This window comes from Chamaea fasciata, unplaced genomic scaffold (assembly GCF_029207755.1).
Source record: "Chamaea fasciata isolate MVZ Bird 193981 ecotype frontalis unplaced genomic scaffold, bChaFas1.0.hap1 SCAF_2, whole genome shotgun sequence".
Lineage (NCBI taxonomy): Eukaryota > Metazoa > Chordata > Aves > Passeriformes > Sylviidae > Chamaea > Chamaea fasciata.
In genome coordinates, this window is record NW_027094087.1 from 15830706 (window position 1) to 15902794 (window position 72089).

General features: G+C 43.2%; 1 protein-coding gene across 1 annotated transcript; it reads right to left on the bottom strand.

Moving 5' to 3' along the window:
• Positions 1–30362: 30362 nt before the first annotated feature.
• LOC136305595 (transforming growth factor beta activator LRRC32-like) lies at positions 30363–44640 on the bottom strand. The gene is made up of 3 exons (XM_066208893.1): positions 44503–44640; positions 40974–41064; positions 30363–36411 (listed from the first exon to the last, which is right to left on the bottom strand). Exons 1-3 carry the CDS (start codon positions 44523–44525, stop codon positions 34471–34473), a joined length of 2055 nt encoding a protein of 684 aa, XP_066064990.1. The 5' UTR covers positions 44526–44640; the 3' UTR covers positions 30363–34470.
• Positions 44641–72089: the final 27449 nt, after the last annotated feature.

The window sequence follows — 72089 nt, forward strand, 5'->3', positions numbered from 1 at the left end:
TAAAAGTGAACCAAGAGTTGGGTTTTAATTTAAGGGCATGTTTACACCTTTGGTTTAAGGTCAGTATTCTGCTCTTTGGTTATCAATTGTTACCACATTGCTCTTCAGAAATACACAACTGTCTAGTTAGTCTTCTGATGTAGCTGCAGCACTTCAGGTGAAATTAATTCCCCTTATTTTGATGTTTATGAAGTGGAGGCATCCCCAGGAGTTCTGAGTACCATCAGCTCAGTTGATAACTTATATATCTGCAATAGGTCAGCTGAATCTCACCTTTTCTGCATTAAGCATCACTCAATGCAAAATTCAAATGCAATTGAATTAATTCAGCAGTAAGTGATGTCCTCTCCTCTCTTTGAGGACCATATAGTGATTCCCCCCTTAGTTCTCTGACTTTTTCTGCTCTAGCTAAAGGACCTTCTCTGCTTTAAACAATTCCAATCACCAACAAACCTACCTGAAAGCAGAGATACAGCTTTTATGCCACTGCTATTATTGAATAGCTCTAAAATCTGCTTGAAACTTCAACGGATGTTTTTCCGGAAGACTTCAGTCTGTCCCAGCCTCTGAAACATGTCTGTAAGAAGGTTTTTCAGGTGTCATGCATGCTTCATATGGTTCAGGGTGGTACTGGATGAAGACAGTTTAAGCAGAGCTTTTCTTGCACCCCTTTCCCAAGCTGCAATTGTGGGTGTGCTCCAAGCTGTGGTAGGTCTCCACATGAGCATGTCATTAATTTCTGAGAACCATGTTCCTGGATAGCTAGGGATGTGTGAGAAAGGATTAAAGGGGTTTATATGTAAAACTTGGCACATAGATGACCAAGGAGGATTACAGGATAGAAGTCAGATGAAATGTGAAGGATGGGAATATAAAAGGAAGCGAAGGATTATTCACGGAACTTTGTGAGAGGAAACAGCGCAAATGGAATGATGGCCAAAACAAAATGCCAGCCTGCCTTTTGGAAAACTGAATGCGTTTTTAGGATGCACAGAGCAAGGATTAAATAAGCAGTGTGTTATCAATCTCACTTTGCTCCCTGGTAAAATCATGAAAAAGATTATTCTGGGAAGTACTGAAAAACACCCAGAGAAAAACACAATCATCAGTCACAGCCAGCTAGGCTTTGTGAGGGGAGAGTTCTGCTTGTCAAGCCTGATTTCCTTGTATGACAGGGTAACCCACCCAGCTGATCTAGGAAAGCCAGTAGATGTGATCCTCTTGGACCTCACCAAAACTTTTCACAAGCTCTCCCAGGATCCTTCTGAACAAAATGTCCAGCCCACAGCTGGATAAACACATCATGTGGTGGGAGAGCAACTGGGTCAGGAACAAATGATGACAAGTGACTGGGTGACATCTGGTTGGCATCCCTGGTGGGGATCTGCAGGTCTCCATTCTGAGCCCTGTGCTCCTCACCATCTTCACTAATGACCTGGACACAGGACTCAATGGAACACACTTTAAGTTTGCCATTGACACTAGACTGGGTGGAGTTGTCAACTGCCCTCAGGGCAGAGAGGCCCTGCAGTGAGACCTGGACAAACTGGAGACTTGGACAATCACCAACTGTGTGAAGTTGAACGAGGGCAAGTGCCGGAGTCTGCTCTGGGACAGGGCAACCCTGGCTGTGTGTATGGACTGGGGAATGAGAAGCTGGAGAGCAACTGTAGAAAGGGACCTGGGGTTCCTGGTCCATGGCCAGCTGAACACGAGTCAGCAGTGCCCTGGCACTGGAGGAACATCCATGTCCTGGGGTTCATCAGGCACAGCATCCCCAGCCAGGCAAGAGGGGGTATTGTCCCACTCTGCTCTGCACTGGGGCAGCCTCACCTTGAACATTGTGTCCAGTTTTGGGCACCATGGTTTAAAAAATGGCATTAAACCATTGAAGACCATCCAAAGAAGGGTCATGAGGATGTGGAAAGGTGTGAAGGGGAAGCCGTATGAGGAGCAGCTGAGGTCACTTGGTCTGTTCAGCTTGGAGAAGGGATGACTGAGAGGAGACCTCATTGCAGTTACAGCTTTCTCAAGAGGTGAAGAGGAAGGGCAGACACTGATCTCTGCTCTCTGGTGACCAGTGACAGTCCTGAGGAAATAATATGAAGTTATATCAGAGGAGGTTCAGGCTGGATATTAGAAAAAGTTCTTCACTGCAGAGGTGTTTGAGCACTGGAGCAAAGCCCCCAGGGCAATGGTCACGGCACCAAGTCTGACAGAGTTCAAGAAACATTTGGACAATGCTCTGAAGCACAAGATGGGATTGTTGGGGTGTCCTGTGTAGGGCCAGGAGCTGGACTCGATGATCTTGATGGGTCTCTCCCAACTCAACATATTCTATGATTCTGTTTTCTGGGTGCTATATTAATTTCAGCAGTAAGTAGTCTTCATCAGGGTCAGATTTCCAAGGAAGATTATTCAGTGTAGCAGTGATTCAGATGCCTAACCTCTCCTGGGCAGCTCCTGATGGACAAGGTTAATGTTGCTAAGCAGAGAGTTACCTACGATAAAAAAACAGAAAAGGTAATGGGAAGACTGGGGCTTTGTCTTCAGGCTCTAAAGAGGACCAACCCTACCAGTGCTGACCTTGTGGAAGGTGCTTCTCAGGATTCATAAGGTTTCTTCTTGTGCTACCCAAATCCTTTCTGATATAGTATGTTGAAAGAGTAAAGCTTCTCCCATTTAACTCAAGATGACCTTAAAGCATTCATGGAAGACATGACATGCTGGATCCAAGTTCTTCCTCTTTCTCAGGTGACTAGAAGACAAAACTCCAAAATCAGAGTGCCCTTGCAGTATTGCTAGAGAGCATGCCAGCACATTTCTCTGCTGCTGTTTTGGGGGGCAGGGCAACATCTGGATGTCCTTACCAGAGCAGATACTCAAGAGGAGACAGTAAAACATTTGGTTTATGAGCTCCACTGGATTTTAGGACTCAACTGGGTACTAAAAGGCTGATGCCAAAACTTGTGCAGTCCTTTTCTTATCACCAAGAGACTATCATAACCTGCTATGGAATGCCACTACTGGGAACATAGACAGCTTGATTTTAGCAATCTTTAGGGTTAACAAACAGTTAATTGAAGCAGTTCAGCATTGCTCTAGTGCCAGAAGTAACAAATAGATGCTTAGTCCTTTGGTGGAATTTAACATCTAAATATTGAAAGCTTTTTTTCTAATTTCTCAAAACCTAATGGTATAACCACTTTCCCCCATGTTAGAAGAAAATTCCCAGAGAACTGTTACTGTGCGTGCGCCATAACACGGTCTGAGACAGTGACCTGCGTCTCTAAGCCTGGAGCACATTGCTGTGACGACGCTGATGACAAAGTGAAGGGACAGTTTCTCCTTTGGATATCCGAAGACTGTTTATTCAGGAGCACAAACAGGTAACAGTGGAGGCATCCAGGGACAAGAGTAGCTTCAAATAGGTAGAGGGATGAGAAGAGGACTGGGCTAAGGGCACAGGGTTATATACGAGACAAAAGGGGGGGATCTGAGGGTCAAGGGTCAATAGGGATAAGGGGAAGTGCTGCAGGGGGGTGGCTAGGAGCCGGGGGGAACCAATAGGATAACAGGGGTGGAGTACTGTGGCAAAATCAGGCCAATGGGGGTCAAGGAAGGGAGGAACATTCTGGAAAGGGTACATAAATGGTAGACAGGGGCTGAACAGGGTGACATCAACTAACCAATAATGTGACAGAACTTAGAAGATATTATCATATGGCTGCAAAGGCCCATGGGAGGGAGGCTTTTCTTGCCATAATCTAGAGGGGTATTTCTCCTTGTTTGCATCAGTCCCTCCAGGGCTGAGGCATAACTACCCTGGTGGCAGGCACCTGGGCCTCAACAGGGAACTGAGAAATTTTAAGAACAATTTAAAACTGAAACAAGATAGTAGCAATAAATTCAAGAGTACTTTCTTTTTCTCTCACAACAATAGTCTTCTACTGGGAACTTTGCCTTAAAAATGCCTGCTGGGAGCATCCCTGGCAAAAACTGAGCACGTGAAGGGCTTCCAGGCTAATGAGCTCTGATAGATAAGTGCAGAGACTTGTCCAGTGAAGAGATGGCTCTTTTCTTTTTTCTTCCACAAGAGCTTTGAGAGTATCAATGTTGTATAACCACAATTCACATAAAATATTTGCTCTTTGTAAAATGAAGATGAGATACCAGAGAGCATGGAACATGAAAGAAAAATATCCTTGGCTCTGCAGTTCAAAGAACAGATAAAAGGTCTCTAAACCGTAGATATTCTTCTAAACCATATTTGTAGGCTTTATTGTAAACTCTTCACATGCTGTCTCCTTGCTCTAAATTTCTCACTCGCATTTGTTGTTCCTGGTTTTTTGCAGTCTTTAGGTGGCATACAGGACAGAGGGTCATGTTGCCTTTGATGTATGCGTGTAACCTGCTGGCAGAACTTTGGTGGCATTGGCCATAGCCTTGTACAGAGACGCACTGAAATGGGATCCTGCTACACAAGCAAACATGGAAAGATGTGAGCAGTGACAATCTTTCTCTCAAAAAGATTACAAATGAGTGAGATAAAAAAGCATATTTTGGAGTGAGAAGAGACTGCTTAGTCAGCAAATATAATACGGTATATCATTTGCTGAAATGTTCAAGGTTAAATGTGGCTCTTGGTGATCTGTAAGAGAGTGTAAGAGCTATCCCTTAGACCAAATACTGGAAACAAGAGTCCAAGTCCTGAGCTCAGGTCCTACTGGCAAGCCAGGGGTTGGGCACTAAATATTGTGAGGGTGGTTAGGCCCTGGGACAGGTTGCCCAGAGAAGCTGTGTCTCCTTCTTCCCTGGGAGTGTTCAAGGCCAGGCTGGACAGGGCTTAAGGCAACCTGGTTGAGTAGAAAGTGCCCCTTCCCATAGCAGGGGGTGGAATTGGATGAGCTTTAAGGTGCCTTCCAAACCAAACCATGCTGGCATTCTATGATTCTATAATTACACATTGCAAGAACTGAAGTGGGAAAACTAATATTATCAATAATTTTAAGCATCAGACAAAATTATTTTGCTGATCTTCAAACTAATCCTAACTTTTGGCAGAAATTGCCAGATAGTTTCAACAGGAAGCTTTAGAGCAGGAGATGAAGGTAATGATGAAGAGGCAGTTTCACAATGATTCCTGCCTGGAACCATTTGGTGGTTTAATCTTGTTTTAAAAATGGAGACTCAATCTCTGCTTTGACCAAAGACGTCACATGCCCTCAAGCTCTTCTGAGCTCCTTATTTTTCAATCACCAGCCCTGACTGCTCCCAAGGGGAGAAGTTCCCAAGGATTTTTGAACTTCATTGCAGCAGATTTATTCATTATTTTTACTCTTTCATGGTAGTTAGAATTATAGTTTATTTGCCTCCACATGACATACATGATATAAGGTACTAAGGAAAAGTTTGAAGCTAATAAAAACAGCACAAACTCCTCCCAGTTTCTCCATCCTGCTGACTTCAAAATATACTAGTTGAACTAAAAGTGACTGCTAAGACAGACAAATGTATGGGATCTGAAATATTTCTGGGAATAGTTGCTAAGATGCAAGCCAAGCATCTTCTGTTAGGATCATGTTCATAAAACATGAAAGAATTGTGAACTCATTCTGACCCTACCAGTCCTGGAGGAAAGTCACCAAAAACCCAAGGATAGTACAGACCAGTGTGTCCTCACTTCTGAAATTTTTGAATTTCTAGTGTTTCTTAAAGGATAAACAGTTTGTCCTAGATCATGAATTAGCACCATGGTTTTTTCCCCAGAAGTAAAAAACTGCAGATTATAATCTTAGACTTAAACATTCCTTACATTCCTTATTAAACCTTTTTTTAAATCAATGTAGAACTAATTAAATACACATTAGTCACAGCATGCAGGGAAAAGACCAGGAAAAAAAAGTATCTTCTGTAATATTTAATCAGGGCCATGTTTAAGTCAGAATTGAATGTTTTTCCTACAAATATTCTTCTGTGAAAATAGAAGCTTGGCCGGAGAAGCCTGTTCCTGGCATTATGTAGGCAATTGGGTTGAAAAATCAAATTTGTCTTATAATCTATGAATCAAACTCCATTTTACTAGTGTGACTGAGAACAAAGCCATACATGGATGGCAAGATCACCAGACCCAAAACGGGTGTCTGTCCTTTTCTGAATCCCACTAGTCCAGTCCCCTTGGATGGGTAGGCAGAGACATGGTCTTTCAAGCAAAGTAGAGGTCACCCAGTTGTTTTCAACTGTTGCTTAATATAACTAATAAAATATTAATGAAAAAAATAGGGCAAAGGTGAAATCCTGAAGAAACCTCAATTCCTGGCATTTCCAAGGAAATCCATGGTCTGATAGTGGGTATTTTCCAACCATAAGCTCCACAGAACTCACTGTCCTATAAGCATCAAAGGACAACAAGCTGTGATAGCAAAGACAAACAGTTCCAAGAAAGAACACAACACAATGGGCTTTCTCTTGCATTAGGCACAGCATCTGGGATTTCAAGGAACTGAAGGGGCAGATGAGTCAGTTATGCTCAACATTCCCATTCTTGACAAGCCTATGGAGGAGCTTCTGGAGGGTTCTTGGGGTTGAAGTGATATAAATGAAAGTAAATTTGACCTGCATATTTCTTCCTTCCTTGTAATGAGAAAAATCGCTAATTAAAGCCAAGAAGAATTAAATATCCTGCATCAAGCACTACAAAATCTGGTTTCCAAATACAAAAACACTGCTTCCACTTTGGCTCAGAGTGGCAATTCACACACTACACCCTTGGGGCGATGATTCAACCTCCCTGCATACATACTTTTTTCAGCTGGGAACAGCCTCGAATTTTTTATGATAACTCTGCTATCTGCCTGCATTATTTATATATTTATGCATATGTGTATCAGATCCTTAGTTAACTGATTTATAGCCACTGAAGGATGCCAAGAGCTGATTTTTAATTTTCAACAAAGTATGTCCTTTTCTGAAAGCTATGACATTGTTCTCAAATTCAGTAAATTAAGCACTGTTTTGCCTTTGGGTCTTTTTCTTCTTTCTTTCTTTCTTTCTTTCTTTCTTTCTTTCTTTCTTTCTTTCTTTCTTTCTTTCTTTCTTTCTTTCTTTCTTTCTTTCTTTTTCTTTCTTTCTTTCTTTCTTTCTTTCTTTCTTTCTTTCTTTCTTTCTTTCTTTCTTTCTTTCTTTCTTTCTTTCTTTCTTTCTTTCTTTCTTTCTTTCTTTCTTTCTTTCTTTTTTTAAATTTTGTTTCAGGGAGGTTGGTAATTTGAGGTCTGTTCTGCTTCCTTGCTGTATCAGACCCCACACTCAGAGTATGATGATGCCTTAAGTCTTTGTTCTGGATCATTCTCACATGAAGGGGCTGTGTTAGATGTCTCTTCAATGACTGAATCAGTGGGTTGGTTTTGAGGTCAGAGCTATATGTGTTCAAGAGGGCTTTGTGGTAAGCCAACTCACATAGAAATCTATAGTGGCTTGGGATCAAAGAAAATAGTGTTGTTTGTAATAACTTGGAGAAAAATCTGTGGACAACATTTGCTGGAAATGAGCTTGTAGGGAATATGAGACTCCTGTATTTCACATACTCTTTTTTTTCTGCTTGCTTCTAATAAATTTGTTAATGGCTTGCTTTGTGCCAGCTGAACTTGATAAACTCCTTGAAGGAGGCTGAAGGATGATAAAACCATGTGTTTGGAACAGCTGAGCTAGGTCCCACAGCAGAAGGAAAGGTCTCTGTTTTGCTTTGGGTGTAGTTGCCAGCTGCTGGAGTGGTTGATAGTTGAAAAAGGAGTGAGGTTGATCTGGGACCTCAGTAATAACCTAAATGCTGGAGAAGACCTGGATTCTACTGCAAAGTGGCCAAGAGCCTGGAGGAGAGAGTTACTTATCAAAAGGCTGCTCCTCCCACTGCTGATGGAGTGCTGGATTTCTGTGCTCACATGGGGCAGTGAAGACCAAGGTTATGATTGGGGCCAGGGGTCCATGGCCTGAGGAGTTTGCTCGTGAAGGCATTTCATGAAGCCTGTGCCCCTGGGAACACACATCCTTAGGGAACATGCTCTCATGGAAGACAAATTTCATTTACACAACCTCAGGCTCATGCCAAACATCAGATCAGCTCAGAAACATCTGTCCAGATGACGGGAGATCCAGCCTAAGCAGGGGATGAAGGAGGAGTGTTACATTGTCTGCAACAGCTCTGCATAGCCAGCAGAGGAGCCAAAGTGAGTGTCTTCCATGTGGGAAAGGGAAACTACACAACTAAGGACAAACCTTGTGCAAAGAGGGGACCATGAACAAACCTCTGGGATTTTTCCCAGAGAATGATACCTGTCATGTTTCTAGTGTTGATCTATCCAGGATTGAAATGAGGTACTCTTGATGCAACTTGATGTGAAAAGGCAATGACAGTGGACAACACTGATGTTCCATGTAACACAAAGTGATGCAGAGAACTTCCATCTGCATATGAAGAATAGCATCAGTTTCCAGAGATAATATTCATAAATTACTAAGCTTAATCAAATCAAGGGTTTCCATATTCTGCTATTTCAATTATCATTCCCTACTGTTTTTCATAGGGAATACCAGGTTGTGAGAGAGAGATCTTGACCATTTGCAGTTTGATCCTAACAGAGCCTTGATGTCACTGAAACCTATGATCAGTTATTCACAGATGACAAAAACACTGCAAAAATGGCAAAGGATAAAGGGGGAAAATAATACCATAAGAAAACATAAAATCATACAGTAACAAAACTGAAAGGCACACTTACATGATGAAGAGGATTACGGAAAACACCAAGGCTGGAAGAGACTTATGAGGTTTCTGCTTAGATGAACATACCCATCTCATGGTATCTCAGGATGCAGTAATAGGTGAACTAAACACAACAACCAAGTTTGGAAACATTCAGGCAAAAGAACCAAGGATAATTAAGGTTTTAAAAATTTGCCTTGTAGCAGAAGTCACAAAGTACTGATACTGTGTAGCTGTCATAGATAGGAGAGAAAAGTGTGTCTTGAACAAATTCTTAGAGTGCTATGGAAGAGATGACAGGAGAATTTTCAGTCTTAGGAGAAAATAGTAGAATGAGACCTAGAGGATGGAGGTTGCATCTAGACATGTAACAAGTCATTGGAGCAGCTTAGAACAGAGAATATGGATGAATTTTCATTGCTAATAGCTCTCCAAATCACCACACAATATTTTTCTCCATTTTGAGCCTGAATTAGCTGCCAAAATCCTAATGATCTCTTACACAAGAAGTCAGATGATGATCAGCCTTGGTCTCCTCTGATCTTAGAGCCTGTGACTAATGTATCGTGTGTTTGTTCTCTCATTCTCTCTAGGGAAGGAGAGAGAGTGGGCTGTTTTGTTTTGGAGGTATTATTGGGAAGTTTAGTGTTCTGTACTTATTTTAGATGGGGGAGGTCAAAACTGTGTTATAGTAGGACTGTTTGGGAGGGTTCTTTATGGGGTGCTTTTTCTATCCTGGCCACTGAAAGTGCTTTGTATTTCATACCTCTTCTATTACAAAGTTTTGTGGTGCCAGAGGATTGAGATATTCCGAGCTGGGGAGCTGTGGATCATCTTTTGCCACTGAACCCTTAAGGAGTGGGTTTATGGCTCGGAGTTGTAGGAAACTATTATGTACAGAAAAGGCATTGTCTGATTCCCTATCTGATGCCACTTGATGCGGTGCTTTGGGTCCCATGGAAAGATGACCCACTGCTGATTTTGGAGACCCATGTTGCTCCTCTGCTCATCCACAACTTTTCTTTTATAGAAAAAGAGCAATGTAAAGCCCACCAATGCTTGCTGAAGAGATAGTATTGGCCCTTTGAACTCTGTCAAATTTCAAAGATGACCAGCAGAGCTTCTTAGTCACTTTTCAAACAATAAGATAGCTCCTACTAACACTTGCAACCAGCCAAAGATAACTATGGCACTCAGATATATCAGTGGTGTGACTAATCAAAATTATTTTTAAGGGAAAAAAATTTTTGTCCAGGAAAACAGATTTTATCCTGATTTTAAAATGTCATTGCTTTGCAGTGCCTAATGAAGCATGCAAGATCACCCTTGCTGTTAATTTCTTCAGCAAAAAACTATGTATAGAGTGTGTATGTGTTATATATATACAGACACACTATGTACTGTGTCAGAAAACACGAAAAAAAGAAAAGGGCAAAGTTTTGTAAATATACAGCCAATCTTTACTATTGTATTGAACAAAACATCCCATCCCTGGAAGAGCTCAAGGCCAGATTGGATGGGGCTTGGAGCAACCTCGTCTACTGCAAGTGTGTGTGTGTGCTGGGTTGACTCTTGATGGATGTCAGGTACCCACTAAAGCTGCTCTATTACACCTCTCTACAACTGGACAGGGGAGAGAAAATGTTGGAAATGAGTTGAGATAAGGGAGAGATCACTCACAGAACATCATCATGAGCAAAACAGACTGAACTTGAAGATATTAACTGATTTTATTACCAACAGAATCAGAGCAAGATAATGAGGAGTAAAATAAATCTTAGAAACACCTTCCCTCTACCCTTCCCTCCTTCCTAGACTCTCCCTTCCAGTGGTGCAGGAAGACCGAGAATGGGGCTTACGATGAGATGAGCTTTAAGGTCCCTTCCAATCCAAACCATTCTATGATTCTATAATTTTATGATTGTCATCACTCCCTAGGACAGTACAACAGAGCACTGAATTAAGTAGGCAGTTGTTACTTCACATGTAAAGAGAGGTGGGATTCTGTACCATATGCACAAAAAGGAGTCAGGACTAGAAGTCATCTGAAACAATATGAACCTCTTAATGTCTGACCAGAATTAACTGGTCCAAAGTCACCAACAAAGGGATATAATCCCTGTTCATTCATCACAGCCTGTAAACAATAACTGCTGGACTATTTTGGTTAAAAAGACCTCAGCTTTCTGTTATGGAGGCTTTGTAATTTATCCAAACCAGAGCATAAGAGCTAAAAACCTGAATTTGAAGCATGTTTGGCTTCTAATTTTAGATTTGAGCTTCTTATTTTTGTGGCCAGCATTAAAAAGAGATAGGAATAGAGCATCATTGGCAGCATTTGTGCTTCAAGGAATAGGGTTTAGTCTGCCACTTTTTGCTGAACAATCCAACCCACAAAACAGGCAGAGTTATGCACCAGGAAAGAAATGGTTCACTATTTCCATAACAGATCATCATTTTCCTCCAGGCACTATTCATATATACAATAAAACTTTCCCTGAAAATCTGGCACCCTGTGTAAGTAAGAAATACAGAGGCTGAGAACATCGAATGAAATCCATTGTTCAATAAAATGAGTGGAAATCAGGATAAGAACCAAGATCTCTTGACCTTTATCATTGTGAGACTGCTCAAGGAAGGGGAAATCCTGTTCCCTTCAATTCATTAGAAAAGTGCCAACCTCCTTCCGGAGGGTACACAATTTGATGAACTTATACTTAAGATACTTTTATCCTCCTCTCCAGAACCTTTCAGGTCTCAGAAAAATTTTTTTCTAAGATCAGTGAGAAAATGCAGGTTTCCACTTACATCTGCAATTTTTAAAGAAGTTGTTTGGGCATGAACCCTAGGGGATATCTGGTACCTGCTGTAGCCAACTGCAGTTGGAGTGCTGACCTCTGTTTTCTGGGGTCTTGAAAGTGCTCAGCCATTCATGATTTTGCACCTTTGAGGAAGGAGGTCTGGTCACAGAAGTGATCCTGTCAAGTCTGAGTGGAAACCTAAACCAAAAGATCACATTGAAGCTGAGTGCATCACATCCTTTTGTTCATACAGTCACAGAATCAAAGATCACACTTGCTGTTAGTTTCTTCAGCAACAAGGCTGTGTGTATATATATACATTTACTAAATACTGTATCAGAAAACACTTTATCATCCCTATATGATTTAGGTTGGAAAGGACCTTTGAGATCATCTAGTTCCACCCTCCTGCCATGGGCAGGGACACCTTCCACTAAATCAAGTTAGTCCAAGGCCCATCCGACCTGGCCTATAACACTTCCAGAGATGGGACAGCCACAGTTTCTATGGACAACCTGTGACAGGGCCTTACAACCCTCAAGAAAATAATTTATTCCCAATACCCCATGTAACCCTGCCATCTGGCAATGGGAAGCCATTCCCCCTTGAACTGTCACTCCAGACCCCTGTCCAAAGTCCCTCTCTTCAGCTCTCTTGGAGCCCCTTTAGGCACTGCCAGGGACTCTAAGGTGTCCCTGGAGCCTTCTCTTCTCCAGGCAGAACACCCCCAGCTGTCCCAGCTCGTCTCCAGAGCAGAGGGGCTTCTGCCCTCAGAGTATCTCTATGGCCTCCTCTGGACTTGTTACGACAGGTCCAGGTTCTTCCTGGGGAGGCCCAAAGCTAAACAGTTCAATCAGATGTGATTTTTAGAGCTTCAGCTCCTGTTGTGCAGTAGACCAATATATAAGCTAATTTTAAAAAATGAATTAATAAAAATAGTTTGCAAAGGAGAGGAAATTTAAAAAGAAATGTTGCTCAAAACTACTCAGGGATCTTGCAAAGATCTATTATAACAAATACACTAATATATTAATAGATCAAAATCAGTCATCATAGTTCTTCGGAAGGTCCATTTCAATATATATACATTAATACATTTGTAGCTATTCCCAAGATCTATTAGAAGTGGTTTTGAGTAATATTTCATTTTAATCTTCTCTCTTTTGCAAAGCTTTTTTTATTAACAGATATGCTGTGAGAGTCATCCTGACACAATCTGGTGTGCACACCCTGATGATGCCAAGAACTGTGTTTCTTGTTTCCTTTCTCCCACTGTACTCCTGCATTTCTGATGAAAGAACTATTGTAACTGACATGACTCAGGTATATTCAACATGCTACCAGACCCAGTGTGCTGTCAGATTTGTTTATTGGGATTATATCCTTCCAGGCCTTTTATGGAAAATCACAGAAAGCTTCTATTTCAGCATGTACACTTTTGGTATCAACAAACCACTGAGTAACACAGTTCTCCCCTCCATGACAGGTTGCCACATAAAATTCTCTTGTCTTGCTCTCTTCTCTGAACCTACCTGGTTTTACCCACATAGTTGAGGAAGACTCAGACAAGCTGAAAAATTTTGCAATATGTTTTTCACTCAAGTTTGTTACCTTGCATGCCATTTCTAAAATTTGGGAGTGCAGAGGTGCAACAAAAAAACTGATTAAGAAAGAAAAACTTCTGCAGATTTTAGATTGTCCTGCTAGTCACGAGTCACTGTGTTAGTGTTAAGGTAAATGCTTCTGAGTAATCTCAGTAATCACTTCAGCTATGCAAACTTTTTGAGTGTTGCTCCTTATGGAAAGAGACACTGTTGAGATAAACCCATGATTTATTTTTCAAGGGTGTGACAGGATCTTCTCCCAAACCTACAGCAAAATCTGTGCAGCTCCCTGAGCTAAAATAGAAATTCACTCCTAATCCCCTGCACAATGCCTCAGATCAATTACAGCAATGACCTTAGAGAAGTGGGTTTGAAGAACGATGGCTTAGGTTTGGCAGCATATCCCCCCTGACCTTTTCCAAAATGCTTCTTGTTGGTAAGTTGTCCTCACCATGCGTGTTTCTGCTCCCAGTCCAGCTCAGTTGCGCAGGGAAATGCTCCTGCTGTAATCTCTCCTCTGCTGGCATGTCAGAGTGGAGTTGTGCTCTTGCACATTAAGAATTTATACAAGTCAAGTACCAGAGCTAAGATGACAATTCTTAATCACCCACTTGATTATATTTAACTGCTAGCCTAAGGGCTTTCTTTTACTTTTCAACCCCCTTGTGCTGAGAGTATTTATACATATATTTAACTTTATGTACACAAGTGTCTTATGTCAATTGGCCCACTCTAATAAATGGAGCATAACACATACATAAATGCTACCAGGAGGAAAGTTCTGTTCCTATTAGTATCTTTCATATCTCTAAAGGAAAATACTCTATGGTCTGTAAATCCAGTCTCTCAGAAAAACTCATTTTGTCACAACATTTGCTGTTGTACAATGATATTGCTGCTGCTGTGGCACATGAACACTGCAAGAGGACATTGTCTGAGGGCTTGAGACAGCCAGTCCTAGGTGAAGGTTCTTCCACAACCTTTAAAACTGGATCAAAAAATGTTCAGTGTTGCAGTGTGAGAGTGAGGGAGAAGAGACCGCAGGCCAGAAATCAAGGGAAAATGTTGCCACATTCAAATCCAAACCCTTGCCCTTACCTGATGCCAGAATTTTACCACTGGAATTTGGCTTTGAGCATGTTAAAAAGAACATATGTTAAGTTGCCAACCTTTAGTGTAAAGTTAATGTGTCATCAGGCTTAGCAATGAAGTGAAATAGGAGTTTCTATAAGAAATAGTATGTCTTTTGAATTAAGTTGAAGTATAAGGTGCTGTTCCTAGAAATGGTTGGGATTTGTAGCTCAAGATGTGTCCTCCATCTGAAACTATGCAAGTGGCCACCCATTTTCTAATGGCCTGTTTAACATAACACTGTTGCTGTCCCTAAAAGCAGGATTTGTCACCTGGTGTGCAGACAGCCAATCTCACATGCAGAGCTGAGGTTTTGATTATTTGATACTTTCAAAGATGGGTGCTTGGTAATAAACCCAGAGAAAGTTAGCACAGTTTCAAAACTTCACACTATACATACATTTTAGCAAACAAGGAAGTCTTGGTTCAATGGCTACAAGTTACCTAGTTCTCTTATTAAATAGTATCCTACCTTCTATTGGTTGAATTATTCTCTTGCTTCTCATGCTAATTAGTTTGCATGATCAGTCTTTCTCTTGAGTTGGTGAGTTTCTCAAGTCTGTGGTCCATGAGTCAGTGATCATGATGTCCCCAATGGAATTGCCTCTTGCTGCTTGGCTCAGTGTGCAAGCTGCTGGGTGAGCTCTGGGTGATAGGAACCTGAGGCAATAGGACTCATGCTGGCATCAACCCCTTGCATTACGAAAGGGCACCACAGGGACCTGTGGGACAAGCCAGGAGGCAAGAGATACAGCAGGAGTGGAAGACTCAACAGGAAGACCCCAGACCAAGAGTAAAGGGTATAATTAACCCTTTTCATATACACATGAAGAAATCTTTGCCTTCTCCAAAGATTAATTCTTTGAATTGCTTTGATTATTATGTGCTGCAGTCATATCTCCATTCAGGTTCATTGTAAAAATATAGTAGAATGTGATCTTCAGTTATTGTTTTTTTATTCATGTTACTTTGAAATTCAAATATATTTCTTTGATCTCATGAGTTTATTAACACCTGCTTGTTCAAAGCCAGGCTGTAACTATTCTCACTGTTACAATTTTTCATTTTGTTGGAAGACATACAAGGAATGTGGCTCCTGGTGCAATCTGAAAAAGCCATATGTAACATATTGTCACATAAGATTCTGGAGAATGCAATTTTCAATCATACATTAGCATTCTCTCCTCAAACCTTCCACCTACTCAGTGCTAAACATCTTCTTGCTTAAACATCTGGCCTTTAGACAATCAGAAAAAGTGTATTGAATTATAAACTCTGAGGTTGATCTTCAACCTCTCACATCATCACTCAGTAGCAGATACCACAGACGCTTTACTTCTAATAAACATCACATGCATAGCAATGGCTTTGTAGATCTTCTTTTGCCAGAACATAGGAGATATTCAGGTACACTATCAAGACTAGAAGCATTCAAGACTAAATTGCACAATATGTCTTTTATATCTGAATTACATTGGTGTGATTTGGCAGATTAAATATAGATGTATGTGATGTTAATATTTGTGTCTGAGCAGTTTTGCCACTGGAGAGAAAGAGGTACTTTTAGAGACTGATTGTAGAAGAATCTGATTCAGCAACTGATCCCATACAGTCTTACAGAGATAAAGACTGGGGAAGTCCTGAAAAGGTTCACCAGTATCCTCACTCAGTTTCCAAGGGTGGATCAAGCACTTCTGGACGTCCCTTAGCAAGTGCTTCTCTGAGCCCTTTCTAATAAAAGGGGAAGACCAGGTGCTGTGTTGACTTCAGTAGAAAAGACTTAAAAGAAAAGTAGAAAAGACATTAAGATGGCTTAATCCCACACTAATTGATAAAGTGCTAATGGCTGAATCTGTTACTTAATTTCAGCTTCTGAAAAGTTCTGCACCTGCTTTAAATTGTACTTCTGCTGTTGGCCATGGAAAGAGAAAATGAATGATGAACATCCTTCATACTTCAAAATAAGTTTAAAAATTTTCTGGTGTGCAACTCCTCTGAAGGCAACTCTGTATCACTGTTGATTGTAAACCAGCACCCAACACCTTAAATTATCTACCCAGCATTAAGTAAATGGAATTAATCTGATGTCTTGATTTGAAAGACAGGTGTCTGCCAGGGAAAGCCAGAGCATCCCTTGGAATGGAGAATGTAAACCCCCTCACTCCGAATTATTGTAATTTTGAAATTAAGAGGCTCTCAGGTAAAGATATGAGAATAGGAATAATAGTTCTTTACTAGTATATATAGCAAGGCAAACAGAAAACAACTACAGCATTAATAACAAAAACAGAACCAGGAACCTCGAGGGGCTTTGCTTCACAAAACCCGGGGCAGTCTGATCTCGGTCCCCCTTGCAGGACTCTGAGGAGCACCAAACTGGAACAGCAGTAATGAGCAGGAATGAGTAGAAATCCCGGGGTGCTGGATAAGATGTATCAAAAGCTCAGAGGTGGTAGCTGGAACGGCGGAATGCCCCGACAGGGCAGGAGGCGCCGGGGCTACAGAGTAGCAAAAGGACTCAGAGCAGTGTCGAGGAAGCGCGGGCGGTGGGACAGGGCCGGCCCAGCTGCAGCCGGGCAGGAGACGGCCAGCTCAGAATTCCTGGGCACACAAGCAGATGGTGGTAGATTTCCTAGGACCGGCCTTGGTGTTCACAGTGAATTTCCCCTGTAGTAAGCAACAGCTTGGCCGTTCTCCTTCTGATGCTTCCTTCTGAGCGAGAGACTGCCTACTGCTGCCCCCACCCCTGTCCTTTACCTGCCCCCACCGAGAGAAACTCCCAGAGACCCAAAGAAGGGTAGCCCGATGCTACAATCCTCTCCTGACTTTTGGCCATCTCTTTGCTTTGGTCAAGTGCCCACAAGTACAAAGCAGTTAGTCTCCTAGCAACTCATGGGAAAAAAATTCCATAAATAAAAAAGGAAGAAATTTATCCATCAACAGATCTGTCCCATTGGACAAGGCTGCCCTATGACAGCAACTCCAGTAGTTGCATCAGGGAAGCTGTCACATATGTCATCAAGAGTCATCAATTATATCAGCAGATTCATGCTGGTTTTATGTGGTTAGTGATGCAAACTTACCTGGAGAAATTCGGCAGGACATACAGCACAGGTGCAGCCATGATCAGCCTGATGTGGTTTCTTAGAAAAAAAAAAAAAAAATTATAATCTCAGCCTTGTCAGAGCCGTATACCTGTGCAGTGAGATTTCTTGAGTCTGCAAGGGTGTGTGACCAAAGCTCCATTCCACTTCCTCTTGTCCCAGATGAGTAGGATAATGCAGTGAGCCTTCCTTTTTGTTGAACGATACATACATGAAGCCACATAAGTAGTTCTGGGATAATGTTGGCACATTGGGTTGAATTAAGTCTGTAGAGCTCATGACTGATGCTGCTATTTCTCATCATTTCCATGGTAACTGGTCACAAAGTCATGATATTTTATCCATATGCAAATATTCAACAAAGGCCATATGCAACTCAGTTTTATATGATGTCAACTTCTCTACAGTAACTATGGTTGTCCCACTGAAAAATACCTTCTGCAGTCGGAGTTCAGTCTGAGAGTCTTCAGAAATCTGTCAAAACTCAATTTTTCTATCTCAAGTGAAATGAGCTGAAACTACCACAGAATCACAAAATATGAGTTAAAAGGGACTCACAAGGATCATCAAGTCTGACTCCTGGCACTGCACAGCACCACCCCTGAGAGTCACACCATGTTCCTGAGAGCATTGTCCAAATGCTTCTTGAGCTCTGTCAGGCTGCTGCTGTGACCACTGCCCTGGGGAGCCTGTTCCAGTGCTCAAACACCCTCTGGAGGAAGAACCTTGTCTAATACCCTCCCATGACACAGTTTCAGGCCATTCCCTCAGGACTGTCACCGGAGAGCAGATATCAGTGTCTGCCCCCTCTTCTTCACCTCATAAGGAAGTTGTAACTGCAGTGAGGTGTCCCCTTAGTCATTCCTTCTCCAGGCTGAACAGACCAAGTAAACTCAGCTGCACCTCTTAGGCCTTCCCCTTAAGGCCCTTCACCATCTTTGTTGCCCTCCTTTGGATGCTCACCAATGGCCTAATGTCTTTCTTATATTGTGGTACCTAAACCTACACACGGCATTCAAGGTGAGCAGAGTAGAATGAGAAAAATAGCTGCTTTCCCTGATCCCTGTAACAGCCTGTGAACATGCTGGAGGGAAGGGATGTCATCCAGAGGAACCTGGACAGTCTAGAGAAGTTGGATGCTGTGAACTTCATGAAGTGCAACAAGGCCAGGTGCAAGGTTCTGCATGTGGGCTGTTGCAATCCCAAGCACAAACACAGGAAAAATGGAGAATGGATTGAGAATGCTCTGGGGAGGACTTGGGGGTGGTGAGGGATGAGAAGTTACACATGCCCTGGCCATGTGTGCTGGCACCCAGGAACGCCTTATATCCCAGGCTGATCCTACTGTGTTGGCAGCAGGGGAGGGCGCATTCTGCCCCTTCGTCCTCCTCAGGTGGGACCTCACCTGCAGAGCTCCTTCCAGCCCTGGGGTCCAACATCAGAAAGATTTGGATCTGCTGGAGCGAGTCCAGTGGAGGCCATGGAGATGCTCTGATGGCTGAAGCCCCTCTGCTCTGGAGACAGGCTGGGACAGCTGGGAGTGTTCTGCCTGGAGAAGAGAAGGCTCTAGAGAGACCTTAGAGTCCCTGGCAGTGCCTAAAGGGGCTCCAAGAGAGCTGAAGAGAGGGACTTTGGACAAGGGTCTGGAGTGACAGGACAAGGGATAACAGCTTCCCATTGCCAGAGGACAGGTTTAGATGAGCTATTGGGAAGAAATTAATTTCTATGAGGGTGGTGAGACCCTGTCACAGGTTGTCCATAGAAGCTGTGGCTGTCCCAACCCTGGGAATGTTCAAGGCAAGGTTGGACAGCTCTTGAAGTAACCAGATCTAGTGGAAGATGTCCCTGCCCATGGCAGGTGGACTGAAATGACACAACCTTTAGGTGTTGTCCAAAAACATTCTAAGATATATTTTCATTCCATAGCAGCATGAGTGAGTTAAGAGTCCTTAAGAAAATACTGAGTATGTATAAGCAATTTTTTTTTCCATCTGCATGAGTAGTGTCCCTTATCAGGTTTCAGTTTGTAGTTTCCTTTGTACTCCTTAAGTTTCCTTAACGGGTTCTCAGATTTCCTGTCTGACTTGGCAGTGGTGCCCTGACTGGACTCTTGCCACCCTCCATTTGGATGCATAACTGAAACCCCAAGTGGCTTTATTTTGGTTATGCTATCAATTAACCTGATTGTGAAGAGCAACATCTCTAACATGCAGAACCTTTCACAGTTGGGTTGTCAGATAACCTTTATATGTGTTGTTTACTCTTTAGGTTATTTATTCCTCTGATGTTAATTCTAGATTGTTGTTTATTTCTACTGAGCTGGCTAAAGCTGCCAGGTTTCAGAAGTCAGGGGTCTGCAAACAGTGCAAGCAATGTAAATAATCCAGGGAGACAAGCAAGGGACTGTGAGTCACAGCTTCTACATTCAGCTTCCACCTACACTGTTCCACTTAACTAACTCCTGCAAGACTCGGTTTCAGCATTTTGCAGTATTTTTCAGTCCAATAATTAGTGTCTGGAGTGTGGTGGGTTTGGCAACCTTAGAAGAAAGGACCTTAGATATTCAAATCCTGTTAATTAATTTAAATGTTGTAAATCAATTTAAAATAGTGATTAATTTGCTGTAATTTCCATTCTTACCCAGTGATGACAGCTACTTGCTCTCTCCCAGACCTCTGCCCTCCCAGCAATACAATTCATGTGCACTGTGATTCAAGCCAGAATTCATTTGAAAAATGAACAACAGGTCCTGCTAGCTCTACAGCAAGTGAGAGTCACCTGCATGGAGAGCAAGGACACAACCAAAGGAAAGCAATTCCAGAAGAAAAGCTGTTTGTTTTTCTTTGTAAACATGGTTGCTAATTGGGTAGAGGAAAAGGTGACAACAGAAAAAACTGAAAAATGCTGTCCTGCATCCTGTATCCACATGCACCCCAGGCTGCTCAGATTGCCCCTGACACTTCGCAAGCAGAGGCTGAAGACTAGAAGTACCCCCAAAAATGAGGATCTGCTACATTGCATGACCTCTGCCTGCTCTCCTGATTTTTCATGCCCATTTGGGCATTTTCCAAGCCACCCCAAAAGGGACAATACTTCCATTGTGAGAAAAATGTAATATTTATTTTGTTAAATTGATTATCTTATTCTGTTGCCGGTAGGGACACGAAAGAACCACACTCACTCAGGTTCAGAGGTGAGCAGAGAAAGAGAGAGAGTTTATTATCATTTGTGATTTAAATAGGATTTGGAGTTTGGTCAAGGATTGGTAGATGAGAGGAACACCTTTCTGACCCTAGTGGTCAGTTCACCAGTCCATCACAGACTGGTATGAAAACAATCTACTTGTTTATGTTACATTAGTGAGAGACTCCACTAGACATATGTAAACAGTCAACAGAAGGCTAAAGAATCAGGGTGACATTATTCTACAGATAATAATCAGGGAACTGCTTATCTGTTAAACTTCCCCAGTCAGGAGCAGGCAGCCAAACATTCTGCATGAACAACATTGCTGGATTAGCCAATAACTCTCCCCTGGGCTGCTGTACAGCCACCCTGCACTCCCAGCCCACCTCCCCTCTCCAGCACATAGTGAGCAAAGGGCTGTGGTTTGTTCCCAGGGACTGCTTAAGCCTCAGCCCTCTGCCCCTGACCTCTTTGCTTCACTGGAGTGTAACCACAACATTGCAGAGGCAACAAAAAAGCCTGGCAAGGCTTGGGTCACTCTTCCTCAATGGGAAGGAAGAGACTGCACCTAATCCAGTCCCTAGGCAGGACATTCACTGATTTATGTGAGTTGGCTGCAAAACTGGCCCCATCCTTATTTATTCCTTTATCCATAGGCACCGAACCTAGTTCTTAACTGGAGCAGTGCTATCCTGCACGTACCACAGCTTTCTCCAAGACCTCAAAGGGAAATAGGGTTGCTTGTGTTAACGAATCATGCATGATATATAGTAAGGACTCATCTTTCACATGCTGGCTGCCAACCACTCCAGCTCCCCTGGGTTTACGATGTTAGCAACAATGCCTGGACCATCCCCAAGTTGGGTGTGGTGAGACATGTTAACATGTTCTGCTGCCTGGTCTGGGATGGCCTCCTTATGTTGGATAAAACAGCACCGAAAGAGCTGAACAGACAGTCAGAGCTGTCTATGCGGCTACTGAGCCATCACTGCTAGCCCAAGAGGACCACGAGGTTAGATGGCTACAGCTGATGAGGACTTTTCCTAATTTAACAGAGGGCAGTGCTGTAAAACACTTCCATTACCTCCTGGCTCTTCAGCCTGACCATATTTTGGGCTCATCAGTGTAAAGAGATACAGTAGGGCATGAGCTGACCCTGTTTGGGGCTGTGTAGCCATGAAAGCTCCTTTGTGGAAGCTGAGCTCTGGCACATGAAGACATGCAGATCCCAGCCAGAACTGGCTTAAGGCCAACCAGCTCAGCACTCAAATACACTGCCTGCACCTGTCTTTGTAGACATACTGTAGGGGAGGTCAAAGAAAAAGATGGAGCTGCTGGCAAGGGCTGTCCAAGACCTTTCCCAAGAAGCATTTTCCCTGCCACAGGGCTTGTTTGGAGCAACCCTCCTCCAGGGGCTGTTTTCTAAATTGAGGAATATACTCACAGCCTGATATGGGGTTGGGTTATAAAAAAATTTTTTGCGATGCATGTTACTGAATGAAAGGAAAACAGTAGCAGTGAGCAGCCCAGTCTGGGATTGGCATGATTTTTTCCCTACCAATGGATCTAAAATTATCCTAAAAGGGCAGCAAGTCTGCTGCTGAGCCCCCCCTGGGTTGTTTTCCCTGCTCTATTCCTTCCTCCTTCCCTCTGTTGCAAAGAGGATCTGCTCTTGAATGTCTCTAAGTATTGCTTAACAATGCAAAGGTGCTCTCATCCTACAGTCCAGCACCTTTTTGGAAGCTACACATGGGTTTTCCTGACCCAATGGAGGAAGAAGGGCAGTCATCCTGGCAGAAGAACAATGCAGGGAACTCCCATTCAACTGAACTTTGACCAAGAAGCAGATCATTGCTCTGGTTATTAAACTGGAAGCCTCAAGTTTAGCTCCAATCCTGAGGCATCTGGGAAATGGCTATTGAAAGGAATTCAGCAAATATGCCTTGAGGTTAGTGCAGAGCCCCCACTTTGTGCTCAGTTTCACCCCTGGACAATGCAAAATGTGTTTTGCTGCAAATATAGTGTGTGAGCTACCAACACACTTTGCAGGGTGAGAACTGCGTGCAAGCAGATATTTACTGGATGATGATGCTGTAAATGGAGGCACATTTTGTAGTCTCTCTGTAGATTTGGAGTAACTTTTGCAGGTCCTCCCGATGTGGAAGAAGCCAGGTTATTTTTCTTGTCACCTGCTTTTGATTGAGTTTGACAAGAAGATCTTCAGACGTTTTGATACACACCAAACACACCTGATCTCTGCAGGACTCTCAGTGTGATTGTAACATGAACAAGTGCTCACCAGAAGAATATAAAAAGAGCAGTTCTTCTTCCTCTACCTAGGTTCAAAGGCTGCATTGATTTTACATTGATTTTATGTAGTTCTGATGAAAAATATAGCTTTAAAAGTACTTTCCAAGTTTATAAGTTGTCAGTTGCTGCTTTCAAGTCTTCTGCATGTACTGTATGTTAGGGATAACACACTCCACAACATGATGGGTAAAGCAAATACTTTCATCTATGCCCGATGATCCAGAGCAGAAATCAACAGATTCAGGAGAATGACTCTATAAAATAATTCTCCCGTGAAGATCTGACTTTCCTCCTTTTCAATAGGACTATGGTAGGGGTTTTATCTCTATGCTATGAACAGTTAAGACTAGACACCATTTCCCCTTGGCCTGCATCCTATTTTTGAGAACAATAGCTGCATTTTTGACTGAGTGCCAGCCCATAATTCATGTTTGCCTACATCCTTTGGAGCGCAGATTTGGCTGAGACTATAATAATTTGGTGCATTGAAATGCCTGTTCCAATTAGAGCAGAGCTTTGGTGGGGGGTTTTTTTGTTTGTTTTGGTTTTTTTTTTTTTCTTTTTTTTTTCTAGTCAATAATATTATTTCTAAAGATTTAAATATTTTAGAAATAATAAACAAGGAAGAGAGGCCTCACCTCTTGATGAAATATGTGTGCATAAATTCCCTTTACCTAATCCCCAGTGCACTTAAATATGATACAGCTCAAAAGTTCAGCTTGGGATCATATTTTGTTGAGTTTATGTCCTGTTTGGGACAGACAACTTGAAACAGATAAGAAGAATCCAGTGAAAAACAGAAGGAGAGGAAGGCAGTGGTCAAAATGGAATAAACACAAGAGCTAGAGGGAAAACAAATGCATTAAAAGAGTGAATATTTTGTACAAAGCCTCAGTTTTGATGGTGTCACTGGTTTCCACCCAAATTGTCCTCTGAGCACAGTCCAAACAGCTGCTGGATGCATTCCAGCATTCATTGAACTTGCTGAGCATCAGTTATTGTCAGTCCCCTACACATTGTTGGCACACTTCGCAGAGCAAAAAGTGAGCACCAACAACAGTAGTGCCTTTACTGATGTGATAGAAACTATCTCACCAAAATGTTGCTCCCAAGCAGGAATTTGGAAATGCTGATTTAATTATTCCGGGACAACTTTTATTCAGGCACTTATGCTTATCTGCAGGATAATGAGAGTTGCCTCTGAAGGCCTGAATAATTTGCATTCCTACCCCTGTAAGTCCAAACTGATGGGAAAGCATCTGCTTCCTTCTCCGTGCATAAATCTTCTTCCAGGAGACAGACTCTGCTGGATTCCTCGGGTTCAGGATTGATCCCAACATATATTTAATTCTCTGCTACCAGTGAGACTAAAAATCCACCCAACATTTGACTTACATTTTCTATGTGTTTCTTCCTTTTCCGTGCTGATTCAGAATGTTTAAAAACATCCCTTTCTGTTTATGTGCTTTAATTCTCCCCCTTCCATTGTGAAACAATTCTCATAACCTTTCTGCAAAGGTCTCATTTTTTACACCTTTCCCAGTTGCTGCTGGATCCCCTCTGAACTGTCTCATAGTGTCTGGCTGGAAAACTTTTCCAGGTTTTATAACCTCATTCTTGAGACCTAAAGTGATCTTGAGGAACCCCACCTGCCAGCTCTGCAAAGCAAGACAGCAGAAGGCAGATAGGAGCAGTTGCCATGGAGCTGTGTCTCATGACCTAAAAATTATCCCTAGTCGGTATGTAAATGTTACTGGACATAGTCTTAGCCTGGTCCATTTGTCATATGAAACATGAAGATGATTTAAATTGATGGTTTTAACTACTTCACAAGCAAGGAGAGGTGTAGAGAGTTGTGAGGGCTGGGCTGGTGAACAGATTGTAAGTTGACCTCATTCATTTACAATTGAGGCATCTTCAAAAACTGCACTGGTTTAACCAGAAAAATAACTGCCATACCTTCCCAATGTGCATAGCATGTTCAAATTTGTGGGATATCTGAAATAGTGCAGTGGAAAAGCAAGAGAGTTTTGAATGTTTATATGGAAGACTTAAATATGTCTTTTAGGCCTTTATTATTTTAAGAAAGATATTATTATTATTATTATTATTGGAGGAAGGAAGCTAGGGAGATCTGCTCATTTTATTTTATCCAAATAAAATGAGATCTTTCTTTGAGATAGGTCTTTATTCCTATAATAACTCTTGCAGAAGACGAAAATCCAGAAAAGTTGTGAAATAAGAGGTTGTAAGAAAAAACACCAACACCATTTGGATAATGAGATGCTGAAAGTATTGCTCCACAGACCTCAGTAAGTTTAACTGTGCACCACTCAGATACTCTATTAGAAGACATCTGAGAATACTTTGTGTGGATGAATCCAGAGGTCTGCTGAAGAGCAGTAGGAAGTGTGAGGTGCAAACCAAATGAAGTGACACATTCTGTAGTGCACAAACAGGTAATGCCATTGTATTTGATTGCATCTACTTGGAAGTCTCCTTGTGAGCAGCCTAAAGAAGCAGAAGGCTGGAAAAGCTATTACATGGTGAGGAAAGATGACAATATGACATTGGATGTGCACAGGCAGGCAGTTGTGCAAAACATTCCTCATTGAATGAGGTCTTGATTTTTGGACTTGATTACAGTTTTAAGAGGGTAAGCTAACATTAGGCTTCAGAGATCAGATTTAACGTATCAACCAGTTAAAGCAAAGCAGCTGGAACATCTGTTTTTCAAACTAATTCTGAGTTTCTTGTCCAACAGTGAGTTTGACTGTATACCCACAAATTAGTGTTCAGTTGCCTTTGAGCTACCCTGGGGTTTGCTGCCTGAGCTCCTGCTGAGTGTCAAGTACAGCTCTCTATCCTGTATCATATCTTCAAATTCTGCATTGGTATAGCCCAAACACCAGGAACATCCCCAGTGGCACTAGTTTCTTGCCATAGACTGAACTAGCTGCCTATGTTTAGACAATAGATTCAAGCCTTTAGCTCTGGGGTAAGACAAATCTCCAGCCTGTACCAGCAATAGTGTGGCCAGCAGGACTTACCAGTGGCCATCCCCTGTGCTGAGCACTGCTGAGGCCACACCTTAAATCCTGGGGTCAGTTTTGGGACCCTCATGATAAGAAGGACATCCTAGAGCATGTTCAGAGAAGAGCAACAGAGCTGGGGAAGGGCCTGAAGCACAAGTCTGATGAGGAGCATCTGAGGGAGCTGGAGGGCTCAGCCTGAAGGAAAGGGGACTCAGTGGGGATCTTCTCACTCTCTACAGCTCCCTGAAAGGATGGTGTAGCCTTGTGGGGATTGATGTCCTCTAGCAAGTAACAAACAGCAGGAAAAGAAAATAATCTCAAGTTGTGGCAGGGTTTAGATTGGTTGCCAGGAAAATTTCTTCACTGAAAGAATGTTGAAAAATAATTGAAAGCATTGGAACAGGCTGCCCAGGGAAGTGGTGACAACCATCTGTGGAGTGATTTAAAAGCCATGTGGATGTGGCACTTGGGGACATGGGTTAGTGGTGGCCTTAGTGGCTGGGGAAGCACTTGGTCTTGACGACCTTAGGGGTCCTTTCCAACTTAAATAATTCCATGATTCTAAGGTACTTATAAATGCAGAGATCACCATATGAGCTTGTAATCAACTTACAATCTGTCCACCACCCAAGCCCTCACAACTCCCCACACCTCTTTGTGGAGGTCTTGTCAATAAAACTGAAGAGAGGCTTGGCTCATTCCATATCAGGACTGTGGGTCTCCCAGACAAATTGAGTCTCCAGCTTGTGGATGTGGAGACCATATGGGGATTTAGATGTCTGTCAGGGGACTCAGATGACATAATCCTCCATGATGATACATTTTTTTTTAGCCTCTCTCAGTGACTTAAATGCTGTAATCTGAGTGAGACGGAGCTGACCACTGGTGGTTCACACACATCAGCCTTCCTTATGAAAGAGTAAATGGAGGTTGTGGTGTTTTTCTTTCTCTTCTCTCCTATAACATGGTGTTCAGAGCACACATGATACATCATGATTTAATGTCCTCCTCTGCAGGAAAGGAATTGTTTTAATTACTACATCATAAACATGGGAGCATGGTACTTCCCAAGTGTCTTGTTCAAGCTCTTCCCCTCTGCCTTCTGCAGTACCAGCAGCCAGATTTTGTGTGGAGGGAATATTTCTGTGTAGCAATGGGGAACAAAGAGACACAGACCACCTTATGCATCTGAAAAAGATCACTTTATTGTAGAAATCACCCCCCTTTCAGACTTTTAATTTCAACCTGACAAAACCAGAACTTAACAGAAGGGCACCCTTGGCTGGCTCAACTGCAGTGCTGCTGTCTTAGCGTCCTGTAACCCATTCATGTGCTGTCCACCCGTTTCTCCTCATAACTGCCTCTCACTCCCCCAGCTGACTTCCAGCTGTGCAGCCTACATCTGTGCCTTTCCAACAGGGCCTTCTGGTGAACATGAACCTCAACAACTTTAACAAATATAACCCCATATTCCACAGTTCTGTTCTCCAGAGTTTACCTAAGTGTCCTGTAAGGAGCACAACATTCTGCATATTGAGACAAAACTGAGTATAAATTGATAGGATCCATGTAGCACTCCCCCTGTCCCCTGGGAAGGACAGCCCTTAAAGAATAGAAAACATCCATGAGGGTAGGGGATAGAACCAGACTAGCCATTTAGATAAGGAGTTACCATGGCAGTTCTATTTCCAGCTACACTTCCTACAGTGCTTCCTACAGAAGAAATGCTTCGGCAATATCTATCCACTCAGGAGACTTGGTAGAGGAAAGTTAAAAATAAGAGTTCAGTTGGGGCTTACACACATATGAAAATGGTTTTGTGCTATTTGTGGTATTTCTAAATATCCCAAGATGCAGAAATTCACAGGGAATTTCCACATCAAACATAGTCCTCTAGAGATCAGGTGGAAGAACCAGCAACTAAATAATAACTGTAAAGATTTATAATTTGGGTTTAAATATCTAGGGTGGCAATTAAAGCACCCAAATCATTTTCTGGATCTTCATCTCTGTGGACATCATCCTTTCTAGACAGGCAAGGAGCTTGATTTAGGGATGATGGGTCCATTTTAACAATTCAATACTTGCCTGATGCCTGTGGTGTAACATAGGGACACATTGAAGAAAAGATGCAGTCTTGAATCACATATGTGAGGCAAGAAACTTATGCTAAAGTCTGGTATAAAGTGTTTCCCAAGAGTAAACCATCAGTGAAAATGGGAGTTTGAAACTCTTCAATCTATGCTTGTCAGATTTTTTTGTAACAACATTTTTAAGTGAAAGGCAGTTGAGAAAAAAAGTGTAAATATTATTTTTAAAAGCATTAATTACAATGTAAGTACTCATGATGGAAGGAATTTCTGCAACATAAAACATTTTTGAATGAAAATCTTACCTGATGGGTCTCTTCTGGGATTTCAAAAGGTATCTACCATTATTTGATTTGATTTGATTTGATTATAGTTTATTTTATGTTCTTCCTGTGTCCCAGCACTAATTGATATTTTAAAACATGAAAAGTTTTATATCATTTCAACAGCCTAATATTTTGTACCTATTTTATTTTATTTTCTCTGCTTAATTCAGTGGTAACTGGGAGGGATATTATTTAGCATTAGCTGTTTGAAATATTTCATTATCTTCTCTAGAGCAAATATAATAAAAACAAACTGAATGTAGCAATGGGGTTTTTGTTGTTGTTTTTTGGTTGGTTGGTTGGTTTTTTTCAGATTTTATTGTATGTGCTTTCAGCAGTAGGAATATCTGAACTAAAATTGAAGCTCTGGCCTTACAAATGAGACATTTCTCAACTTCATATTTTTCAGAATTTTCATGGAAAACTTTGGAAATATTAACTTTAATTTTGAGCTATAAAACTCAGGAGGGGAAAAAAAGGGAAAGTTTTTGTGAACTCAGACTTCCATGAGCTGACTAGCTCTGTCAACATCTGACATCATCAGCCACTTCTGCCATCTTTCTGGACACTTCTGCCAAATCCCTTCTACTGCTTCAATCCAGGGAACTCATGTCAGTTACAGGCTCTGTTTCTCTGCTACTCTATTCTTTACCTAAGTGCATGACCCCTTCTTGTTTTCCAAAGATTTGGAGTATAATTTAGAACAGAGAGAGCCTCTGGAGAACTCCAATCCAGCTTCCTGATTGAAGCTGGGCCAACTTCAGTGTCAGAAGTAGTTGCTCAGGGTCTTGCCCTAATGAGTTTTGAGTCTCCAAGGCCTTTCCAGAGTTTGACCTCTCTCATTATGAAGAATTCTTCCTTATGTTTAATGTGAACTTCCTCAGCTGCAGCTCTCAGCAGTTGTATCTTGTCCCTTCAGTGAATACTCCTGGGAGGAGCTGATGTTTTTCGTTGTAGCTGTCCATCCAGTAATGACCAAAGATTTCCCCTCAGGACTGTCTCTTCTTCAGGCTGAACAAGCCTAGTTCCTGCTTCTGGTTCTAATTTCACCCTGACTATTCCATCCCCATTCTTCACTGTAAGGGTGACAGAATACTACATTAGGCTGTCCAGAGAGATTGTGGAGTCTCCTCCTCTGGAAATATTTAAAACCCACGTGGACATGATCCTTTTCAATATGCTCTGGGTGAACCTGCTCTAGTAGTGGGATTGGATTAGATGATCTCCAGAGGTGCCTTGCAACCCTAATGATTCAGCGATTCTGTAATTTGGATTCCTGGTTTAGCTATCCTTATTCCCCTTCTCTTTTCCTTGTGCCATACCTCCAGCCTAGTTGTCCATTCCAAACCTTCTTCTCTTTGGTGGGTTTTCTACCTGAAAATGGAAATCTCTCCTTCTCTGGTCTTCAGGACCAGGGACTCCCTTTTCCATTCCATTTTCTGGGAAAGTCAGGAACAGTAAAGAGGAATCTTTTCTATAGTCACCTTTCAGAATGTTTCCTCATAGAGTATACTGCTTAAGAACTGGAAAATTATAAAGTGGCTGAATGGTGTGGGTTGGACAAGACCTTAAAGAACACCTAGTTCCAGTCCTCAGCCATGAGCAGGGATGCCTTCCACTAGACCAGCTCCGTCCAACCTGGCCTTGGACACTTTGATGGATGAGGCATCCACAGCTTCTTTGCAACCTGTGCCAGTGTTTTACCACCTTCACAGTAAAGAACTTCTTCCTCATTTAATTCTCTGCTCTTATTTTAAAGCTGTTCCCCCTTTCTCTGCCACTATCTCCCTGTGTGAAAAGCCACTCTTCATCTTACAAGCCTCCTTTAGGTATGAAAAGGCTGCAATCAGTTCTCCCATTGTCACCCAAATATATGTCTGATGCAACAGCTGCTAGAAATGGACTGGAGGAGGGAATCGGTGGAACTAACTTGGCTCTGCAACACAGCAAAACAGCCATGATCCACAGCCTGGGAGAAAAGAGACTCTCAGTGTTGCAGGATTGTTCCCTTATATTTGCCAAATTTTTGCTTAATATCATGTTGCATCAGCCTCCAAATGTCTTTGCTTGTGAAAGAATGTAGTATAGCCTGACAGATTCTCCTCAGAAAGTTCTTCCATGCGTTTTCAGTTTCTTCTTCCTCCCATTTCAGTTTCACCCCATTTTACTGGTTACTGATACTTTTATTTCAGTTTGTTTCTCCATAGGCAAATAAAAAAGTACTGAATGACATGGGGAATAGATAGGGAGAGGAAATGTTTGAGTTTCCAAAATATTCAGAAGCAATTACTACCTTGTATACTGTCTTGGTTTAGATAGACAGGTATCTGCCAGGGAGGGTTGGAGTCTTTCTTAAAATGTAAGCCCCTCCTCCCCTTTTCCAAATTATCATAAATTTGCAATTAAAAGGCTGTCAGGAAAAGATTTTGGGAATAGGTATAGCAGTTCTTTACTAGGGATATAAAAATACAGATGTTGTAGTACAGAAGAATTAGCAAACAAATAAACAAACAAGAAAAACCCTGACAGAGTCAGAAATACAACCTGACACCCTGTTGGTCAGGGTGTTGGAAGCAGTCCAAAGTAAGCCCTCCTGGAGTGGCAGATGTGGTTCTGTTGGAGTAGAGATGGTCTTGTTGAAGAAAAAGGGTCCAGTAATGGTGAGATGGGTCCGGTCTTCCTCCAGGGATCCGGTGGAAAAACTGGATACCTAGTGGGATTGTGGCTCCTTTTTATCTAGGTTAAGATGGTTTGGCTCCTCCTCTTTGTGTGGAGCAGCTTACAATAGTGCACTGTAATGTGTAATGTCATTGATGAGCTCTTAATGGTCCATTAGCAGAAGACATTCTCATGGAAGTAGTGAAACAATGAAGAGAGATAAGAAGCACTCCACCATCTGATAAGAGACACTGACCCATTTGGGCAAAGATAAGCAGTCCTGCTCCACCCAGATGGAATAGAATAATATGCTCTTTACAAAATCTATTACATATACTAACCCATCCTGGCTAGTTTAGGGCTGAGCAGGGTCCCAGCAGAAATCTGTGGCCAGAGCCTGGTACCGTGTCATGGTGCTATTTTGTCTTGGCTTTGCAGAAAAAAAATCAAATTTTTGGAAACTGAGACTTGATTTTCCATGGATAACCAATGAGAATCATTACTTGTTGAGCTCATAGGGACCTTCTCTGGGAGTGTTTCTAGTGCTTACAGTATGTACATCTACTTGATTCCACTACAGAGGATTGTTTCACGAAGAAAACACAGAAAACTGTGGTAGAAAATGCTTACGGGAAATCTATTGTGGTGCACATGGAGAAGACTGCAGGGAGACCTCACTGCTGCCTTCCTTTACCTAAAGGGGTTTTTAAGAAGGAGACAGATGGACTTTTTAAATGGGCAGAGAGTAACAGGACAAGGAGCAATAGTTTCAAACTGAAAGAGGAGGTCTAGACAAGGTGTCAGGAAGAAATTCTTGGTTGTGAGGGTGGTGAGGCCCTGGCACAGGAGGCCCAGAGTAGCTACGTCTGCCCTGCCCCTGGAAGTGTTCAAAGTCAGGTTAGATGGGGCCCTGAGTAACCCGGTTTGGTAAGCTCATGGCAAGGGTGTTAAAATGAGATGGTCTTTAAGGTGCTTTCCAGCCCAAACCAGTTTAGGATTCTGTGTTTCTACTGTCCTGTCCCATGCAAACAGCTGCCAAAGGGAAGCCATTTGTTGCATGTGGCAACTTAAAGAAAACAGAGTTGCTCCATTAAAGATGCTGGAATCACAGAAGGATATCCCTTGGCTTAGGAGAAGGAGCTCTTTGTATGAACAGAGGTTTTTACAAAGACTTTATGAAAAAGCAACAAATGAGAGTGTCAATTTTGGTTGCAAAATTACAGGCTGTATCATGCCTACTGTCCTGATTCCACTGGGACAGGGATCATATTCTGCTTTGTTAAATCATGACATTAACCTACTAGGACAATGGGACTGGTGGAAAGATGTGTAATGCCTGAGTGATGGCTGCCTTTGATGTAAGATTGGGTACTTTAGCATTTGGTCTTCTTGCAGGCACAGTAACACACAGGAGAGGCAAGAGGTGGGCCTGTCTTCTACATATCCCTATTTTGAATAATTTTGAACAATGTAATGTAGAGCTCCCATTTTCCATATTTTCTTTCTCTTTGTAAATTTATTTATATTTTTGTTCCCCTCATGCTTCTTGTCTCATTCAGGGTAAAAGAACTGGCTGAAGCCAGCTCTTATCACTAGCTGGTTGCTTATGCTGCTAACAGAAAAATCCAAATGAGCCACGCTGCACTTTACTTCTGAGACTTATTCTTCCAAAAACTATTTCTGCTCCCAGAGAAGTCAATGGAAGTCTAATTACTCCCAGATGTTTAGTAATAACAAGCACTTCCTTTTTGTAGAGCAAAACAATAGCATTAAAACAGTTAATTAAACGGGTTTGGCTCTGTCATCAGGTTATTAACTAATTCTAGTCACAGCAGCCACGCTAATACTGGCTCTCACAGCAGGTGAAATAGTCTTGCCATGCTTGACACAAAATCCATTAACTCAGTCTGTGGCAAATCAGCATCTGGGTGCACAGCTTGGCTTGCTTTTGAGCTTCCAACTAATCCTTGGGATTGCTGTTTGTGCAAGCCTTCTCCTACAAGATTAAGTGCTTGAGCCATTGTCTTTCATAGATGTTAGATCAGGCCCTATTGCTGCTGATGGTTTGTTCAAATTAATAGGGTCACAGAAATCACAAAATGGTTTGGTTTGGAAGGGACCTTAAAGATCATCTTGTTCCAATCCCCTGCCCTGGGCAGGGACATCTTCTGCTGGACCAGATTCCTCCAAACCCCTTCCAATCTGGCCTTGAATACTTCCAGGGATGGGGCAGACACAACTTTTCTGGGCAACCTGTTCCAAATTCTTGCCTACATCTCCAGTACATTTCCTCATTCTCCATTGGTTGTACTCTATAATATGGAGCAGCTGTCTCTGCTTGAGGACCAGAAGTACAGGTATAATGTGGAGTACAAATACCACAGAAAAATAGGAAGACATTTCTTTTTATCTGTGGAGCATTCCAAGCTGGTCCTTTTTATATATCCACAGCCTTGTGCTTTTTACAAAATTCAGTTGTTTTTATTGTACAAAATTCCACAATGAAAACCATCAGCCAGTTTCATACATAACTACTTTAAAAATATAATTATACACCTTTTTGTAGTGTGGTAGTTTTGACATTCACTAGCTGGAAGAAACAGAAACAGCAGCAATTTTAGTCTGAGTTATTTACCTGGACAGGTTTCAGTTTGACCACTATTTCTCTTATGTGCCTGAATGGACAGTTCCTGGCATTAACAGAAGACCTGATTTAGTTCCTTTACAAAGCCACTGAACCCTGTTAGCAGGTCAGGCTCCCACTCACTGTCATATTCCCTTCAAAAGGGTGAATTTTCTGTGAGAGTATGGGATGTAACATTTGTCAGTGTCAAATTTTAGCAACACAACGGGCTAGCCATGTTAAACAGAGCACAGAATGAGGACCTACAGAACTTTTCTTGCAGCACATCCTCTAGACAAGAATATATTTTGGGGGAAAGACAGTAGAAAGACAGATCTGAATAATGGTCCAGGACTGTGTTCCCTATGCATTATTTCAGACTGGTATCTTCAAAATACCTTTTTGCAGTCTAACCTCCCATGGCCTTTAAAAATAGATATGCTATTCTTTTGCACTGAAATGCAATCATATACAGTGATTTCCCAACAGTTTTTCTTAGAAATATAAACATTTCAGTTCAATGTTAGCTGGTTGAAATTCATGCTCCAGGATTTTTTTTTTAAAAGCCTTCACCCCAGAGATGCCTTTCTTCACATTAAACTCAGTTAAATATATATTGCACACAAGGGCCAAAATTCTCCTCTTTGAGTTAATCTGTGGATCTACAAGACATGGCAAATTCTCCTTCCAGTCCCTGCAACCCATACCAATGGTGTAATTCAGGGGCACTTCAAAAGCATTTAAAATCCACAGCTGAAAATCTAAGATGAGAATTTTACCCTTCATTTCTACACACTGTCAGTGTAGCATCTGATTTCTTCAGTTTTCAAGGCATTTTGTGTTACTATGCTTTAAACTGATGGATAAAGTTTTGCCTGCGGGAGCAAAAAAATGAACCCACTCCAATGATGATCACAGATAAAACCAACACAAACGTTAATATAATAAGGAAGTTGATTTTCTTCAGATCCTCTTTTTCACAGTCTTCTGGCCTAATGTTCCTGATGTGCATTTCATCCCCATACCCAAAATTTTGAGTGTGTTGGCACATTAAATGCTCCACGTTGGGGATCTGGACATTTTTGTTCTGGATCATTGATGAAAGCCAGATGTTTCCACAGCAGTTGAGTGGGTTCCCAGTGAGATACAAGTTTTTTAGTGAATTTTCTAATGCTAAAATATTGCTGTTCTGTAATGTACTGAACCTGTTGTTCCGTAGGTCCAGAACTTCCACTGGAGAGTCACTACCCCACTTAGGCAGCCAGTTCAGCTGATTTTCAGAGAGGTTTAAATGTTTAAGGTGACTAAAACATGGCAAGTCAATATTTAAATCTATCAGGCTATTACCATATAAATACAAACATTCCAGAGACTTTTCCAGACCTGATAATGCTTTAAGTTCGATTTTCAGTCCAGGGTTCATGGAGAGGTCCAAGACAACCAAAGAAGTCTTGTAGAAGCTGTATGCTGGTAGGATGTTCAGCATGTTGTCAGCTAGGTACAAGTACTGAAGAGTAGGAGAATCAACAAATGATACACAACCACTTTCCTCTCCAGCAAGTCTTTGCTTAGCTAATCCTGAGTACATGCTGCAAAGGCTGATATTATTGCTCTGTAGATTAAGCAGTCTAAGGCTAGGAAGATTTGAGAAGATGTCAAACTGCAGGGTTTGAAGATAGTTGTTTTGAATATAGAGCTCCTTCAAATTTGACAATGCACCAGCATCAAGGAGAAGGTTCTGCAGAGCATTGTGGCTCAAGTCAAGGACAGTTAAAGAGATCAATGCACTGTCATAACTTACTGCAAATGCTTGAAGACAGTTTTTACTGAGATTCAGGTTGTGAAGGGACAACATTGATTCAAAGAATTCATCTGGAATGGATTTGATTGCATTATAACTTAAGTCTAAATATACAAGCTGGGATAAATAAAGAGAACTTTTGTTTCTATTTTGCTTCTGATCAAGAGGATGGGAAGAAGCATTTAGACATTCATTTTTCACATAGTCCATTTTATTATGGGGGGATTCAGCAGTGAGCTGGATTAAATTCTTTGATAAATTCAGAGTTACCAGTTTTTTTACCTGAGGGAACACTGGGAAGCGAAACAGTTTGTTTTCACTCAGATCCAAATACCTTAAGCTATATTCATCATCTGATTTTATGGTGTGGAAGGTCTCGATGCTGTTCCTGCTAAGGTCGAGTATCTCCAGCTGCCTGAGGTTGAAATCAGAGATGCAAGTAATTGAATTCTTTGAGAGATTGAGTTTGGACAGGCTCACTAGAGTCTCAAAAGCACCTTCTTCTATTTCCATGATGATGTTGCTCTGAAGATCTATCTCCACAAGACTGGGAGATCCCTGAAACATCTTTTGTGATATCATTATAATACTGTTGTCTGCCAAGGAAAGATACTGCAGTGCTGGAGCTTCTTTAATGAAATACTCAGCCATCCTATTGTACAGGCTGTTGTGGGACAAGTCCAGTATTTCCACCTTGGGTAAGAGTCCAATCCCTTCTGTGCCATTTTGAGCAAGCTCATATAACTGATTGTTGGCTAAATTTATTTCCAGCAAATTCTTCATGTGTGCGAAGACTCCGGGTGTGATGAAACTTATCTGGTTGGAGCTTAAATCCAGGCACTGAAGGGAAGTGTAAAATGATAATGACATTTCAGGAATGCTTTGAATCAGATTTCCCGACAGATCTATTTTGTTTACGCTTGGATGGAGCTCACGAGGGATTTGGTGGAAATCTTTGTTGTGGCAAAATGCCTGAGAGTTTGCCTGCCAGAAAAAGAGAGAAAAAGAGTTGTCACATGACAAATAAAAAACATCTTTGCATTAAATATAAGAAAAATAACATTAGGCATCCAGGCAGATGCTGCTTCTGAAACACTGATTGCTTTTTCTGAGCATTCAGACAGCAAGGGCAACAATCCCAATTAGTTTCTTTGCCTCTAACAGCACTCATTTTAAAGAGATTTCTGACTTTAAGCAGTAGAGTTTTGTCTGCATGTGACACCTACTGAAAGTTATCCTTTCCCTACCTTTCTCCTGGACTCATTTGAATAGTCCCGAGTTTCTCTGCAATCAAGGACCATTTCCTCATTTTTGTGCTGATGTTTAATTTTCTCACTTTCAGCACTGTGTTGGATTTTGCAGACTCTACTACTTGCAGTAGTAAGCAGTACCTGGAAGAGCTTCACTCTTTTAGCGACATGGGTTCCAGAGTAAGGAGGTATAAAAACCTAAAGGGATCCTATAGCATAAACCCTATCTCTCCTTCATAATCACATGTTCAAATATGCCTTTCCTTAGCCATGGCTCAGTTAAGCAAGGCAGTTTTAACCAAATAGGGTCATGCAACAACTGAGACATTTCTGATGCCAATCGCCAAACCCATTCCACTTTTATCTTCCATGTTTATCCTTTTCCTAAGGCAACAGTTCCCTTCTACTTGCATGGGGAGCATGCCTCATGAAGCCACCCATACAAGACACCTGTGATGCAACACTGAAAGCACAAGTTATGTAAATTCAGTTTTTTAGAGGGAAAACAATGTGATGTGCAGTTAGGGTCAGGCCTTTTCAGGCAAATTCTCAGCAGTAGGATAGAGGAAAACAAAAACAAGTGTCAAAGTCAAATCCATCTTCTGGATGCATGTGTGTTTAATTGCAGCTAGGGCTGAGTTCTGTGTCCAGAGCAAAATTTGATGTGCCTGTTCATAAGGAACACTGGAAACATGAACATGACCATCCTGACAAAACCATCAAGTTCTATTTTGTTGTTAAGGAGAACATACAGCAGCAGGAGGAAATTGAATGTGAAGGGCTTAGGTAGCATTTAATTTACTGAGGAAAGTCTTGTTAATAATGTATTTGGATGAAGGGAGGGGAGTCTGTTGAGTCTTAACTACTATGGAGAAGCAGAATCCAGATTCTATTCTAAAAACCTCACGACAAAGCTTTTCAGAAATCAAATACTCAACATCAAAAATATTAAATCCTATCAGTTTTACATTAACTTTGATGTGAATGAAGTGGGAGACCTGTTTAGGAAAAGTGGGGCACTAGTCAGCATTTTGTGGATCTCTTTTGCATCACCTTAGTTCTGAAGATCACACAAGAATGTGCCAGAGAAGTGCAAGTGCTCATCCAAATTCTAGATGTACACAAGCTGCTCCACAGTGCTTCCCATGACACATTTTTCCCAAAAATCCTAAGTAAATTGACTATTAAAACCTAAACCCCTTATTTTCCCCCTCCAACTCACTCAAATCTCCCTCAACTAAAAAAAAAAAAAAAAAAACAAAAAAAAAACCAAAAAAAAAAAAAAAACTAGAAAGAGAGAAATTTTCTGACTTTTCCCTGAAAATAGTTCTTTCCTGCAAAGTCGCTGTATACTTCCTCATTTTGAGTTAAATTATACCCAGAGTTGGCCTTATTTTCAAGGCATTAATAGCAGGGCAGGAAACCTCTTCTTACTCATTTGTGGAAGACAAAGAGGTCAGGAGGATAGAAAAATCCAGAGTGAAAAAGCAGAAACTGCTTTGCATCCTAAGGCAGATGCCAGGTTCCTTCTCATACTTTCTGCCAGATCCCAGCAAATGCTGAGCACCCTCCATTCCCCCTCAGCACCTAGAATCTTACCAAAGTCCTGATGCAACTCCTGTTAATGCCAACAATCTGCTTTTCATTGAAGTTGATGGGGAAGAGATCAGTCACTGTTCACTATGTATCTTGCATGATTTGGCTTTTAATCTGCATCCATGGAATCCTTCCAGTCATAAAAAGGACTAATAAAATCTACACCTCCCACTGTCTGCCATTCATTCCTATAACATTTTCCCTCTCATTTTTCTTTTTAAATTTTCCTTCCTTCTCACTGACTATTTTGATCCTCACTAAATTTCTTATCTTGTCTCTTCTGCATCATATTTCTCCCCCAAGGCTCAAACCGCATGAATTTCATCCTCATCAGCAGTAGGGAAAAAAAGATGAACAACATCTCTGTGGGATGGAGCAAACAGCACTTGTTTGGTTTATCTCCTCTCCTCTTACCCATAGTTCAATGGGTTGGCAGCCTGAGACTGGAAAAGAGGGTTTTGTCAGTCTCATGTTCTGACTTCATAATCTCTGCCAATGCTGCCATCAGTTTGTCTCAAGTCCATTGTCAAGAAGTACTGAGGGTGAGGACCACTTGGTCCCATTAAAATGCTGGCAAAAAAAAAAAATGACCCAACAGTTCAAAACCTGGGCACAATTTGGTTTCTGACTCCAGTTCTTCACTGCTCAGCACTGGGTGCAAGTTGTCAGCCACCTCAGTAAGAGCCCTACAAAAAGGAGTTGGACTCAAGCCTGTCCTTGAGTTCTCCTTTATCAATTCATGAATATTTGAACAAAAAATCTGGGCTGGAGTCACTTGGCACTGACCTGTACTTGTATGGTGTCCCAGATGAGCTGCCCAAGTAGAGGCTTAGCTACACAATCAAACCTTAGCATTTCGCCCAAGTACCACACATCAGCTGACCTATGACATCTGGTTATGTATCTGTCCTTGCATCACCTCAAAGCAAGGTAAAATAGAATTTCCTAAAATCCCTTCCCTTCTATAAATTATTTGAAATCTCCTCCTTTGCCAATTAACATGAATTAGCAAAATCGTCTTTCTTTGGGAGGTAAAATATGATACAGTTGAAGCTTCGCCTATCCTTGGAAAATTATGTGAGTCAGGAAGAATATCCTGACATTTGATCTGTTCCTTGTTGTCTCACAAACTGATAGATGTGCCGTAACAGGTATAATCAGTACAGTTCACCCCCATGTGAGGGCTCTGGAAGGGACTGCTTACTTCCTACAACCTCTTGTACAAGGGTTTTGTTCAGCAACAGAACCACCAGTGGTGACTCAGAAAGCAGCACAGGTTTCTGACTCATGCCTCTTCCATGAGATTTGAGATTAAAGTTTCCATTTCTGAGCCTCTGCTATTCTAAAAGTGTCACCACAGGGAAAGTACCATATAAAACAGTGATGCCGTGATGCAATGCAGGAGCTGTCAATGGACAGCTAACCAGCTAATCCAGTAGCTCCTTCTTTCTTTGAGTTATGTTTGGATCCACACCAAATGCCCAGTGAAGGAAGGTAATCAGCACGGACATTAGCAACGCTGAGCTGTTGATTTACACCAGGTGAGCATCCTGGGCCCTGACTGCAGCATGCTTTCTGTCAGAGCTGATTTTATCCCAGCATAGTTGTGTTGTTGGCTTGATGAAAGCAGTTTACAGTGGAGTAGTGCAAGCAAGCATGTGTTTATTTCTCAGCAATCAGCCTGGTATGTGACCCATCAAGAAACAGGATGAAGCTACTTGGATCATTGCATGGCTCACCCAGTCTTCATGTGACTATGACATGGGACCCAGGTTGTCCTGTTTACAGTAACTTCTTCAGTGCTCCCTCTCCAGCCAAGGAGCTGACGTACCCAGACACCTTCCCAAGATCTTTTTATATATACACTAGGTCTTAATTTCTCTGGAATTCAGGAAGTGCAGAAATATAGTAGGGTGGGCAGGAATGGAATGAGTCCCACAAGGGAGATGTGTACAGCTATCAAATTAATTTTTCCGTATTTTGGAAATTCTTGAGGATTTGGGCTTAACAGCTTCAATGTTCAAGGGGGAAAAAGTATTTTTAAACATCCTGGTGCAGTCAGAAGCACTTGGTGAGGGAAGGGAGAAAGTTCAGCTGCAAATAACATTTATAATATTGTACCAGGTGCTTGCAAAAATTCAGATTTTTTACTGGAGCAAGAGTCTTTGTCATTTCTCTTTGCTCCAGCAGAAGTCAGGTACAACTTCCCTGGCAGAAATGCTGTGTCAGGGCAGAGGAGGTCAGTCTACTTGTTATTACAAAAGAGCTGGTATAGAAGTATTTCACAGAAGATGCTTTAATTAAAGCACAAAGAACAAAAGATATAAAGGAGTTGATTTTAAATCTAAGTTCTTCCTCTGTCTTAGCCACAGAAATCCCATACAATCTTAGGGAAACCAAGTCAAATTTCTTTTAACCACCTCCTCCTTAGGAAAAAAAGCTGAGAAAATGACCCTTCTTTGCCTGCCCCTTCCCCCCCCCCCCCCAGCCCCTTTGTGTGCTGCCGCTACAACAAGGACACAACCTGACAGACTGCTAAGCCCTCCCCTAAACCTGCAAATCTCACCTCTGCCATCTCAGGAAACTTGGTCCTGGGGGTTTCCCTTCTCAGAGACTGTGGCTGCTTGTGCACTGCCTGTAACAAGGGGCTCCCAACCTCACTCAGGATCTCAAGGGGCCTAAACAGAAAGACAGCCTTACCATTACACAGGACGATCCCTCTGACGGTTGATAGTTAGAGGTTTCTTTATTCAGTACTGCCAGGAAGAAGATGATGTACAATTTCATGGCTCTACAGGTAAAAATAATTACAGTTAGATTTCACATGGGACACAGTGGTCAACACATGCAAAAGTTGGCACCAGGTCATCATCTGACATAGAGAAGGACACAAGCAGTGCCATAAATTAAGCCATCTCTGAGCATCCAGTACCAGTGGCCCACCTGTGTAGCTTTGCATCCCTTTCAGCCTGGTGAAAAGAGATCTATATGAGGACTTGAAAAGAAGGTCCAAGGCATTTCAGGGGTTTTCCCCAGTCTGATTTCAACTGCTGCCTAAATGATATCCAGGACATTCAACATAGTTCAGATGTTCAGGCTGGGCAGAGTGTCTGCCATCATGGAGAAAGAAAACTGCTGAAGACCAAGTTATCCTCACATTCACCATAGACACAGCACGGGTGCCTTCAACTGAGCTGAAGTTTTGTGCGCCATGTCCTGAGCAAAGCCAATGGGTGCCACTCAGAAACAACCAGAAGTGGTAACAGTTTTCATTTCCATCCACATTTTCTACTCCTCTTATCCCAGGGTGTCAAAGAGCTTTTACATGTGTATCCTCCTTGAGTTAATGGAAACGGCTTAAGGAGTCGACCGAGACTTTTCATTTCACACATTCCAGGTATGGACAGGCTTTTAAACACATTTGACAGGAGATCCTAGAACCATATGTTCCACAGAATCACTGAATATATAAAGTTGGAAGGGACCCACAAAGATAATTGGGTCCAACCCCCCATCCTGCACAGCACCATCCCCAAAAGTTACACCCTGTGTCTTGAGAGTGTAGTCCAAATGCTTCTGGGAACTCTCTCAGGCTTGGGTTGGAAGAGACCTTTAAAAGTCATCTGGTGCAATCCCTCTGCCATGGACAAGGACAGATGTCTTACAGAGAGACATATAAAATAGAATGGATTTGTGTGAAACAGAGAATTCATAAGAGTTTAACTGTTTGGAAAGCACTCTATAAAAGAGCACAGAATTGCAAAAGGAGCAAACAGCACTGGGAGGCCTGTCACTGGACAATGGGGAAAAACAGAACCAAAGCCAAAGGCAAGCATTCCTGCTTCAAACATCTCCAAATGCAACCCCAATCCCATGCACAAGCCACTGGCATCAATGTACTGTTGTTCAGTGGCTTCTACCCACAGAGCATTGAAAAGCTGGAAACAAAAGAGATCAGATCATTCTCAGCTGATGGAGAACTCTCTGCTTTGTCACTTTGATGGAAGCAGCTGATGGCCCTTCACAGCACTGACAATTATTGAACAGCAATGCCAGCAAGTTCCTGATGGGAATTCTCCCCTTCCCAACCAGAGAACAGAGGTGCGTACCAGGAACAGAGAAACTGGGGAGGATTAGACCATAGCTACACTGTGTATAGTTTGCAAATTCCTTCCATGTCACAAGAAAACTCCAGTGATGGATGATGATCTGTAACCCCAAGGTGAAAGAACAGGTCTCAGTAATGGGATCAGAAGAGTGTTCTTCCCCATTAAAATCAAACCAAGGATGTTAATTCTTTACCATTGAATCAATGTTTGCAAAATACACTGAAATCATCCGATGGAAGGAGAAATTGCCAATATCACCATCTATAATGTTTCTGTTGTACCCCTCTGTTCTTCATTACCCATGTTTAGAGCAGCTGGGACCTCCCTTAAGGAGCAGAAATCTATTTCTATCATTTGAGTATTAGTTTGCTGAGGTGGCAATAAAACACAAACCTAACAATGATTACAAGGCTTTTCTCCAAGCCATCAAAGGGAAATGCTTTCTGTACAGATGCAATGAATTAAGCTGAGGATATTACCCACAACAGGGCACCACCCTGAGGGACAGTACAAGGCCCATGTGCTCTGCAATATCTTCCCTTGTCACACTGTGAGTGCAGAAAAAGGTCTCTGTCTCAAATAATAAACCTGACACAATTCAGGGTCTTAAAATACTTTGTGACTTCCTAAAATTTTAGGTTTATAAAGCAACTGGGAAACTGATGTATTACACAAAAAATTGGTGTAATGGTTTGCTGTGTAAAGCAAATCTATAAAAATCAAGGATGCTGTCCCTCAAGGTGTTTCTAAGGTGGCTGTCACATCCTGAAGCTCATCAAGGATGTGGTGGTATCTTCCAGCATAAGACAACACAGACTCTGTCCTCACAGAGCCATTTAGTTCTGTGAAAAGGTTTTTTCTTTTTCTTAGGAAAAGCCCTCTAAGACCAACAGCTCCAACTGTTCTCCCAGCACTGCCAAGGTCACCACTATCTCACGTCGCCAAGTGCCACATCCACATGTCTGTTAAATCCCTAAAGGGATAGGGTCTCCACCACTGCCCTGGGCACCCCTTGCCAGTTCTTAACAACCATTGTGGCAAATAAATTTTTCCCAATATCCGAACTGAACCTTCCTTGGCACAACCTGAAGCTACTTCTTCTTGACCTGTCATGGTACAGCCCAACATCCTTGCTGATGGAGATTCCCTTCCTAGGGTAGTTTTCAGTTCAGCTGTCCAGCTGAAGAGCTTTTTCTGCCTAGCTTTTCTCTGAAACACCCTGAGATCCTTCTCTGCAACCTCTAGTGTGACATATCAGTGCATGCCCTTCTTTTCTACCCTCCTGGCAGGTCTCAGCATCCCTCCACCCTCTCCCAGTGCCAAGCTCAGGGTTACAGGTGTGAGAGAGGACATCTACTGACACTAAACCCTTCCTGCTGGCATTGATCTCTTTATCCACAGCTCAAAAAACCGTTTGGGAGCAGCAGTTACAACAACTTAAAGGAGCTTTTATTGTCTTGAGGCTTTCCCAGAGTTGAAGCAGCTTCATGATCAGTGTCAGTCTGCTCCCAATGGAAGCTGTGATAGAAATCCCAGCAAAACTCAGAGCAGGATTGAGCTCTGAACCCTATTAAATCCACAGCTCTCCATCACAGCATTTCAAAATCATCCAGTGCCAATCTCAGCTGAAAAATACAGGTGATTTACATCAATATCATCCCCAAGGAATATTAGTAAGTCAGTCAAATAATTTTAGAAAAAGCGTACCCTAACCGTGTCAACATGTCCACTTAAAAAATAGGAAAGGCAGAGAAGGCAGAGAAGACCAGTAATTTGCCTCAATACGCATTTCAAACCATAGAAAAAGAACAATTTATTCCCAGTTTCCACTTCAGAAACAATTTTTGCCTCCATCTCTATCACAATATTAATCCTGAAACTACTTCATACATGTTGTTTGCAGCTAATAAAGCAGCACTTTCCAGATTTCCCCAAAATGTAATTTTTGTTACTACTTAGACAATTAACGGAGATGCTCTCCTGTGCCAAGGAAAGTTAAATACAAGAGAACATACAGAACACAAATCACACTCCCCAGGGTCTGATCCTTTTCCATACAAGACTCTTTCCTGTTAAGTTAGATCCTTCAGGGGTAAAAAGAGTGACTATTTCCCATTTACCTTGTTTCAAGGGTTTCTTGCATCCCCAAATACTGCTTATCATCTCTTTAAAAAGCATATCCAACTCTTGAAAATCAATTCAGTCCTGGTATTGATGTAATTATTCTTCAGCTTCATGTTCACCCATTCAGGACACCTAGAGGCTTGCTCATAACTTCAGAATGAAGGCATTTTCAGGGAAGTAACCTTATTTGGGACAGTGTCTGCTTTGAATTATGTTGCTTGTCTTCCTCTCCACTCCTCCCTGGGGCTCTTGCTGGGTCCTAGCCACCACTGTGCTCTGGACGGAGTCAGCTACTGTGCGACATCCTGAAGCCCTTCCTTGGGGCAGGCATTGAGAAACAGGGGGATTTCTGCCAGAGGAACTCTCAGGATCAGGCTGTGGTTTTCCTCAGAAGAATAAGTAACTTACTGGCGATGCCACTCTTTGGCTGTGTGCGTGGGGTATGACAGTGTGTTTATTTTGGGGTTTTGTGTCTGCAAGTTACGTTCCTGAAGGGTTGTAGCCTCCTGCACCTAAATCTCTCTCTGCATCTTTAGGGAAACAGTGCTTGAGGATTAAATGTTTAAAATTCACATAAATTAAATTTTATGTTTAAAATAAAACCCAAAATCAGGAAACCTGTTCTGGAAGAAATAACTTTTTTTTTTTGCAGTCATCCTAGTAATAAGAGTGTGACTGCAGTCTGCTGGCAGGATGGGGGTCCATTGTTGGCTACAACACCCTTGATGGATTTTCATGGCATGAGGCAGGACTTAGGGATAAAGGCCTTCATAAAGGCATTTTCAGATGAGCTGCTGAAATTTTGTCTGTAAGTACTTAGTGCTGAATATAGTGGATCTGCTGGGAAGAATTCCCACTGCAAAGGGGTGCTTTTGTCATGCAAAAGCAGACTTCAAATTGCCCAAGTTCAGCTTTTTATTTATTATTTTGTGCTGCCCTCTAGAGCTGGAGCAGCTGGTTTCCTCATTTCCTTTTGCTAATTAAGTCCTGCTTCAGGAAAACCCACCTCTGCATAGATTTCCCTGTTGTTTTCTCCAAGAGACACAAGCCTGAACTGCCATAACACAGTTTTCCTATGGTTGAAATAATATGCCAGAGAGCTGGGCTCTTAGTTTCAGGGCTTGGAAATGCACCCTGAAATGAGAGGTATAAATCACAGGTTTATAGATTCTCAGAATGGTTTGGATTGGAAAGGACCTTAAAGTTCATCTAGTTCCAGCCCCCCTGCCATGGGCAGGGACACTTTTCACTGGACCAGGTTGCTTGTCTAGCTATAAAAATACAAGGTGACAGGGGAGGGCATTATTAGGTGCAATGGATAGAAAAATACACATTAAATTCTCAGGAGAATTTTCTACCAGTAAGATTATCACAACCTCAGACAAGTTTCACATGACTGGGCTCTCATTACATTAGTTTTGATCACCTTCCCCCAAGCATGTCATGTCTTGAGCTTGACTTTGCAGTGCTGTTTTTCACTTCAACCTTTGGCATACCCCCTGGAGTCAAGCTCTCCATCTGCAATCCCCTTGGGGTAAGCAGGAAACTCATGTTGAAACTGGGGACCACTGCGATATCAAGTGATTTAAATGCCTTTTGGATGCTCTGGGTTTGGTTTAGTTTAGTTTGCCTTGTCAACAGTGTGCAATAGCACTTGAAAAGCACAGACACCTTGTAAGGTAAACCTCAAATATTTGAGGTCCAAGGAAAATGATATATATATATATATGTATATATATATATAAATATATTAGTAGGATATTTTGATCTGATTTGGACTACAAATATCAGGCCTCTAATTTAGAACAGCAAGTGGCCAGGATGATGGCAACTTCAAAATTTTCTACACCTGGATGTTCAGAGCACTTTAGAAAGTTTTAATTTACAGGGATAAAAATAGCAGATATTTTGTTCTTTTTAAAAAGCCAGCTCTGTTCCTCAAGCTGTTTTATAGAGTAAACAGGTAGCTGGGCCAGCTGAACTGTAAAAAGAGCCTGGACAGAAACAAATGCCAAAGCAGGAGGGAAGAGCATGCACTGATTCTACTGCTCAGGGTTTTGCTTCAACAAAACCACATTCTCTAAGGACACCAGCTGCAGCAGGAAAGATCAGTGCTGGCCTTGCCGTCTTTGTTCTTTCCTAAAGGGGATCTGGCAGAAAACAGTTCCAAAGACTCCGAAGCATTTGGCTGATTTCCCAAATTTTCAATTTTTTTGGCTTTGGGCTACCCAGCAGTTTACACCTTAAAGTGGTGTTGAAACATTAGCATGGTATGGGCTTGGTAAGACACGTCTTCAGGGTAAGTGTCACCAGCATCAGTCAGGGACTGTGTCACAGAATCAGAGAACAGCCCAATTTGAAAGGGACCTTGAAGATAATCCAACTCCCCTGCCATGGGCAGGGACATCTTCTGCTAGACCAGGTTGTTCAAAGCCCCAGCCATCCTCATCTCCATCACACAGACTGGAGAATCAAGCTTTTTTTGCCCACAAAATAGCAAGGGCTGTCCCATCCCAACAATGCCAAAGGGTTTGCACTTGCAATTCTGTGAAATCCTGTTTTTCCAGTGGTGTCTCAGCAGTCACTTCCTACTCAGTTTCTGTCGATGTCAGGTGAATTTCATCCTGTCACCAAAGTGAGGGACGCCTTATTAGACCTCTCCTCTCCTCCAAACCATTTCTCCAGCATGACGCAGAACAAAAAGGAAAAGCAAATCCTAGCTGCTGACTCTTACTAGTCAGTCTGTAAACTGCTGCAGGTTCCCAAGGGTTTCAGAAGAACAAGAAAATGTCTTGACAATTTTGTGTCTTGAGTCTCCAGACCTTTTGGAGTCTGTCCATCCATAATGCTGCTGCTTTCTAAGGCAATGCTTTTGTTTGAGTCCTGTGTCAAGTTCAATGAATCAAACTCTCTAGAAAAGTAAATAAAACAAGTTCCTGCCTTACACAGTGGGTCTGAACAATAAACGCAAGAGTGGGACAAGTCTTGCTCCCTTTTGGCTGGAATAGCTCCCTGGTGGTTCATCCCACAGGGGACCTGAAGACAACATTAATGTTAACCCTATAAAAAAGAATAGCCAATGCCATTGTCTTGGTTTAGATAGACAGGCATCTGCCAGGGAGGGTTGGAGTCTCCCTTGAAATGTAAGCCCCTTCCTCCCTTTCCAAATTATTATAAATTTGCAATTAAAAGGCTGTCAGGCAAAGATTTTGGGAATGGGTATAGCAGTTCTTTACTAGGGATACAAAAATACAGATGCTGTAGTACAGAAGAATAAGCAAACAAATAAACAAACAAGAAAAACCCTGACAGAGTTAGAAATACAACCTGACACCCTGTTGGTCAGGGTGTTGGAAGCAGTCCAAAGTAAGCCCTCCTGGAGTGGCAGATGTGGTTCTGTTGGAGTAGAGATGGTCCCGTTGAAGAAAAAAAGGGCCCAGTAATGGTGAGATGGGTCCCGTCTTCCTCCAGGGATCCGGTGGAAAACTGGATACCTAGTGGGACTGTGGCTCCTTTTCATCTAGGTTAAGATGGTTTGACTCCCCTTCCCTGTGTGGAGCATCTTACAATAGTACAATGTAATGTGTCATGTCATTGATGAGCTCTTAATGGTCCATTAGCAGAAGATATTCCAATGGAAATAGTGAAACAATGAAGAGAGATAAGTAGCACTCCACCATTTGATAAGCGACACTGACCCATTTGGGCAAAGATTAGCAATTCTGCTCCACCCAGATGAAATAGAATAACAAATTCTTTACAAAACCCACGACAGCCATCCTGAGCCACAGATTTTGAGAAGAAGGCACAGCTCCAGCTCCTGACACTCTACATCTCCAGAAGCTGATTCTCCTGGTTTATTTTGCTTCTGCAATCTGCACTGTTCTTTGCATCTCACAGGCAGATGCAGCCCCGAGTCTTTCTGGTGTCAAGTCCACAGATCAAAATAGAGACTCCTCCATCTCTTGTAAACCCAAAAAAGCTTTTCTCCTGTCTTTTGAAGCTCCTGCCTTCCTTCCTTCTCTTTCTGTCCTCTCTCCACGTGCATCTTTACCAGATGCTCAGCCAACAGCATTTCCCCACCAAAAATTAACATTTCCAATTATTGAGGTTTTAGCCAGGTTCCCTGTTTTATTCACCCTTTTTCCTCCTACTCTTTCCAGGAAAGAAGATATAAATGAACAAGAAATGAACGAAACCCACAAGCCTGGAGAATTTGTGAGTGAGGGCTTGGGCAAAGGGACAGAAGGAGATGAGAAAATGAAAATTCTTACATCAGCAAAAAGTGACATGTACTGGCATTTGCAGATTAAACTATCTAAGCATGAAATACTCTCCCTGGAGAAAAAAAAAATCAGATTCAGGAACCAAATCAGAATATTTTCTTACCACTTTATAAAATACACTTTAAATTCAGCAATTTTATTTTTTTAGATAGTGAGGTCAGTATTTGGGAAAATGTGTAGTCATTTTTTGAGATCCAGTAGGAGACAAAATAAGGTGAGGAAAATTATTTCTGATAGATTTGATTTACATAATACTGATATCCATCCTTGAATCCACCCATTAAAGTACTAGCAAAAGGCCAAGCACTGATACAGCCACTAAGATGTAGCCATCTGCTTAAGAAGATATGACTGGTTGTAAATGTTTGTTCATGAGAACTAGAGGATTTCAGCATTTTAGAGTAGTATGTTTAAAGTATAAATTAATACATCCTAGTAAAAACCCCAAATTCTCACTGTTGTGCAAAGTCAAATTATTGCTTCTATTTAAGGGAAGCCTATTTGTCTTTTACAAAAGTACTATTATCCAAATTACAATTGGGCTTAGCCTTAGAAAATTTACTGTGATTTTTATATTAACTATGATTTTCTAAAACTTTACTACTTTCAAATATTGCCTAAACATTCATTCTTATGATAACAGTCCATATGCAGCAAAGCTGTCTTAGTAAATTATCATTCACCCAAAGGTGATATTCAAGATGTTAGGATCTTAAGAGCAGCAAAATAACCCTGCCATCTCACACCTCATGCTCCAACAGGGAGAGCTCAATGACAGGACTGACAGGAAGAAGAGCAGACAAGTCAAACGGCATTTTGCCTATTTCACCCAGGGACTGTGTGATTTTCCCAAGGTTATATTAGGATTCAGAGTCGGAAAGCTGAGTGAGTGGCATTTAATTAGTGTACAATACTGATCTCTGCAGCACTCCTAGTTCAGAAGGCTATAATGCAATAATACCATAAATAGACTGAAGTCCTGTGAAGAAAGAAAAAACCAGTCACCTCCCCATTTTCTATTCCTGCACAGAGAATAAGAACAAATACGGGTTATGACAACTGTGCTGTTATAAACTAACTGGTGTCTCCTTAATATAAATGATCTAACTCACACAGTGCAAGTCCCTGGTGGATTAAATATACAACTGGGTGGATAGAGCCATCTACACAGCGTGTTTAGGCAGTTCCTCAGCCTATCCATAAACACAGAACATTTTATTTACACAGTACCTTCTTCATCTGTGTTAGCTTTAAAGGCTGTAGCTCAAAGTCACCAGAGCTCTCATCTCTCCCACAGTTTAAAGTGCAACTTTCCAGCAGGCTCCTGGGTTCACACACATCTCCACATACCTGCTCTGTGGCTGGAGGAGGAGGAGGTTTCGTCTCTGCTTGCAGCCTTTTTTTCCCCCAGCTCTCACAGCAGCCTTTCCAGTGCAAGCCAAGGAAGAGTTTCCTTGGGGAAGTCGTACCTCCGTTGCATGCCAGCTGACTAAAACTCTGTGAGCACTGAGAGAAGTTTGAAGTCACAGGGAAAAAAAACACTCCCTGTAGACTAGTCCTTGAATTCATTCCTTTGCAGTCATAAGCTCTTATATATTCCCAGGCTCCCCAGAGCATATGAATACATACCTCCGTAATACTTTTAAAATAAGTGTGTCTTCTGCACTTCTCTTTATTTTCCATTTTGTTCATTTAGCCTTGGCTTATTTCCTGCAGTTTCTCAGCTGGTAATTATGCTCCTCTCGTATTGACACATGAAACGGTCTGTGAATACCACAAAAAATCCCCTCCACAGGCTCTGGGGACACATGCTTGTCTCTGAAGTCATCTGTGCCTGTCCCACAGCTGTCAGCTTGGAGAATCTCAGGGGTTAGGGTAAATCAGGGGCACTGAGCTGGCTGCAAACCTTACATTTCAATTCCACGCAGGATGGGGTTTGTAGGAAAAGGTAGGTATAGGGGAATAGGGCAAGCACATCATGTTTGGTGTCCCAACAGGTCATTTGTGTCTTCATGGCACAGCAGTGGGATGGCCAAACACAGCCTTGGGGGAAAGGATAAATTCAATTTAATGTTTGAATGGGTAATAACATAAATACCTTCTAAGAAGAGCTGTGGGATGAATTTTGCCTTCTTTTGGGTGTGAAGTTCCCTTTTATTTCAGATGCAATGCTTCTGTGTAAGTTGGTGGGGGACATGAACATTGTGTAGTCTTCATCTGCTTACACATGCCCTGATATCTGGGCAGGTGTTCACTGGCTCTGCCTGTTCTTTAGCAGCACTGTAAATCTCTGACAGGGTTTTGCCAGCTCTTCAGTGGATGTCTTAGGACCAAACTGAGTCTTGGCTACACCAGCGAGGCTAAGACCTCTCCTGGGCCACCCAGATGGGAATCTCCCACAAGCACCAGTGATCAAAGAAAACATCCCAGGGACCACAGCAAACCACCCACCTTCTCCCCTGCATGTACAGGGAACATCTCAACTAAGTGATCTTCCTCAGAGGAGAGGTTTTCCTTCAGCATCATGTATTTTATCCCCTTTTCACATAGATATGCAACAATGGCCAAGAATTATCACCCAAAAAAAAAAAAAAAAAAAAAAAGAGGTGCTGGCTCACTTCTCCCAGCAGCATCAATTTTGTCCCAGTCTCCCAGATCTGCCTATTAAAATCAGCTGAAAGCTACATCCTTTTACACCATGTGCCAAACAGCTTCATGAATTCTGCTAAACATTCGCAGGCTCCAGCTTTTTCTTCTCTTCAACAGGTTCATCCTCTGTAGCACACCAGCTCCTCTGCCAGAGTTACTTCAGAATTGCACCATACTGGGAGATTCAAGATGAAAACATCTACAGATGTGAAAAAGGTGGTTTGTTAAATACCTCAGTAAATAGATTTTGCTCATATTGTTGCAATAAGATTACAATAAAACTAATCAATTTAATAGCAGCATGTACATAATGGTAACAAATGGAAACAATAATGGTTTTATTACTGCCTCAGGTATTACCTGTGTACACTTGTAGCTGTATATGCATTGTTTTTGCTGGTTTTACTATTGTTATTATAGGCCAAAACTCACCTCATAGCCCACAGTAGCTTATTCGGATGGATTGACAAAGGGAGTTCACCAAGGACAAGTATATATTGTATCCCCTCCTGTCAACACAGGAGGACAACCTGATGGCCAACTTGATGCCACAATAGCCAAGCCTGGAGGATCACCGTGGACCTGCTGCTTAAAGATGAAGATCCAGTTGTATTTCCCAGGTGGTGCATGGCTAGCTAATAGGAAAACAGTCCATCACAGAAAGGATAGGAAATCTCCCAGCATGAAATTTCAGACTATGTGGAAGCAGCAGTAATAATTCCCACAGATCCTGCTGCAGTTAGACTCCATCTCTGGTGTGTGGGAAGCAGAAACTTGGGTTAGCCTATGGTTTATTCCCAGTGACATCTAAGTGCAGATGGCTTTTCCAGTTACATCTCTCCCACTAAAGATATCTCTCCCAGGGAGTGATCCCTGGCCTGATCCACACAAACCTCTCCCTCCTCTAGGGGAAGTTGGACATGTCCAGGTGTGTAACACTCACTTATATACTCTGGATGGTGACTCCACTACTCTGAGATCATTGTTTCACTTTCTTTTAGAGTGCCCTCAGTAAGGTGGGGACAGTGTGCAAAGCTGCTGTAGAAGAGTGTAGGAGGAGTGTTCAGAGCAGAAGCAGCCAGCCTGATCCAGGCCCTGAAGAAAACACAAGGACTACACCCAGCTTGGAGGGAACAATTTGTTTGGTGGGGAAGGGTGCCCGTGAGAGAGCTAACCCTCAGGGTGGTTGATGTGAGGAGCCGGGTTATCTGACAGCATTGATGTACTCATGCATACCCCATGAAAGAACCTGAAGACTCTAGGAGGGACACCACATCCTGCAGATTTGTAGGATCTTGCCTCCAAAAGTGCTTGGAAGCACCAGTCCTGCAATAATTTCTGCTGGTACCTGCCATGCACAAATCCTACATTCTTCTGTACTAGGGCAGTAGCATGTGGCAATTGGAAAATGCCACTTCAAAACAAAAAGCCCACAGGTCAGTGTTGGTAACACAAATTCAATCTTCAACATCTCCTCACCCTTCAAGTCTCATGGGATTCCCACTCTTCCATAGTAGAGATGAACAGGCTTGGTTGGTGTGACTGGCATGAAGACATGCAGAAGTGCATGAACAGAAAGCAAAATTTTCAGCTGCTGAGATGCCCTAGGACATCACTGCCACTATAAGTATCATTATCTTGAACTGATGTTAGCCCAGTTGCTTTCTAGAAATTACATTAAAAAGAAAAAAGATAGAAGAAAAATAAGAAAAAAGTAAGAAGACAAGAAGAAAAGAACTGGCAGTTTTTAATCAATTGCAAAAGGTTAGAGGTTGACTATGTGCTCACCTCACACTTAAAATAGGTTCTGTCATGTCAACAGGATGCCCAACTCTAATTATAAATTATATTTCCCAAGACTAAACAAAGTTTAATATTTCTGCTCCATTTCCTCCTGCTACAATTATAGCTTGTTCTTTAAAAAAACAAACATGAGGAACAAGAGGTCCAAGAGTTTTTCTCTGGCCCCATTTTCTATTCTGTTGGTGTTGAGGGAAGTTTGACACTAGGAATATGATGATGCACCACATGCTGGGATTTTTGGTTTGTCTTGGTGCTGATGCTGGTGGTGAGCAGAACAGAGAAGTTGTCCTGGTCAGCTATGATTCCTGCCCCGTATCAGTCTCATCATATGGTGCCTACCACTCTCAGGTACTGTGTCTTCAGCTGAACTCGAAGAGGAAGCTGCTTTTGGCATCCCCTGGACTAGGCTTGGCTCAGTCCCCTGTGGTCCCAGCCATAATCTTCCTCAGGTCCACCTCACCTCAGCCCATGAAGACATTGGCCTTGCAAGATGCAGACAGCTCTATATACAACTGCAAAAGAGACATACCTTAGCTAGCTCCAAATCAGCTACCAGTGACCCAAATAGCTGTGAAATTCGTCCCAAAAGCAGGGTAAAAGATGCATGTCCAGTTCTCCTGGGACACTTCACACTCACCCAGCCAGATATGACCAGCTATGAAGCAGTCAGCTTCACTCATGTTATGAATCAGTGATTTGAAGGATGAGCACAGTCCTGGGCATAGTCCTGGCTCATCTTGTCACTCTTAAGTGACAGGGTCTCCAGGCAATGATGCCCTGGGCAATGACAAAAAATTGAGCAAGAATGCAAAGTTCACAGTGCTGGAGACATTTGTGGAGTGCTTTGGAATGTTGTAGAACACTTGGAGTGGCAGATATTGTGGAAACTCCTGATGTAAGTAGGTAATACTGCAGGATGAAGATGAGGTGGCTTTGGTGATAAGGGTCTTCTGCAGACTGAGAGACCACAGAAGATAATACAAATAAGTTGTGACAGAAACATCTCCTCAGATGTGGGGGTTGTTGAGTCACGCAGCAATGAGGCAGTAAGGTAAAAGGGAGAGGAAAAACACATGGGCAAAACTTCCACACAAGTAAACTCATATCACAGGAGTTTCAGAGTCTCGTCATTTTTGGAGGGTTGAAATGGGACAAATGGAATTGGCATGTGAATTGTGAAGGGCCAAAACTGTCTGCAGGGCCCTCTGGTTTTATTTTCCTTCCCCTGTGGACCTCAGACATACACTACTGCCCAGTAAGACTTAGAGGTATTGCTTGCAAGCAGAGTTGCCAAGTGAATGTCTCAAGAAGATGGAAATAAGGACAGAGAGCTCCTGCCTTGCTTGCACTTGCCTGCCAGCTCAGATGGTTGGAGTCAGCCTGCATCCAACCCAGATTTCAGGTGTTTCTGTCCACTACTGTCTGCCCACCACTTTTTCTGCCCAGTGCTATCTCCAGGGACATCTTCTAGCCTGTATTTGAACATCCCAAAGCTTAATCAGCAGGTTCAGGAAACAGTGCTCCATGGGACAAACCTGATTTATCTTGAAATGCACATCAAATGAGACTGATGTGGTTTCTATTGCAAATATTTCTCATAACTCTGGTCTACCACTGCAATAGCAGGAGGATCTATGAATCAGGTGGTGCCAAACAAGCAGCAGAACAGTTTTCCCTCTTGTCTGTGGTAATGGGGTTAAAGATCATGTTTTACTCTAAACCTCCTGCTCCATTTAAAGTGTGAAATGTCATCCATTCATCCTTCTCTCGGCTTCCTTTTGGGTGGGGGAATGGATGTCATTCATGTCTAGCATTTTCAGTCCCTGCTATTGACTCAGACCTTATGCAAATCAGTTTAAACTATTGAACACCATTGAAATAATCAATTTTCCCTTTTTGTTGCCCCTCCTTTCCACCTCTTTATTTTGGCTAGGTGATGTCTAACTGGAAGTTATAGTGAAAGGATTACTGACATTCTATATACAAGGCCTTGAAGCTAATGATGACACAGGTAACCTTCAGATCATGCAGAAAAGGATTCCACCACAGTTGGTTGAGTGTGTGATTTTGCTCCTCCTATGTCAGTGTTTTTTAGGTAAGCACTGAAAAGAAATATGCAATCATAATCCTCGGGAAAGAAGAAATTGGTTAGAAATGCTCTATTTTTGTCATGTTCCTTAAACCCTTTGATCCTTCCCATAACAAGCCCTTGTTTCATCACTATGTCATCATTTTTATTATAGCTCAAAGGTGTGTTATTTCCAAAACGCCTCTGCTTCCTGCACAGTGTGTTAGCTTTTCTTGCATATAATTTCCACTCCCAATGACATATTTGGAATTTTTTTTCCATGAAGGAAAATGATTGAAACCCTGACTTAAACCCTGAACATGCTCCTTGCTGTGCAGACAGTCTGTCATTGTAGTCTCTGTGTGTACTACTTCAGGTAGAGCATACTGCAGGAGGAGAAAAGTATCTGCACCATCTAACTGATGCCTTGGAGTGGCTACCTAGAACAAACACTAGACAAGATTAAAAGAATGAAAAATAGGTATTTATTAAAGGCATATCTTGGGTGTAAATAGGTACACCTTGGGCAGTTAATAGCCTCTGAGAGAGGCTACACCCAAGATGGACAATGGTCACGAGTTTTTCAGACAGTCGTAGGTTTGGTCCATTTACATATCAGGGATTAATCTCCCAATTACAGCTTTAGGTAAAGAAGTCATATACCCCCAGTTTGTCCCCCCGCCCCCCGCCCCCCCCCCCCCCCCCCCCGCCAGTTCAATTTTGTTTATACTTTTCAGGGCCTGAGGCCGTAGGGTGTCCTTGAATTTCAGACCTCGAGGGATTGTTTTATCTGACCAAAATGTGAAGACAGTTAACTAACACTTTATACGGAGTTTAGAGTTATGCACTAATGTAGTACAGGATGCACTAATGTAGTACAGGCTAAAATCCTAAGGCATCATAACAACCCCTTTGGACCAAAGAATGAAGCTGGGGATACACTGAGAGACATAGAGGAATTGTTGGAGTTATTTCAATGGACTGAGAAAGCAGACATAGGGCAATCTGAAGGAAACAATCCTGTTCATCCATCTGATTTTTCCAAACACTGAAACCTAATGTGCTGCTGAACATCTAGATTTCAGAGGTGGAGCCAGTGCACAGGCTACTTTTCCACTAGGAAGTTTAGTGCACTAGAATGGTGAAATATGGGCAACACAGAAGCACAGGTAATTATGCTCAAATATGTACCACCAGCTCCCTGACAGGTAGAAGTGATGGCAGCAGGTTTGAAGAGCTGAGTTAACTCATGGTCTTCTTTTTCTCATAGAAAATTGTAACCCCAGAATGATGTCACAGGTGAAAAAGATGAGATATCTCTCATCAAATGAAGACATGTACAAGGTTAGTATCTATCAAAGGACACTGATTCTGATAACCTCCACAGCTTATGGAGGGAAATAGGTCTTCTTGTTTGTGATTCATCTCATTCTCCAGCAGATGAGTCACCCAGGAGAAGCTCCAAATTCCTCCTGTGAACAAGGGAGCGGTGAATGAGTAACACAGACATAGATTCAATATTAAGGGAAATTAGTTCCTCTTGTAGTCAGGAAACAGAGAATTTGTTATAAATGATCAAGAGCCAATCCAAAATCCAAAGATTTATTTAGCAATTCCAGAAATCAATTTCGAAATGCCACGATAAATTAGGACAACATCGATCGAATGCTGGGTGGGCAGTGGGATGGCTGCAAGGGTGCCTTCCAATCTTGCCCACAAATTCTGCGTCTCAGTGCAGGGTTCTTACACAGTTTTTCTGCCCGGAGGCAATGTCCATTGAAAAGTCTGAATATTCATGTATTCTTTTCTCTCTGAGTGAGGTTTTGAAAGGATTTCCTGGTAAATTGAAAAGACGTCCCAAAAGATCTCCCACATCTTCTTTTGGGGCACTTGATGAACTCACCTCCTAGATCTTCCACCAAGATCGGTATCAGATTCTTGAGTAGCTGTGAAAGTGCGGTCCACCCTTGATTAATGGGCCATCTCCAGGTTGGCTTCACTGTTTCTGTTGCAAATTTTGTGGTTTCACAGCTGGACAATGGACTTTGGAATTTTGGAGATGCCCTCGGATTGCTTCTGAGAATCCAGGTTTTAGTTACAATGTATAATTTTTCCACGTACAATTTTGATATGCTAATTTATACACTGCATCTATTACAGAATTCGGGGCGGGGGGGGGGGGGGGAGGTTGGGGGTTTACTGGTTGCGGGTGCACCTCTTGCTGGTCTAAATCCCAGCTTTTCAGCCCAGGTTGGATATATCAATTCCTTAAGATAATTTCCAGGTTGAGAGAAGCCATTTGGGGATGGTATCTCTGGACGTGTTACCAAAGTTATAAGTGATTCTGCCATTCTGTTGTTGCTTTGAGGGTCTGACATCCGTCATCTCACTGAGCAAAGCCCTGAACAGGATGCATCCATGAAGAGCCTCAGTATCCCTATAAAGCATGTCCTCATAAAAATGTAAAGATCTTTGTTAAGAAATTGGGATGCAACTTCTGGGATTAGACTGTACATCCCTTTTCCACCTCAGGTCAAAGACACTGTGTTTTAGACAGTGATCCTTACAGATCTCATGGCCCATCTAGATGGTCTATCTATGCCATATTATAAGCATCTCTGGGATGGAGGGGCGTGCTTCTTTGGATTCACTCTCTGACATGAAGATTACTGTGTTTTTATCTTCTCCATATCATGAGTGAAAAGAAGAGAAGTTCTTCTTTGCTCATTGGACATTTTTGAAAGGTACCTCTTGCTGATAGCTCACTTCACGACTTAATGGATGAAATCAGCTGTTCCCAGGACTCAGAACTGTGAGAATGGACAAGCCTATATATGCTAGGTTTAGATCTGTCGTTTCAGCTCTCAGGTAAGAGATTCTTGATAAGGGACCAGTCCTTTTACCATACATAAGTGAATACCCACTCATGCCCAATAAAAAGTGGGTAGACATACAGTTCCTACAGACCTCTCCCTTTCTCCAGACACACACATACCAACACCTATGTCATCCATGAAAGAGGTTTTAGCCACAGCACTGAGGAAGTTTCTCACCTTTCACTTGTGACATTTCTTGCAGTTAACCCATGATGAACCACTCTTAGCTCAGACCATTTCATCCTTGAAAAATGCAGAGAAATTCTAAACAAATAAACAAAACAAAAAATAGCCATCAAAATGTACCCTATGAGGTTGTTGTAAGGGTTGAGATTCAGGATAAAAACTTCTTAAAAGGGCCTGTTGCACTAGAAGAAGGGGTAATGGTTTTGAGTTAAAAGATGGATGATTTAGTCTAGATAATAAGAAAATGTTTTTTATGATTGTGGTGAGACACTGGCACAAGTTGCCCAGAGAAGCTGTGATTGTCACATCCCTGGAAGTGTTCACGGCCAGGCTGGACAGGGCTCTGAGCAATCTGGTCTAGTTGAAGATGTCCCTGCCCATTTCAGGGGGAGTAAACCAGATGACTTTGATGCTTTTTAAACCAAACTGTTCTATGATTCTATAAGAAAGTCATAGGAGATGATTAAAGAAAACAGCGGCGATATTTTCTGACCACTGAATGATTTCCTCATTGGCATGTGCAGGGAACACACAGGACAACTGATATTCATATTCTTTGCCTGCCCTCTCGTGGTGAATGGGTGCTGATTAAGTGCATGCATGCACATCAATTTCTATATACACATATGAATGTACATGAACGTATTTAGGTATGCAGTGACATATGCAGCAGAAAATACTTTCCCCAGATTTGTACCTTGTGTTGGATGTTTCAACAGTGAGCAGTAGTTAATTGTTCCATTGGCTGTAGGTGGTGTTTTTAATGCTGAAGATTTTCCTGTGACTGGTTAAAATATTTCAGCATGAAAGTAATAGGACTATAGTGAAATTTTTTTTCCAGGCTGGAGAGACCTGGGAGGCCTCCATGTGCCCCTTTCCTCCCTATAAACTCTGCTGAAACTGGGTAAGCTGTACAGAATCAAGAGCAAAATGTTTCTCTAGGACCAGTTCTTATGGCAAATACAGGGCAGCATAAAAACAACTGCCGCAGCATGGATGTGCTTTTTCCTACACAATGCCAGTATGGGACAGCAGAGGGGCACAGAAGGTGAAAGTTTGGAAAAGATACATTCATTCACCTTTGGTGGGGTTTATTTTCAAGTAATTTTAAAATCATTTCCCCTTGTAGCTGCAAAGAGGGATTTGTCATGTAGCCTGTCACACCTCCTAGAAATTTGTCCAGCACTTGGGTGTGAGGTACTGAGTGTAAATGTGTTCAACACTGCATCTCCTATGACTTACATAAATATCAGAGGTATTGCCTAAAAATGGTGTTCCAGCCTTTTCCCTTCGGATGACCTATTACAGTGAGAAGGACAGAAAAGGTGATATTCTTATTGATGGGCCTTGTCTATGTCCAGAGGAAAGTGAACAAGAGTAATTTCTCAACAACACCTTAATTCACCACTCAGTGAATTTATTATCATCCTGATTACTTGGATTTTCACTTGGGATTTTGTTTTGAAGCCGTGTACACCGTGTCTTTGGATTTGCACAGCCTCAGGCAACATGAAGATTATGTCCAAAGTCCCAAGCTCCCCAGGGACACAGTCATAACACAAAGCCTGCCTGAGTTGGAGAAATGTTGGGACAACACTCTCAGGCACATGGTGGAGTGCTTCGGATGGTCCTGTGCAGGGCTAGGAGATGGAATTGATGATACATGTGGGTCCTTTCCAACTCAGGATATGCTGTGATTCTAATCTATGATTCTATATTGTCCAAACCCATCATTTATTGCACATTGTCCAGTGTCTGGGGCAGTACTTTTTTGCCTTTCTGGGGCAGTACTTTTTTGCCTTTCTGTGGTGATCTGTTCAGATGGAATCACCATGTGATTCCATCTGAACAGATCACCAGTTCCTGAGTGCTGGATTCACCTGTTAAATTGCTACCACCAGTAGCCCCCTAGCCCAACAAGCTCCACCCTAAACAACCTTGGGGCACGTCTGGGGCCACGGATATTCTGAAGATGTAATTTGGGTGTTTGGAAGGGGAGGGCAGTTTATTAGCTGGCTCCAGTGCCAGGGAAAGGTATCAAGCAGATTCCATTTAACCACAAAGGCATCTCCAATGCTTTCTGAGGAGCATCCATTTGTGCTTTTCCTCTTCTGAGTCCATAGAAACAACATGCAAGGCTTGTTCCTTTCATTGCTTAGGGCCTCCTATTGTTCCAGATAAGGGGAATGATCTGCTAGAGACCTCTCAGGATATGAAACCTACTGTCACATTACAGCTGGAGGACTTCCTGTCTGGAGGGATTTTTCACTCATTTTCTTTCCTGCCCATTGTCTGCTGGCTGGGCACATGTGGACAACAGTGCCTGGGTGGGCAACCAAGGCAGGTTCATCCTAACCAAATGAAGACCTTTTTGTCTTCTAACCTCACCTGGTCAGGGCATTATTCTCATGTTTCCTGTTCCTCTCCACACACACAGATGCCAGAGTGCACAGTCTTCAGTCTTCATCAGCAGGAGTAAAGAGGAGATTTTCAGGCTGATGTCTCTCCCCCATTGTGTGAGAAATGGAGTTCCTTGGGTGTAATACAATGGGTCATGAGTAGGGAGACAGAAATCATGACTCTTGTCCTCTTGATCATGAGACAAACAGCCTAATTTTATTGTCCAGAACTCCCTTATATAGGAAGTTCAAAACTCCCAGTTCCAGACACTGTTTGGTCTGAGTTTTACCTCTGGCCAGCTCCTTGACCAGTGATGTGCCTGCTCTCTGGACTCATTGGTTGGCTGAGGTCTCTGCACAAGCTCTCCCATTCACCTAGGAACTTCTAGAACAAGCCAGGTAAGCTGAATGGGACTTGCCATGACCAGATTTATTTTGTCTTAACTAAAGACTAGCTGTGACACTGGGGGTCAGCCTACAAACAAGACCTGAGGTTTGAACCCACCATAAGTAGGGGGTCATATTTCCCTCTTGTCCTGGCTGTGTTGCAGTCAATCGGAGCAACTTCAATGTCATCTGTCCATGAATAAACTGCAGCACATTATTTGGATAACAACCCACAGTTATTCCCCCCCAGTACTTTCTGAGTGATGATGGTGTTCAGGCAGCCAGAGTAATGGATTTGGCCAGGCAGACAATCACCTCCATGGGGAGTCCACATAAGTAGGTCAAACAAAAGTTTTATTTCCATATAGCGTTCTCAGGACATGATGCCAAGATTTCACAGACAGCTCAAAACAAGGATTGTCAAGCAGTGCTGTGCTCTTGTGATGTTTCTCTTTTTGCAAACAGCCACAAGTCACAAAACGCATGTTCAGAGCCAAGTCTGAACTTCCTTTAAAATCAGAACTGTTTAGGTTAACAGTTTTCAGGTTTGCTCTTTAAAACAATAACGTACCAAAGCAGAGTTCACGTGCAAGGGAGCATTGCTTTGTGGAGAAGGACCTTGAGGTTCTCGTGGACAACATGGTGTCCTTGAGCCAGCAGAGCCCTGGGGGCCAAGGAGGCCAGTGGGTGTATTAGGGTGTACTGGCCAATGGGCCGATGGGGCAATCCTAGTGGGCATTAGGAAGAGAAAGCATTGACAGCAGGGCAAGGGAGGTGATTCTGTCCCTCTGCTCAGCCCTGGTGAGGCATATCTGGAGTGGTGTGTCCAGTTTTGGGCACCTCTGGACGAGACAGATATGGAGCTCCTGGAGCTGATTCCAGCAGAGGCTGCAGAGATGATGAAGGGACTAGAGCATCTCTCTTAGGAGCAAAGGCTGAGGGAGCTGGGGCTGTTCAGCCTCAAGAGCAGATGACTGAGAGGGGACCTCATCAATGTCTGTCAGTGTCTGCAGGGAGGGATCAGAGCATGGACCAGGCTCTGCTCAGTGGTGCCCAGCAATGGGGCAAGGGAGGAGGCCACAGGCAGAAACTGATGCCCAGGAAGTTCCACCTGAACATGAAGAACTTCTTTCCTGTGCAGTGACCAAGCAGATCACAGAGACAGTGTGGAAAACAGACCATCCAGAGAGGGTGTGGAGTCTTCCTTACTTGAGATATTCCAGAATTGTCTGGACACAACCCTGTGCCATGTGCTCTGGGATGATCCTGCTTGAGGAGAAAGGTTGGAATAGATGACCCACTGTGGTGCCTTCCAACCTGGCCCATTCTGTGATTCTGTGTGTATGTGAATTCTGCAGCTGGGACAGGGCTGTATTTACAGACTGGGGAACAAGAGGCTTGAGATCAGCTGTAGAAAGAGACCTGGTGTTCCTGGTCCATGGCCAGTAGAACATGAGTCAGCAGTGCCCTGACAGCCAGGAGGACCAATGGTGTCCTGGGGGGGCATCAGGCACAGCATTGCCAGCTGGGTGAGCAAGGGGATTGTCCTGCTCTTCTCTGCATTGAGGCAGCCTCACCTCAGTTGCAGGGGCAATTTTGGGCATCATGAAATAAAAAAGACATTGTCATTAGACAGCATCTGAAGGGAGGGCAACAAGGATGGTGAAGGGCCTTAAGGCTCCACATGAGGAGCAGCTGAGGTCTTGGTCTTGTTATAAACGACTCAAAACCCGGGCAGGAATGAATAAATAAAATTTAATTAGAACCCATTAAAATTTCAAAGCAAAGGGAGGGAACAGCTCTAGGAACCCAATGGAACTCCTGCCCACCAGAGACTCAGCTCACAAAATGGTGTCTCTGCCTTTTATACTCTCATATTGTATCAGGCTCATTAATATTCATGAGCAGTCTGTACGTGTCCTTCCAGCACCTTCACAGTCTGCAGTTTTGCCCATATATGTACACTTGGCTCCTCCCAAGGCCTGTCAATCAGTCCTTTCATGCCTTTCATTGGTGGAGCCCTTCTTGTATCCTGATTGGTGGTGCCATGTTACCCTGCCAGGCCTCCCAGCAACAAGTGTCCCCCACTCCCTGCTGCCTCTTACAAGGGGCAAGTATACTCCCTCCCTGACATGTTTTTACATCCCTGTCAGCCAGAGCTGCCAGGCAGTGACCGCAAATGGGGAGGGGAGTATTGAACGGAGAACAGAAAAGGGTTCAAAACTATACTGGAACAGCAAAAGTACATGTCAAAAGAACTGCAAACTCCAACAAAACTTCCTCTCACCATATTCAACAATTCTTCCTCATTTGCATGAGCCAATCACCACACCTCATTCACAACGGTCTGTTCAGCCTGGAGGAGACTGAGGAGGGACCTCATTACAATCTTCAATATCATCATGAAGGGCAGTGGAGGGACAGGTGCCAATCTCCTCCCTCTTGTGACCAGGGACAGGACTCAAGGGAATGGCATGAAGCTGAGTCACAGGAGGTTTAGTTTGGATATCAAGAAAAAGTTTTTCACTCAGGGTGGTCAGGCAGTGAACAGGCTCCCCAGGAAATGGTCATGGTCCCATGGCTGCCAGAGCTCAAAGACTGTTTAGACAACACTCTCAGGCACATGGTGGGATTTTTGCAGTGTTCTACACAGGGCTGGGAGTTGGACTTGAGTAGGTCCCTTCCAACAGAGGATATTCTGTGATTCTATGATGTAAAGCACTAAACTCATAGTCCATGGTTTAAGTCATCTGGTACTACAGCAAAAGAAATATTCAATAAACCGTGGTTATTAAAGATGTTAATTTCAGTAATATCTGCAATCAGATATTATTCTGAAATGCTCAGACATTGCTCTGAGTGAGTGAAGGCCTCAAGGCTGGAGCTTCAGCCACACAGAGTCAGCTTGATGCCTTCTCTTCCTGCCCATAGTTTTCTGACTAGAGTGGAGAAAGTTTAGTTTCTTGAAACATTTCAAGAGTTTGAAATGTTATTTCATTCAAGCTTTTGAACAAAAAAGTAAATAAAGGTGGAAATCAAATGTGGAAGTTGGATCTAAGCAAACTGTCTCCAGGGTTGCTTTGGAATCAGTGACTGTGATGGCCCAGAAGACAGGCAGCTGAGGTGTCAGGCAAACAAACTTTGAAAACCAGACCATTTTCCACTTGAAAACTGCAGAACATCTGCAGTTTGGCAAATTTGAACAACAGCAAAAAAAAAATTTTAAAGCTTAGTAAATTCTGAAGACCAACTGGAATTTCAAGCATTGTTTTGTGGCCTTCATTTGGGCATCAGGCCTATGTGGATATAATATGTCAGAACTGGTCCTTGGTGCTATATCTCCTTTGAATGAACTCATGGAAGCTCCTGCTTATCCCCATGGACCATTCAAAGTACCTGCCATGACCAACTCACACATCCAATCTGGTCACCTTGAGCACTCTTGCCAGGCTCTGAAGGCCCTCATTTTCATGTGACCTGCCTAATCACTGGACTGAGCCCAGTCTCCCAGCTTCTCTCTGGGACTGATTGGAAACAAGAGGTCTAAAAGATGAGGAGAAGAAGTCTGCCTGGCTGATGCTGTGGGCTGCAGTGGGGAAGGATACCCTATTTTGGCTCTGCTAAGGGAGCAACAGTAGATTTTCATTCTGCAGTTGCACTTGCCTTGAAAAATGACCTCTTTCATGAAGCCATCTGAAGTCTTGTGTGCATGGAGCTGCCTCCTGAAGTAACTGTCCACACAGTTTCAGCACTGTGATTTAACCCAGCCCCTGTTTTGGAGCAGCCCTCAGCAAGCTCCTGCAAGATGCCCAACACTTGGCCTGCCTCCAGCTTATCATCCTCTTCAGGAGCTGATGGAGACTTGGTCCTTTGTGAGAGTGTTGAGGCCCTGGGCACAAACCCATGTAGCCGGAGTTCATACACCAATCATAGCAATGCAGTGATTGCTGTCCACATACACCTCTAGGATCTCTTTCCTGTCTGTAAACAGAAAGATCTGATAGTTAGCAATAGTTCTGTTGGGGCTCTGGATTTTCATCTGACAGGGACACCCAGACATGCCATAAGCCAAAAACCACCTGAATTCATCTTCTGAGGCACAAATGGTCTCAAACACAGGAGCATCCAGTGAACAGTTATTCACTATCACCCTGAAGATGGGTTGATAAACTCTTTTGTATGACTGGGCTTGTTCTTTTTCCTGTTCTGTCCAGCATATTCACTATCTCTCCCAGACATCCCACATGAACACACAGTATACTTCCACATTCCCCTTTATCCTACCTCTCCTGTTGTGGCCTGTTTTATCACCACCCCTTTCATTATCTATCTGGTCATGTCTGCATTTTTTTAAATGAAGATTAAAGCTTAAAAAAGAAATTACCAAACTCCTCTGCATTCTCTGCGTCCTCCTGTCTGCTCTCTTTTCCTGCTGAGCAGTGAATGAAGGTCTTCTTCATCTACCTCCCTTCATTCTGCCTGTGGTTCCCCTGCACACAGCAGCCTTGGCTTTTCCATCATCATCCTGCTCCCTTGTGTTATCCCTCCCAGTTCAACCTCCTTATATTCTCTTCTCTCTAATGCTCTGGTGGTCAAGGATTTTTGCAGCCCCTTTACCCATCTCCTGGCAGGCCCCATGTTTCTCTGCTGCCAGCATTTCCCATTGTCCTGGTTTCAGACGGGATAGAGTTCATTTACTTCCCAGTACCTGGCAACACGCTGGGGCTTGGATTTAGTATGAGAATAAGGTTGATAACACACTGATATTTTTGCTCAGTAGTGCTTACTCTAAATCAAGAACTTTTCCTTGTCCCATGCTGTGCCAGTGAGGAGCTGCAAAAGAAGCTGGGATAGAGCATGGCTTGGACAGCTGACCCAAACTGGCCAGAGTGATATTCCACATGTCATGGGTTGACACTGACCAGATGCCAGGAACTCAAAAAAGCAACTCACTCACTCCCCTGCTGCAGCTGAACAGAGGAGAGAAAATTTAGTGAAGGGTCCATGAGCTGAGATGAGGACTAGGAGAGATTGCTTGCCAAATACCATCAAGGGCAAAACAGGCTCAGCTTTGACATATAATGTGAATTTATTGCTAACAAAATCAGAGCAGGATAATGCGAAGTAAAACAAGCCCTTAAAAGCATCTTCCCCACAAACTTCCCTCCTTTCCAGCTCTGCCACCTACCCCAGCAGCACAAGGGGACAGGGAATGAAGGTTATGGTCAATTCACCACCTATGGCTTCTCCCACTGCTCAGGGAGAGGAGTCATTGCCCCGCTGCACTGTGGACAGTTCTCCATGAACTTCTCTGACATGGCTCCATCTCACAAGCAACAGCTCTCTGCGAAATGCTGCAACCAGAGTCCACCCCACAGGCAACAGTCCTCCCCAGACTGCTGCTGCATGGGTCATTCTTCCATGTCCTTCAAGGACAGGCTGCTCCAGCATGGGAGCAAGGGCCCTCTCTCCACGGGTCTCCCACAGGGTCACAGCCTCCTCTCAGGCATCCACCCACTCTGGGTCTTCTCCACAGTCTGCAGGTGGATTTCTGTATCCCTGTGGATCCCCATGGGCTGCAACGGGATACCTGCTTCAGTGTAGGCTGCACCATGGACTGCAGAGGAATCTCAGCTTCAGTTCCTGGAGCACTCCCTTCCCCTCCCTTTCATCACCAACACTGACCTTGGTGTCTGCACAGTTGTTTGTCTCACATATTCTCACTCTGCTCTTCTCTCACTGGAATTAAAACTGCACTCCCAACCTTTGTTTTGATTTCTTCTTAAACACCTTATCACAGAGGCATTACCATGATTTCTAATTGACCCAGTCTTGGCCAGCAGCACGTCCATCTTTGGTGCCATCAGAGATTTGCTCTACCAGACATTGTGGAAGCTTCTAACAACTTCTCACAGAAGCCACCTCTGTGGCTCCCCCACTATCAAAAACCAGGCTGTGCAAATCCAATACATCACAGAACATCACATCCAATATATAAACTGGCAGCAGTCAGCCAGGAGGAGACGGTCACTGCTCAGGGACAAGCTGGGTCAGCAGGTGGTGAGTAATTGTCTGTCTGTCTGGGGCTCTCATTATTATTGTTGTTGTTATCACTATCATCATTATTATTAGAATTATATTTTACTTTGTTGCAATCATTAAACTCTTCTTATGTCAACACACAAAATGTTTCCTTTTCCTGATTCAATACCCAATCCAACCTGGGAAGGAGAGGGAGAGAGTGTCTTTTGAATCCTCATGCTCCAGCTTTATTCCCACTGAAATTGGCATTTGTACCTTTTTTGCTAGCAAACCCTTGCTTGAAGCTGAAAATGAGAGCTGTTTTCAGCATGGCATCTCTGTTTTCCATGAAAATAAGCCTCATCCACACACTCTTTCTCCCAGCAAGATGCAGAGAACCTAGAAAGCCACATGCTTTCAGCTCCTCACCACACATCCAGAACAATTAGGTGGTGATGCTATCCCCAGGCTCTGGGAAAAAAAGCAGAGGGTTTGAACAGCAAGATGGGCAGCTGGGGCACACACCCAGGCTGGGGAGTGTTGTGGTGTGCTCCTGATTCCCCTTTATTTCCCTCACAGTTGGTTTAGCTCTCAATGTTCCTGCCATCCCTCCTGTCCATCAAGTTAGCCTAACCCTTTATTCCAGACCCTTCCTTGTCAATCCCTAGATTTGCCAATCCCTCGCCTATCAGTCAAAGTTTGCCTATACCCTTTCATCCAGAATGTTCCCTGTTCCTCAGTGTCTGATTGGCACTTCAGTGCTGTATCCTCCCCTTTGTGTACCCCATTGGTTATGATTTTCTATACCTCCCCTTGTATTCCCCACCGGCGAGGATCCCATTGGCTGCTGTTGTGTTCCACCCATTGTACCACTCCTTGTTTAAAAGCTGCTGCACAGCAGCACCTGTTGCTCTTCTCTCCCTGACTTCCCTTCAACAATAAGCCTGTTGGAACCTCGCAGAGAGAGCTTCCCTCGTACTCCTTTGCTCGGGTCCTTGTCTGTGTCTCTTTGTCAGGCTTGGGGTTTAATGCCCCAAAGGTTCAGCATCAGCACCACTAGTGCCCGCTGTTCCCCAGACTTACTGGTTTGCTCCCAGAGCTAACCAGAGCCTTGGAAGACCTAAAGGAGCAAACTGAGAGTTGGCGCCCAAGGGCTAAAACTGGGTTCGATGTTTCCTTGAGCCAATTGCTCCTCCACAAGCTCATTGAGCGCCTTCAATTTGGTTTTGCTCAGCGGCCACTGCTCTACCCAGATCGGCAATGGGGAGCACCTGAGGAGAAGGAACCAGCATGAGCTTTCATTGCTGTCATCTCTTTTGCACAGTCACAGAATCACAGAATGAACTAGGTTGGAAAAGACCTTTGAGATCAAGTCCAACCTATGACCTAACACCTCCTCATCAACTAAACCATAGCACTGAGTGCCACATCCAGTCTTTTTATAATTATGTTCAGGATTGGTGATTCCACCACCTCCCTGGGCAGATGACTCCAGTGCCCAGTCACTTGTTCAGTGAAGAATTTTTTCCTCATGTCTAACTTAAACTTCCCCTGGCACAGCTTAAGACTGTCCTCTCTTCTGTCACTCTGTCAGTGGTTGCCTGGGAGAAGAGACCGACCCCCACCTGACTACAACCACCTTCCAGGTAGCTGTAGAGAGTGATAAGGTCACCCATGAGTCTCCTCCAGACTAAACACCCCCAGCTCCCTCAGTCGTTCCTCATAGGGCTTGTGTTCCAATCCCATCACCAGCCTCGTTGTCCCCTCTGGACTGGCTCAAGCGTCTCAACATCCTTCCTAAACTGAGGGGTCCAGAACTGGACACAGCACTCAAGGTGTGGCCTCACCAGTGCCAAGTACAGGGGAAGAATGACCTCCCTGGTCCTGCTGGCCACACTGTTCCTGATACAGGCCAGGATGCCTTGGCCTTTTTGGCCACCTGGGCACACTGCTGGCATCAAGCCCATCTTGATCCTTGGTCCACTGCCCTTGCCCTCCTTGATCCCCAGGCCTCCCACAGTTTTCCACTACCCATCCCCCCCCAACCCCTGGGTCCCCAGCAGATCTATGCCACCTTCAAACCCTTTGTCCCCTGGTCACCCTGGACCCCATGGTCCCTGGTCATACACCATTGCCTCCAGCCTTGGGGTTCCCAGCTGTCCTCCATCCCCTGGATGAAGGGGTGAGTGTTTTGTGGTAAAACCAGATGGATTTGGGGTCACTCATCTTTGCTGGAGGCCAGAGTAGTGCCAGACCCCCTACAGGCTCTGCCCACCTGTGGGGGTTGCAAAGCATTGCAGGTATCACCTCCTACTTTGGGGTACTGCCAGTTTAGGGGGGTTAGGGGCATCTCAGCTGCCTTACTGGGGTGCTGCAGGAACAGGGGATCTCCAGGGGTGGCAAACAGTTGCAGGGGAGGGGTGGGAGGGTTTGGGGAACCCCTATGAAATTAGGGGACCCTCACCCCAAATTTGTGGTGCCCCCTTACCTGTGTACCTGGCTACAGAGCTGCTGATGGGGGTGAGGAGTGACTGGAAGAGAGGGAGAAATTTGGGGTAGCCCCCATGAGGAAGGAGGAGTAGGAAGGAGGTCTAAGTGGTGGAGAACCCACTGCAAATTTGGGGGGCCCTCACCTCTGGGGGTGGGGCAGGTGCTGCAGCAGTCCCTGCACCAGCTTGGGGCGAACTGGGGGGGCAGTTTGGGGGTGCAGAGGGAGGAGGGAATTTGGGGGTCACTCAAGCACAGAGCAGCTCCGCATTCTCCCGCTGAAGTGTATCCATCTCCCTGGGAAGGGGATGATGCAGAGTAGGGATTCCCTCAACATAGCAGCTGAGAGGGGTGGTCTGGGGGCATCTCACTGCAACATAGAGGGGGCAGAGTCAGAAAGAAGTGTGGAGCTTCATCCCCTCATCATCCTTACCCTCCTCACCTGGGGATTTGGAGGGAGAAAAAGGCTTTAAATTGAGGGGAAAACTTCCTTTATTATTTATTTTCTGTTTTTCAGTTGAGGGGGACCTTCCTTTGTTTGTGATTTTAAGGGTTTAAATGAGAAAAGGCTACTTTTTCCCTGATATTGAAGGTTTCAATTGACAGGGAATACAAAATTTTCATTAATTCAAAGTTTATATGGAATCGGAAAGCCTTTTAAGGATTTAAACCAAAAGCCAATACCCCTTTTTCATCATTGTGAGGGTTAAATGAAGGGTGAATCCCTCGTTTTTAAAGGATTTAAATTGAGAGGAACCTCTTTATGTGCCACTTTAAAATTTACATTAAGAACTCTTTACTTTATGAGGGGAACTACAAATCCATTTGGAAGGGGAGTAATGCATTTCTTTTATATGAGCCATGGAATAGAGGTCATGCAGTGATGACTTGTCAGGGTGCTGTGTCACAGCAGAACATATGGGAACTCTCTATTTTAAGGGATCTTCTCAGGACATCTATCTTTCCAGTCTCTCACACATTCCTGAGGAAAAAAGATGTCAAAAAGCCACAAAAATTGTGGGGTTTGAGGGGGAAATCACAGAATCACAGAATCACTTTGTTGGAATAGACCTTTAAGATCATTACGTCTGACCTATGTCCTAACACCTCAACTAAACCATTGTGGTGGGAGGGGGAAAAAATCTGGGCAACTAAATTGAGGAGGGGAGTTCCATTTTCCCTCCTTTTAGGGGTTTAAATTGAGGAGGGACACTCAATTTTCACCATTTTAACTGTTTAAACTGAGGAAAATCGCCCTTTTCCATCATCTGGGAGATTGGAATTCAAGGGAAGTCCTCATTTTCTTTAAATGAGGACTTGTACCCCCTTTTTTTAGGGGTTTAAATTAAGACAACATGGTGGTGAGGGTGAAAGGGGTCTAAAATGGTAGGAAATGTGAACCTGTTGTGGTGACCCAGAGGGGTGGCTCACCCAAAACCAGGGGGTTCATATGGCACTACGGGGACTGCCAAACCCAACTTTCTGCTAACAGGTGAGCTGGGGGTTCTTTGAAAGTGGGGGAGGTGGCTAGGGTGACTTGGGGCAATGTGGGTGATGAGAGGGAGTAGAGGGAGTTTGGGAGGGTCTTGGGTGGCACAGGGGCATTTTGACAGGACACTGAGTTGTTTTAGGGGAGTCTCCAAGAGTGGGGGGCAGTTGGGAGGGGCAATGGGACTTGGAGGACATGTGAGTGATAGGGTCTTGGGGTGGACTTGGAGGTACACTGAGGGTTTTGTGGGACAGGTGTGGCCAGTGAGGATGATGATGGGGCAGACCCTGCCATGGGAAGAGGCTTTTGCTTTTGGGGGTGGAGGGGTTGTCTGGGCACACCTACTGGGGGGGATGGGCTGATCCAAGTGGATCTATCAAAGACTATTGGTAAGATCATCTCACAGGGGTTTGGGGGAGCACTTTGCACCTGGATATGGAAATTGTGTTTTTTTCAAGGGAGATGCTGAGGGATGAGCCATGTGCCAAAGAGAAGTGCAGGGGAGAGATGCAGCACACCAGAGGAGGTGAGTCTGTGTGGGGGGTAGCAGAGAAGAAGCAGCTGGTCCCCCACTGCCGTTTATGGCCCTTGCCCCACTTGACCCTCAGGTCCACATTGCCTTCGACCTTCAGGTCCTGCATATCCCCTGGACCCTGGGGTCAAGGTTGGTCAAGGGAGCAGACCCTGGGGTTGAGGGTGGACAGGGAACTTGGTTGTCAGGGCCCAGCTGGGGATTTGGTGGTTGAGGGTGACTGAGGGACACAGGGGTTGAGGATGGCAGAGGGAGGCTGGGGACCTGAAGGTTGAAGGCTGTGGAGGGCAGCTGGAGACCTGAGGATGGTGGATGTCTGGGAGACCCTGGAGTGCAGTCTGGGTACCTGGGGTTGAGGGTGGCAGTGGGAGACCCTATGAACAGGGCAGCTGAGGGATCT

Bases quoted from the DNA above. Each gene is read 5' to 3' on its own strand.
- LOC136305595 (XM_066208893.1), bottom strand. From the start codon at position 44,525: ATGCAAGAAACCCTTGAAACAAG. The intron at 41,065-44,502 runs GTAAATGGGAAA...TTTTACCTGTAG, and splicing joins CAAGAAACCCTTGAAACAAG to AGCCATGAAATTGTACATCA. The intron at 36,412-40,973 runs GTAAGGCTGTCT...TTTTTCTGGCAG, and splicing joins AGGGATCGTCCTGTGTAATG to GCAAACTCTCAGGCATTTTG.